We start from the raw sequence: 72,089 nt of genomic DNA on the forward strand, positions 1-72,089 counted from the left end.
GGAAATACATTAACCTATACCCTGTCTTGAGAACCCATTTGCATTGGCATTGCTAACCCCATTACCTTAATGCACTCTCATATCATATGCCTGCAACCCTAAGCTCCACCTTAATAACTTGGCATTTTGCTGCCTGGCTCAATGTAGCCATAGATCCTCCCAGACTCTTCCTGCCTCCTACTGCAAATACTTAGCATCAAGGCCTCCCTATCATGGTAAGGCTTCATCATGTTAACATGGTACAATTTGTGTCTTTGCCTCCTGCCTAGTGGTTCTACCATATAGTTAAAATCATTGAACTTCCTTACCACTTTGAAAGGTCCCTTCTAAGCTGCCTGCAGCTTCTTGTGTCTGACAGGAATGAGAACCATAACCTGATGTCCCACAGCATACCCTTGGGCTCGAGGATTCCTGTCATACCAGACCCTTTTCTGCTGCTGGGCTCTTACAAGGTTCTCCTTGGCCAAGCCCATGAGCCCCCTAAGCCTTGTCCTGATGTTTAAGATGCCACAACAGACTCCTTGTGGAATTTACACTCACCCTCCCACTCATCACAAATCAAATCTAAAGGCCCCCTTACCTTATGTTCATACAACAACTCAAAGGGTGAAAAACCTGTGGATTCCTGGGGTACCTCTCTGTATGCAAACAGCAGACTGGGCAAATATTTGTCCAACTCTCTCTCTTAAACTGGTCTGCAAATGCCTGTAGAATGGTCTTTAGTGTAGAGTTTAACCTCTCCACAAGACCATTAGTCTGGGGATGGTAGGGGTGGTCTTTAGGTGCTTCATCCCACAGCACTTCCACAGAGAAGCCAGCAGGTCTGACATGAAATTGGCACCTCTGCCAGTCAGTATTTCTCTCAGGAAACCTACCCTGCTGAAAATCTCTAAGAAAGAGTCAGTCACCTTCTCTGCCTCAATGGAGGACAAAGCCACCACCTCAGGGAATCTAGTAGCATAATCTGCTACCACCAGGATATATGTCTTCATTGTGGAGCTTGGAGTATTCAGAGGCCCTACAATATCCATAACTACCCTCTGAAATGGCTCTTCAACCACAGGCAAAGGCATCAAAGCAGCCTTGACCTTGTTTCCTGCTTAGTTTACTTTTTGGCACTGCTCATAGGTTCTGCAGTACCCTGTCACATCCCTTGCAATCCCAGGCCAGTAAAAGGTCTGTATAAGACATGTTTTGGTACACTTTATGCCCATATGACCTACAAAAGGAATGTCATGGGCTATGGTTAGAAGTGCCAGATGGTAGGCTCTGGGTACTACCAACTGCTGTATTGCCTCACCTTCTAGCTCTCCCTCAGGGTCCACTCTCTATACAGTAACTCTTTGTTCCAGCATACAGACTCCTCTTTTCTTTGAGAATCAGTTGCCCCCCCTAGCTACCTCCCCCAAGCCTCTTAGTGTAGGGTATGAGAGCTGAGCCTGTTTCAACTCTATCTTTGTAACTCTTCCCAGCCCCCATTCCACAGGAAATCTGGAATTCTCTGACAGCTATGTGTCACTGTACTGTCAGCCTGGGTACTCCCACTCACCACTGCCCTTGCAGTCACTCTGTCCAAAGGAACATCAATACCTACCAGCAGCTGTGGCTCACCTTTAGGCTCACTGCTACAGGGTAGCTCCTTCATTGAAATAGCCACCTCACCAGCCCTGGATTTAGGTGTGTGGTCTGTCAGGGACTCCCCTAGGTATCAGACTGACACGTCTGTCTCCAAGCCTTACTACAAGTAACTGCATGCACACAAGGTACTTCTTTATCAAAATCATTCCCTATTAAGACATCTGCAGGGATATCCTCCAAACACCTACTTTATTGCTTCCTTTTCCACCCTCCCAGTCAAAGTGAACCACGACCAAAGGCATTTGGAACGGGGTCCCTCCTAAAGCTTTGACTGGAGTGGACTGCCCAAGCAAGTACTGCTCCTCTTTGACCACTGCATATTTCACAAGGGTTATGTCAGAGGCTGTGTCTCTCTTAATAGTGGCCTGTTTTCCATCCACTAAGGTCAGATATAAACTTTGGTGATAGTTTGGTACCCATGTTTATTCAGACAACCTACCACTGGCATACTGTTATTCATGCTTGCTGCCCCCCCCCCCATCTTTTGTTCCCCACCTTGCTTCCATGAGCATCTAATGATACATGGCCCCACTGGTTACATTTAAAACATTTAACCCATGATAAGGGCCATGTACCTGAAGTAGTGGCTTTCACTATTACTGATGGAATCTACTGGGATGGTTTAAGCTGCCCACCATGGGTTCCCTTATATCTATGTGCAGCACTGGATATCCTCTACCTGTGCAGTGATTCCCTGCTTACTAAGTAGAGATCCCCTTTTTCCCCAGCTCATCTGCAGTTACACTCCTGGTCAGCCAACCAGATCTGCATGTCCTCAGGTAAAGTACTAAGGGCTTCATCCCTCACCAAAAGGTCTGCCAGCTCTTCAAAAGTGGTGACCTGACACACACTTACTCACCTATGAAAATAAGTGCTTAACTCAGCAATATAATCACACACACTTTCATTTGCATTGTGTCTATGCTCACAAACTTTTTTTCTGTAAGTTTCAGGTGTTAACTTAAAACATTCTAGTAAGCATTGTTTCACTTTATCATAATTTAAGCAATCGATATCAGGCAATTTAGAAAGAGCAGTCACAGCGTTACTGTGTGGTAAAGGGGTCAGAACCTCAGGAACTGTACCCAGAGCCCTTGGTCAACATTATACTGTTTAAATACTCTTTCAAATATATGAATAAAACTATCAAAATTATCACCCGCTGTAAATATTGGAAAAAAATTACTGACCTTTTTTGCTTCTGTGGTTCAGTTACTCCTTTCCTCATTACCTCCATGACCCTGGTGAAGAGTCAGCATCTACATCTCATGTTGACCCTGCTTCTCATTTTCTTATTATTCAGCCTCTAAATGCTGCAGTCTCTCTGCTGATTCTAACTCTAAATGTTTTGCCCTTGTTCAAGTCTTTTTAACTCCAGATGGATTTTTAAGTCCTCTGAGGAAATGGTGAACTGTCATGTTTCTGAGGGCTGAAAATCCCCATCAACAGACTGGTTATCTTCCTGTTTGCTGGTTTGAGCTGTGACTAAGGCTGAAATAATTTCCTTTTTAGTCAGGTTATGCACCAGTTCTTTGGCCTCAAACACATTGGTCAAATGGTTCTTTGTCAGCTTGCCATAATCCTCTGCTGACATCTTTGCCTACTTTCCTTGATAAAAACTAAACTAACAATAAATAAATAAATAAATAAATAAATAAATAAATAAAACTGTTGTGAGACGAAACTCTGAATGATGACCTTGTGGCTGCTGAGACCTCAGTGACAACCTCAGTGACACACCCTCAGTGACAACTGCCTACAGACTACAGAAGTTCAATTAATATCCCACCACTGCCACTAATATGTGATGTGCCCTCTCCTGCCAGTAATCAAGGAGCCTGAATCCTCATCACTGACACTGGAGAGGGACATTCACTTGGAACAAAAACAGATACACACAATATTTCCAGAAGCAGCTCTCTGCATCAAGCACAATTTCTCTTAAGAGCACACAGGGAACACACTCAGTCCAGGGTCTGGATTTCTCTCTCTATCTTCCTATAGGTCCCCAGTAAGACTCCCCACTGGCACAGCTATAGAGTCGAGTTCTCAGCTGAGTGTACAGGCCAAGTCCTCCAGCATCCTCTATGTTAAACCAGTGATTTGTGTCCCTGCTCCAAGCAGCTGTCACACACAATCCTCGAGATTTGATTTTCACACACACACACACACACACACACACACACACACACACACACACACACACACACACACTCACTGCCCCCTTCTTCCCAGACCATAGGATAATTACTGTCACCAGACACTCCAAAGCTAGCTTCTCTAAGGCTCTTATAATGGTACCCAATTATACTGAGTGAAATTAATATTACTACAAATGGTAGTGTTTTGACCAGTGCTGTAAGGTTTTCAGGAGTGGCACACAGAGTCAACAAATAGATATAAGTACTCTCAAAGTTTAAAATACTCTCTAAAGGACCAGCCACAATGAAAAGTTTAAATATATTTAACAATAAATAATAAAAGAATATGAAAATACTAAATATCTGTTTACAATAAACACCAAAGTTTCACTCACAGGAAATATTAAAATAACACAGATGAATAGATTCACACAGATACAGAAGAACAGTATTTAACTAATCTCGCTATGTTTTTCTGATTTCAAGAATTACTAATCCCTGGTTACTTACTAGAGCAAGGTCAGAAGGAGTAGTTGAACGATCCTTCTATATCAGGTTTAAAAAACAAAGTGCTCTGAGACTTCAGTCTTGCCTAATATTAAAATATCATTCTTGAGATGGATTACAGAATGACATTGCAAACATCTGGTCATCTGAATTCTGGTGCCCATACTACCCCCATTGCTGAAAACTGACGCAAAATCTTGCACATATACATTACCATACACACAGATAGAGCTTTGCTAAGATGTGTTATAGCATCTGGAAGCCAAAAAAATGTCAATACTTTTACTCTTCCAGGCTAACCATGAGTACACTGCTAAAGACAATACAGCAAGGATTCTTAGTTCTTATTTTCACAGACATTTTTGTCTCTGGCTGCAATCAGAACTGTAAGATACAATCTTTAATGCCTACCAGGTAATTTAATTTCAATTTTTTTTCAAACTTTTCTGGACTGAGATTAACCTCTTCTCTTCCAGTATCCTCTGTTAAAACATATACATTTAATCAGTTATAATACAGTCAGGACCCACTGTTGGTACATTTTTTAACACAAGCAACTTTACAAATGTATTTTTCAACATAAGCATCTGTACAAATCAGTTTGATATACAAATGACATATAATTATTTACAAAACTTCAACTTGCTGTGCTGGCATATGTTAGACATCCACTTCCCTACTTCTACTGGCATAGCTGGAAATACCTCACATCATCACAGATGGCCCAAAGAAACTATATCAGGTTGCAAAGCAAAGACAGAAAGATAAAGAAAGTAGTCAGACACCCTTCATGAAGGATGCCATCAGCAACCTGCTGACCAGTCCACAGGATATCAAAGATGGATGGAATGAGGACCTCCAGCAGCTTCTGAATGAAGAAAACCTCACAAAATATATGCTGCCCATGATACAACCTACAGTGAGAGAAAAGGAGGAGCCTACTATATGAACTGCACTAAGGAAAATAAAGCCAGGGAAAACAGCGGGCTCAGATGAGGTCACAGCAGATATGCTAAAGATGCTGGGTGAAATAGGGGAATAATGTCTCCAGAGGGTACTCATAGCAGTGTCGAATGAAAGGTATATCCCAGATGAATGAAGAATAAACATACTAGTTTCAGAGGTCAAGAACAAAAGGGACATTCACATCTGTGAGCAATACTGAGGTATCAAACTCCTGTCATGTTGCATGAAAGTTCTGATGATTGATAAAAAGATTCGCAGAGTAGTGGAAAGTAGGAATGGAGATGAGCAGTTCAAATTCAGATCAGTATGCAGCACAACTGACCCAATGTTAATAGTGAGACAGATAGCTGTGAAGAAGCCAGAGATGAAGAAAGACTCCAACTGGTTATTCTTTGACTTGACAAAAGCATATGACAAGATCCCAAAAACAGATTTAGGTAGTCCTGTGGTGGTTCAAAGCCCCAGAAACATTGGTAGAATTAGTACAAATTATGTACAAGGACCCAATGACTTAAGTACAGACAATGTTCAGTCTAACAGAGGGGTTCCCAGTGGAAGTGGGTGTGCACTAGGGTTCAGCTCTGAGCCTACTGCTGTTCATACTGGTAATGGCCTACATTATCAAACAGGTCAGAAGGGACAGATCAACAAAGTTGCTGTATGCAGATGATGTGGCATTACAGGAAGACTCTGAGCAAGAACTTCAGCAAAGGATAGGAAAATGGAATGCAAAACTGATGGTACATGGGATGAAACCGAGTACAAATAAGACAGCTGTAATGGCAGCAAATGGTGGAGTTCAGAAGAAGCTCAGGATTGAGATAGAAGGAAAAATAGTAGAACACATTAACAGCTTCAAGTATCTGGGAGGAGTGGAAAAGGAGAAGGGAAGTCTGAATGAGGAGGTCAAAGCTAGAATCAGAGTGTCAGGTGTAGTGTATGACAGAACAATGTCAAAGAAACTGAAAAGTAAGGTGTATAAAACAGTGGTAAGACTAGTACTACTATATGGTACAGAAACCTGGGCAGTAAAAGCAGAGTAGTTGAGGAAGAATGTGATGGAGATGAAGTGTCTGAGATGGATAGTAGGATGTACACTGTGGGACAGATGAAGAAATAAAGGCATAAACGCAGAGGCTAAAGTAACTCCAGTTGTAGAAAAGGTAAAAGAGAACAGATTACAGTGGTTAAGGCACATGTGCAGAAAAGCAGAAAACAACCTGGTGAAGAAGATTTGGGACAAACAGGAAGAAGGCAAGTGGAAATGAGGGCATTCATCAAAGAGAAGGATGGATTGTGTGAGAGGCAACCTGCAACAGTCAAGCATGACTGTCAAATAAGGCAGAAGAGTAGCACTGAATGGAGAGAGATGGTGACAGTTGACACAATACCCCAGTTCCATGTAGAAAATGGGAAAAAGCCAGTCCAATATATATCCATTTCATTAGAAGAGCTAAAAGAAAAAAAGTCCATTCCTGCTATTATTTGCTCTCCTGTTTCAGTTTGTCATCAGAAGAGCAAAAAGAAAAAAGAAAAACAGATACATGTCCCTTCCCAGCCACAGCTCTTAATGGAAGAGCAAAGCAAACCAAAAAAAAAAAAAAAAAAACGTTTGATGTTTTTAAATTGTTGCAAGGCAACTACTACAGTTGTAGAAATTGGCTTCCTACAGTTTACCCTACACAAAGCGCTGATGTTCTGAACTCCATTTCTGAACTGGCAACTGGCATTCAGAAATATTGGTAGAGAAATAACTTGAAGAATGCAGGAACTTCAGCTTAGGATCATGCCCCTAACACCTTGTGTCTGGGGTAGTTGCCCCTTCTTCCCACCCTTACTAAGCCACTGCTTTTGACACCTAAAAATGCTGTCAGGTCTCTGGCCTCAAAAAACAAACTCTAGCTACAGATGCACATCTGATATTTTTTGCAGGGATCCTTACAGTGAAGTTTACAATATTATTAGCGGTGCTTGCTGTCTACCATATCTTGAACCAGTCACAAATTTGATGAAGTTTCCTGCATTAAACTCACCCATTCCTAGCCTCTCCATTACCTTTCTGTTGGCATTATGTGAAAAAAGCAAAAACAAAAAAGTGGAAGGACAGTCGACAGAACACCACAATTTACTGAAAAATCAGAATAAGTGCTTTTGTCTCCCAGATGTGAGACTTCATCAGAAAGGTTTGAGCAGTTTATGTGAAAAAAAATTACATTCTTCAGTGACAGTGGAAGGGAACTCACAATAAGATGCAAAATATGCTCTTAAGATTAATAACCTGTGTAATGAGATTGTCTGATCTCCAAGCAAGCATTATATAAATGTAAAGAGATAGGACTACCCAGACCTAAAACCATACTTGCTGCTCTGAGTACCAAGACACTCCTGACAGTATTCCAAGGTTCATTTTAGATACTTTATTGTACAAATGAAATAGTTCACTGGTGTATTATTAAGTTTTAATCTAGAAGGCTCACAGACAGGATAAGCAGCATTATGTTTTTACAGTACTATTTGCTGTAAATTCCTTTACTGGAAGGATAAAGTCAGAAGATGAAGTACATTAGAGCAAACTTCTTGTCACATTGTATTTCAACCCCCAGACTATTGATGAATGGCAAAACATCAACACATTTGGTCAACAGTTGAGAAAAGGGAAGAATCCCCAAATATTCCCACTAATTTAATGTTCGGTGATCTGAGATTTAGCAAAAACAGTCAGCCTTTGCTCAAGTTGACCAACAAAAAAAACTAAAAACAACTAAATATATATATAAATATATATATATATATATATATATATATATATATATATATATATATTTAAAATTTGAAAGAGTGAATACTCATATGAGCAAATACTTTTTCCTGCAGATAAAAAGTGAATGCTCATATTTGTGAGCATTTATTCAAATGGACTTCCTGCCAGCAACCTTTTGTTAGAAACTGGTGCAGCAGGGTAAGGGAATTTCCCATTACTCCACTGTTGTGTGATCTCAGTGTTAGTACATATAATTGGGGGGCCTTGCCCCACTGCAACAACAACAACAAAAAGAGTTTTACTTTTTTGCATTTTTATCACATTTTTTTCACTATAAAAGGATCACTCTTTAAATGTTTGCTGTTGTGTATGTTCAATATTTGATGACTAACACACACACATGCACACACACACACACACACACACACACACACACACACACATCTGTGAATGTGTCTGTGTGTGTTTCCTGTTCATATCTGTTTGTATCACATTTTATATATGAGGGTTTTTTTTTTTTTTTACTTTTAGGTTGGGTCATATCTAAAACTGGCGTTTGGTCCAGTCTGCCTTCCTGCTTATGTAATAAGTGAAATAAAGCAAATAAAATAAAAATTGTAGCCCAGGAATCCGTTTTTTCTGTTGTAGCTTGCTATGTACTCCCCCAGAAAAGCAATACAGACTTTTAAAAGAAGTAGACCAGCCACCATGTTTTAGAGCAGTCAAAGTAACATATAAAAAGCTCAACATAATGACAAGTCTTGAAACTCTAAAAGAGTAGTCAGGTTTTCCAAACCTTTAGTTCATGTACTAAGGAATCATGTACACTTTTAAGATTGTTCATGTCACTTGTTTGAAAGCTAAAGAAATGCAGTATATTTATTAAAGGGAAGGATCCACTAGGCATTTAATCATACAGTGGTAAAACAGAAGTGACCGCACTCCCCTTTCAGATGTCATCCTGCAACACACATCACAGCCACACCTGCACACACAACATTCTCACTCCATCATTTGCTTATACAACATACCTATTTCAGGACCAGACAGGCCAGCCTTTCTGCAAGAACCTATTAGAAACCAATGGACTATAGAATATGCTTTTCTGTCTTCTGCAGAGACACTGGCCAAAGTCTGAAATGAAGAGCCATTTTACTATGATTTGACAATTTATTTTCTAATCATAAGTTATACCCTTTTATTATTTGTTATCCATTCCCCCAGTTGATCATTGAACCCCACTCACCCTTCCTACATCCACAAGTGCCAGGAGGTGAGAGTTTTATGGCCAGTTCATTCTTCTTAAGGACAAGGTCAAGTGGTGGGAACAGACTGCCATCTTTCTCTCTCTCTCTCTCTCTCTCTCTCTCTCTCTCTCTCTCTCTCTCTCTCTCTCTCTCTCTCTGTGTCAGGAAATTGGCTCTGTCTTGTTCCCACTGTGTATGCCTGCTATGCACTAAGAGGTGACATTTCTGGTGTATGCAAGAGCCATGTTTCCCATTTTTGTAAGAAGTATCTCTTCAGTAGCCCAGCCTCCATAAAGGCAATGCGCCAATGCTGATTTCTGGTTTTCAGCAGGAGTCCTGTGTAGATTTTACATTCTAGGCATGCCCCCCCCAACCACCCCAACCCCAATTAGAGACCATTAGGATTCACCTCATCATTCTTCCTAGCCAGATACTTTCATTATCTGAGCAGCTACTTAAACTGGGGTCATCTGGGATGTAGTCAGGACTTTATCCCTCTATGCCAATAGAGACAGTACTTGGTTACAAAATGGTGTGTCCTTTTTGCCACATCTCATGATTTACATTTACTGACATTGAAGAATATGCTACTAATACTTTACTGGTTATTTATTTTTTGTAGACCACCTTAAAGAACTTCAGCATATTTTATTAATGTAATTATGTTACCCCATTTGTAATCTCATCATATATAGGTATCCATAACCAGTGGCAGCTGATGACTTTAAAGCAAGATGGGAATGCTGTAAGTGGCTGAATGGTTGGGGTTAACTGTAATGGGATGGTTAAGTAGGGCCCTCTACATTGTATTACCACACAGAATTCCCACAGTAGTCTGTGTATGGAGGATCTATAAGAATGATCACTCAGTGACAGTCCTATCCCCACAAACTGTGATACCATAACCTCATATCAACAGTCATTCACACAGCACAGGAAGATGGCAGCATCAACTTATGTTGATGCGCTACTCAGCATTTAATTGCTGTGTTGTATCAGCAGCAAAAAAAAATCACAATCGTTTGAGCACTGACTCTTTATTGCAGCAGAATAGAGTATTGACCATAATCAGGATGGCCCAAGCTTGACAAAACTCTCACCTCTGTGCTCATTCTGGGGAGGGAGTAATGGTTGTGGTCAAGCAAGTTGTTCCTGCGTATGTGGGGACTTGCATGACAACACTGGCTGTAGGACCAGGAAGTATGGCTTTGTGTTCCTTGTAGCCATGCATGGCTATATACACATACCAAGAGAGGGCACATAACACCCCTGCAATGATTTGGGTACTCATATCACGACTGTGGGATAAAATTAAGGACTTAATGATAAAACCCCAACTCCTTTGGAGGAAGAAAGAGCTAATGGTCAGCAGATGGCAGGGAAAAAGTAGCATAAAAACTTTTTTTTTTTTTTTTTTGCAGCAACCTACTACTCATTCTGCCATTCTCTGTGGTGCAGGCAAACCTGATCCCACAACCACACCTCATTCCCCACCCCCAGCAGTGATGTGTTAGTACTTCAACAAACAGAAGCACTTATTTGAATGACTCTAAACTAGCATATGATGTTAATGTACTCCACAGCAATGGCAAAGAGGGAAAATTATCTATGAATAATTTCTTATCATGACTCATGACTGTGGAGCACGGAGCAGTCACTGTGCCCTGACATTCCCCAGCAGCAAAGAATTTCTGTAAAGATGTTACAAATATACTTTTTCCTAATTTTGAACTGAATATATTAGCTTTTTCAGGTAAGCCCTCACAAGGAATTACAATGCTAAAACATACACACACACACATACAAACACACACACTCACAAATATGTGACTGGAAAAAACATAACTGATATGTCCTTAAAACAGAAAGTTACTAAATAGTATAATAATTAACATTTGATGTATGTTTGGTTTAGGACAATTGCATATACAGAGATCTGTTACAGCTTTAGTAAAGTAAAATATATGTAGCTGTTAAAAAATAAGTTAGTAACTAAACACATCATGTACAGCCTTTTAAACTGTGAATCATATAGCTTGTGATTGGTCTGGTTATAGGGATTCAGTTTTATGAATCATGACACTGTTGTAATCACTTGCCAGCAGCATTACATAAAATCTCTGTAAGGGAGTACACGTAGAAAGTTTATGAATGTGGGTATATGTTTTCCATAATTCACTACTTTCACATACACCGATAATGCTCTTTTCCTTCTATGTACCTCTAAGATTTCTTATTTTATAATTACTGCATATAGTTTCTGCATGAATCATATAAAAACTGTTTTTACTTATATTCTATTATTGCAGTTTAATATTGTTGCCTTTCTTGATCATAAAAGCTTGCTAAAAACAGTTTATATAATTGGAGATTAAGAGAAATTATTGTTGTAGCAAAACTAGGGTTTTTCTGGTATATTCTTGCAGCTATAATGCCCATGAAAAAATTGTACTGAGCAGAAGATCATTAGTGCTTTATTTGCATGTCTCTTTAAAGCATTGCTCTTTAAAGCAGTCGTATCAACTGTGTTGTGTTCTCTACTACCAATACCTTCATGCAAGACTTGGAGAGTTGTGGAACTGCGAAGAACTACCATTTCATCAAAAAGGAAAGAGAACTATTTAAATTCTGATTAAATAGTTAAGTTGCACTTAATGTGACCTGTGTGGTGATATTTCTTTGTACTTTTCTGTATTTTTCAATGTTTTAGCCAAAAAAGCTATTTCTTTGCATTTGTAGTTTGTTCTGGGACCTTAGTCTTGTATTTTAATTTGCTGTTGTGGGAAGATTGTGTTTCCACATTATTCTGCACTTCTGTGTCCACAACTAGAATTACTGGTCAACACTGTCAGATTGTATTTTAAACCCTGCTGGCTCATACTCTTATAGTTTAAGTCACACTTCTGATAGTACATTGCATTCCTGCAAGATTTTGAGCCTTAGTTGATTACTATGGCATTTTCTCCATACATAGTGTTACTGGTTACGTTCTGCATAGTCGGGTTCCTTAAAATGTAATAGAAGGTCAATAGTGAGAGAATTGTCTCTGCTCCAGTTTGAGCTTCAGTGTTATTATATTCTGCTCATCTTTTATTTGCTTGAAGTTGCATTTTGTATCTGCCCCACCCCCCACTAACACATTAAGCTACAGTTTCTGAAATAGCTCCAATATGTCCTTTATTATTGTTGCTTACCTGATTGGCCTGTGGGCATACCTAGTTTAAAACTTGCTTTTTTCTGCTTGTATACAAGCCTTGTGTGAGTAAGAGACTTGGCTCAGTTATCCAGAGTTGCTCATCATTTGGCAATGACACCAGAGATTTTGAGAAATTTTGCTTGCATCTGAAGCCATCCTTGGCAAGAAAAACAAAATCAAGTATTATTTTGCACTTGTATTGCTTGTTTTCATTGCATTCTCAAATATGCCTGTGCTATTTATTCTTTATCCTGGAATTTAGCTTAAAGTTTTAAGTTGCATTTTTTCCACCGCTGTAAGGGCTGCTGTTATACATTTACAGTACTCTAAATTACACTTTCTGGAAGCATCCTCACCCTGGGAATGATGACATCTGTGCAGTTACTGAAACATGGTTCAAAGCCATGGATAGCATACTGGCAGTGCATGGCTATAATGCATTTCACATGTTCCACTCACCCACGTTAAATGAAAGGGCAAAAGGTGGAGATGTATCCTTTTATATATAGGATTAACACACCTCAAGACTGGTCAAACAATATGACATGAGCTACTCCATGTCCAACTAACTATAGGAAAAATCTATTACCATATCCTTGCTAGCTACAGGTCCTCCACCATGAATCAGGAAATCCATACATTATACCTGAATTTACTAGAATCACTTACTGTTCTGCCCAATACCATACTCATGGGTGAGTTCAACTACCCCTCCATTAACTGGGAAGCATACATGACCACTAATATTCAGGCTCAAGGATTTGTAGACTTTGCCAATGCAAATGCCCTAGAACAGCTAGTCTGCACTCCCACTAGGGGAACAAATATCCTGGACCTGGTACACACAAATATGGGAGAGCATTGCACCCCCCCCCCCACCACCACCACCACCACCGAGTGTGATGTTCTCACTGGTTAGATCAGATCACAAAGTGGTCTCCTTGAAATAAATATAAAACCAGAATCCTCATCTAACCCTAAAACCTTTAAGAACTTTTCTTAGACAAACTCCATCCTATTAAGTGAAAGCATAGCTAGTTTCCAAGCTCTCCCAAACACAGAAAACATTGAAGGCTATGCAGTGGCATACACAAAAGCCCTTTACAACCATATAGACAACTGCATAAAAACAGCAATACCAGACTGAAATAGGGTCTATATTAGTTCTTCAAAAACCCTCTTCAGCGAATGGCTCTTTGCTGAATGCTAACTGTCGAATTCTGACGCCATCAACCGGCCATTTGAGGGAATTTTTTCCTAGGGGAAATAAATGCTTGGCCAATGTGAAACTTCACAAAATTTAAATATCCTTCAAAGTGGGGGTTGTGCACCCAACAACCCCCCTAACTAAATATACCAACTCCAAGATCGCATTACAGTGGGAAAATGGGCAAATTCCCAATGATGGCCAAGCGCTTTTTTCCTATAGAAAAAGCTTCACTGAAATGGCCATTTGATGTAGGCAAAATTCTAATATAGACCCCTGAAGTAAGCCCAGGACAAATCACATTCTGGTGGATCCCTGGTATAAATAGGTTGTATTGTACAACAAAAGAAAGAAAATCCTGCCTAGAAGTAAGAGAGACTGTGCACAAAACTCACTCATTAGTCTAAACAAGCAAATCAGGGAACTAGTCAAGTGTTCAAAAGCAAAAATAACCTCCAAAGCTAAGGATAACCATAAGGAATTTTTCAGTTATGTTCACAATCTTAACAACACCCAACAATGTGCAGAATTAGTTGTAGATGGCATCACCTATACTCAGCCAGAAGATATAGCAAATCTGCTGGCCAATAAATTCAGCTCAAATTTTACCTCCCCATCATCTCCAGTTACACACCAAGAAATACAGTCCACCATTCCTCTACCAGTTATCACCACAAAAACAGGTTGCCACTATGCTCTTTAAAGCTGAAAATAAGTCTTTGATGGGTCTCAACAATATCTCAGGATGCCTCAACTTGAAACAGGACCTATCAGGCCCACTAGGATCTCTATATAACCACAGCCTGCAGACTGTTTTTGTTTCCGTGGAGTGGAGGACAGCAACAGTCATCCCTCTGTACAAAAGGGGACCATCAGCAGACCCAGGAAATTGTATACCCATATGTTTGACTAGTCTTATATGCAAGGCCATAGAAAGAATAATTATGGGCCTAATAAATAATGACATATTAAACCTCCAAACACTAGACCCAATCCATTTTGGCTTTGTCAAGGGCAGTCATGCCTGCTCAATCTGGTGGATTTCTTTGAGAAAGTCACTAGGGTCATTGATGATAGTAAAACAGTGCACACTGCCTTCTTTGACCTGGCTAAGGCATTTGACACAATTCTCTACATCACAAGATGGATAGCCAAATGGCTTACAGACAAATCATATGCTGTTAGAGTGGGTGAATCCAGATCCAGCAAGAGGCCAGTTACTAGTGTTGTGCCATTGGGCTCAGTGCTGGGACCTCTCCTGTTCAGAATATACGTCTCTGAAATCAAGGCTAAGATAGAAGGCCTTATCTGACTAAGTTTGCTGATGACTACAAGCTGAGAGCAATCACTGAATCCCTTAACAATGCAGATATCCTTTAGAAGGGTCTGACTCAGACAAATGATTGGTGCCAAAGCCTTGGACTTAAACTAATACAAAATGATGCATAATCATACCTTTTGAGAAGTGAAATACCCCTGCAAATTACTACATTAATAACACACCCCTAAGAGTGGACTCAGAGGTAAAAAAATCTAGGTACACATTATAGAGGGTAGCCTGAACTTTGACCACTATGTGTCCACATTAGTAAGGCAGTCCTTCTGTGTGGCACAGCTTATAAGTAAGGGCATGGCATCCAGATCGAGGGAAGTTATAGTCACACTGTACTCGGCCCTCATCAAACCAAAAAAAAGGGAGAATGCACCTTTTCGCATGTACTTGACAAGGCACCTGCAACAGCAGGAGCAGCCTAAGAGGTTCCTTACAAAGAAAAATACAGGGTGCAAAAACATGTCCTATGCAGACAGACTAAAAGCCCTACTCTGTCTCCTACTGACTATTAAGCAGTGAACTATCCCTAGCCTACAAGGCACTTGTATATCCATCCTAGATGGAATTGTTACATATTTGCAAGATAAACTGCATGAGAGTCACCCATCTAGGGATCTAATCCTGATCTTTGACATGAACAAACCATCCTGGTAAGACAGATACATATCTCAGAGATTACCCCTTCTCTGCAACAGACTTTGTATTCACGTAAAGCAGAACTTTTCCCTGACCTTCTTCAAACACAGTTTGGATCAATGAATGGGGAATCATAAATTCACTCCTCGGGTGGCGCTTATGTCCATTATGGACTGAAGCAGTCTGTAAACTACTCAAAGACATAGGCACAAACCTAAGCCATCCCCTTGTCCTTAGGGAATGAAAATTGGGTAAAGTCTGGGTAATAATAGGCTTGTAAGTGTTCTTAAGCCATTAGCCTAGTAATCTTCTATGAACCTATGCACCTATAATGTGATTCCATGAATAAAGTTTTAAAATAAATTTAAAAAACACCTAGATTGGACAATATCCATTTTCCATACAGGTTGCTGGGCAACAGCTGATCAATTGGGACAACAGCTGCACTGTCAAGAATGACAGCAGTGACAGTTCTTATATTTATATTCTTACCTAAGGCAGGTACCCAATGTCACTCACCCACTGACAAACTCCACTGTGCATCAAAGATATTAATTAGTTTGCATACAGCCTAAAAATTAAAGTGTGACAGAAGTTCTGCTTACTAAAAAAATCTTTGGAATGCACCTATTCAGACAGAAGTTTGCAGTTGTCATTAGCCATTATGTGCAGTGATTTGAAAGATAATGCAATTAATCCTTTGTTGTATGGAGTAAATTATATCATCCATTACCAATTTTGGTAGAAGAAAAAAATCTGCTCCAAAGCCACAAAACGGTATTTTAATAAACAAATGTAAGTGCTTTCATTTCCAATGCTATAGAAATATCATCCGACAAACAGATAAACTGCCTCACATCCTTTAAATACCCTAAAAACATCACTTCTGCTGATAAAATGTGGGGCCTGCAGACAATGCAGGTATAGCCTGGAAGTTAGTAGTTTCCTTGGTCAGCATTGCCCATTCTTGCTTACTGTTAAAGGTAAATATGACTAACACTAAGGGAAATTGTTTATATCAGTTTTTGTGCCACCTGTTCTGCTTTTTATATTGGCAAAACTAACGGCCCCTTATGTATAAGAATTTATCAGCATCTTTATGCTATTAAGTGCAAAAATACAAGTTATGCACTTTATAAACATTTCACCACGTGTCCTGGTTATAAGAAATTTGTATTTATTATTTTGGAAAAGATGGGTGCACTAGATAGAGGGGTAACTGGGAGACCATAATGGAGAAAAGAGAACTGTATTGACAAGTTCTCTTAAATGCCACTACCCCTCCTAGGGCTTAATGAATACATATCGATCAAACCCATTTTAAAGCTGAAAGCAGGTATTATTTGATTTTTATTACGAAATGATATGCATTTTTTAGTACATAAGCTAACTAATGCACTTTTATTATTGGTATTAACTTCTATGTTTGTACATATTTTTTTTAGCTTTTAGTATTCAAGATGCACTAGGATTTTATGAAGGTAACAAAATGTTTTGTAACTTTGTATCTTGCATTTTCGCGCTACCTTTCTTAGAAAGTGAAATGTTGCACAAGAGGTTGTATAATATGTCTTGCACTTGGGCGCCACCCCCTCAAAGAAGTGAGGTTCATCCCTTAAAGAAGTAATGTTTTTATGGTATTTAAAGGATGTGAGGTAGTATATCTGTTTGTCTGATGATGTTTCTATAGCATTGGAAATTAAAGCGCTTACATTTGTTTATTAAAATACCATTTTGTGGCTTTGGAGCAGCATTTTTGTTCTGCTTACAGTGTTACTTTTCACTGTTGGGCTTGGTTACTTGCTTGTATGCTAATTTTGGTAAAATTATGTTAATAGCGATAGAAGTTCATCGCAGAATATAACGTGGCTATTTATATTATTAACCAAATTATTCATAACGATCAGTTTCCTTTTAAGCAACAACACATTTGCTAATTTAGTGAGAGAGTCAGGTTTTTACCTAGCATTACTTATAAAAAGAATTTGAAAGAGATTTTGAATGAACATGACAAGCGGTTACCAGCTAATAATGATTTCCAAGGGGAATCTGTAAATGTGCACTTTGTCATAATTGTAAATATACTAGTAATAGCCAACATATTTCAACATATTGAAAGCAAGAAGAAAAGTACAATTTAAGCAGTTACACAAGACTATCAGATAAAAACATTTATTTATGTTATTAGCTATAACTTCACAAAATCATATGCAAAACTGACGTTTGCATATTCTTAAGTCAGAACATTTTGAAATGCAGGACATAGAGATATGAATAATGCATTGTTATGCATATGAATGAGATGTTGCTTTATACTAACTTTACAGTACATGTGCTGCAAATAGTTTAGAAACATGCTCATTGTGGCAATTAAAACTGAAAGCAGGTATTGTTTGTGACAGAAACCTGGTTCAAGGCTCCAGAGAGCACCCTAGCACTACCAGGCTATACCTCATATCATACTTTTTGGCCCCAAAACCCAGACCAAACCACAAAAGGAGGGGGAGTTTCTATATTTATCAAGGATATCCACACCTCCAGGTTAGTGGCATTGCACGAAGTATCGGAGACCATCCATGTGCAACTAACAGTGGGCAAGACTGCTTTTCAGTTTATAGCATCCTACAGACCACCCTCTCAAAGTCAGGAATCCCACTCGGCTTCCCTGAAAACATTGGAGAACATGAAGATCTCTCCGAACACCATTATATTGGGTGACTTCAACTACCCAAACATTGACAGGGAGCACTACTCAAGCCCCAGCACCTTAGCCCAAAGGTTCCTGGAAATTATAAACTCAAATGCTATGGAACAACTAGTCACCACTCCCACAAGAGGGGACAACATACTAGACCTGATCATTACCAACATGGGGACTCTATGCTCCACACCAGAAGTATATCCCTCATTGGTAAGATAAGACCATAAATTAATTTCACTGGATGTCCACATCTCGACCCCACCCCCAGCCCAGAAAACCACAGTGAAAAACTTCTCAAAAGCGAACTTCTCACTTCTCATAACCAAAGTGGAATCCTTCAAGTCCCCAGGGCCAGTGGAAACTACGGCCCAAACTGCAGATTCCTATATAAACACATTCTACGGACATCTCCAGGAATGCATGGATCATGCTATCCCAAACAAAACCAAGACCCAATCATCCAAAGGCAGGCGTCCAGTCTGGTGGACCCCTGCCATAAATAAACTGTACAACAGAAGGAGGAAGCTACTACATGATAGAGCAAAATCCCTAATAGGGAAGGCATCTCTGATCAGTACTAGCAAAAAATTATGATCCCTCATAAAATCCTCCAAGGCCAGCTTCGAGAGAAAAATTGCACAGGACACCAAAGACAATCATAAGGCTTTTTTCAGTTATGTTAGGAACCTGGGATGCAACTCCCAGACTTGTTCTAAGTTGATTCTAAATGACAAAAAATACACTGAACCCACAGACATCGCCAATATCCTGGCAGAAAGGTTCAGTGCAAACTTCTCCAACCCCTCCTCCCCAAAAGAACAAGTATCTATCCCGGCAGAGGGCTGCCTCCCAAACATCTCTGATGCTCAGGTGAAGGCTGCCCTCTCCAAAGCAAAAAACACTGCTTCCATGGGACCAGATGGTGTCCCAGGTTGCATCCTATATGAACTCCAAGAGGAACTAATCCCTCAAATAAAACAGCTATACAATCTCAGCCTCACTACAGGATATGTGCCCACAGAATGGCGTACAGCAACAGTGGTCCCACTCCACAAAGGTGGAGCCTCTATGGACCCTGGAAACTATCGCCCCATAAGCCTGACTAGCTTAGTCTGCAAGGTTATGGAGAGGATCATCATGGAGCTCATAAACAAAGACATTGGGGACCTACAGACACTAGATCCTACCCAGTTTGGCTTTGTCAAGGGCAGATCCTGCCTTTTGAACCTGGTTGACTTCTTCGAAACAGTCACCAAAGCCATAGATGAAGGGAAGGTAGTCCACACAGCCTATCTGGACCTTGCAAAGGCATTTGACACAATACCCCACTCGGGCATCATAGATAAGCTATCCAGCTTAAATATAAACCCCTATGTCACAAGATGGGTCACAAACTGGCTCAAAGACAGAACACTCAGAGTGAGAGTTGCTGGAGCCATATCAGACTCGAAACCGGTCACAAGTGGTGTCCCACAGGGTTCTGTCCTGGGACCACTCTTGTTCAGTATATACTTTTCCGAGGTACAGGCAAACGTGGGAGGACTATGGCTCACCAAGTTTGCAGACAACTGCAAACTGGGCGCCATAATCGACTCTCCAGCTGACACAAACATCCTTCAAAAAGGTCTCACAGAGACAGATAACTGGAGCCAGTGCCATGGTTTAAAGCTAAATGCCAAAAAATGTATAGTTATACCCTTTGGCAAAAACAATGTGCCCACAAATTACCACATAAGCGGAAACCCATTAAGTACAGAGGAAGTTATTAGGGACCTGGGGACCCAAGTTGATAGCAATCTCTCCTTTGAAAACCACATTACCAAAGTGGTTAGAAAGACCTTCTACATAGCCCACCTCATCACGAAGGGTTTCACATCTAGATCAAGAGAGGTAATCGTGCCCCTTTATTCATCCCTCATCAGGCCCATCATAGAATACAATGCCCCTTTTGGGATGTACCTTACCCGACACCTGCAGCAATTAGAAAGACCCCAAAAGTACCTCACCAAGAGGATCAAGGGTCTCAAACAGATGCCATATGCTGCTCGGTTAAAAAAACTCCAGCTCTACTCAGTTGCATACCGCCTACTTCGAGGCGATCTATGCCTGACATACAAAGCTAAGCCAAATCCAGAATTAATGGACATGCTCCACCTCAGTAAATCTAAATCCCTTAGAGCCACATGCTCGAGGGACTTGAACCTCAGCACAGAAATAAATAGAACTTGCTGGAGGGACAGGTTCATAACCCAGAGGCTCCCTTCGCTCTGGAATAGAATTCCAGTTCATATGAGGCAGAGCACCTCACTGAAACTCTTCAAGAAGAATCTCGATAGGTGGATGGGGGATCGTAGGTTTGTCCCAGGGATTACTCCCGTGTCACTATTTGACAGAGGCACAGTAAACTAAACCTTAAAAAGGGCACAGTATACTCAAATCAAGGGGTGGCGTAAGCCATACAGAATTGGGCTAGGATTATAATTGCCCCAAGGCAGATAGCCTAGTATGAACCTATGAACCTATAATGTAATGAACTGCTGCATACCAAAACTGAATAGCAGCTAGTATTATTGCTTCCTTGGCATCACACTATTTCCTGATCAACAAGCACCACCTCATGCAAAATGTAAAATTGCCCCTTCCGTTTGGCTACCACACCCCTTTTATCAAACCATATTCTGTCTTGAATACAACATACAGTCAACATATGCAGTAAATGTATAATGAATCAAAAACACAAGATCTGAAGGGAAATCATTTTATTTAGCTGGAACTTGTTCCCAAAGCATAGCAGTTTTAGGGTTCACTTCACACAAATAACAAATGCATCAGCTGTTGGGTAGAATGGAAATCAAAAACTGTACCAGTCTGTAAAGCATTTTGCAACCTGGAGCTTTACTAAAAAAACATCATAAAATGCAATAGTGAAAGTGCATCAATGTCCAAATCTAACAGACTCCACAGCTGTGCACAGTTCTAACCAGACTACAGGTTGTTGAGAGTCTAAAGAGCTGCATAAAGGGGTTATTATCAAAGTCAAGCAACTTCTGCAGGAAGGCAAGCGCTGTTATATAAAAGGTAGTGAAGCTCATGTAGACATGCTGTCCCACATCTGGAGAAAGGTTAAGGAGATGAAACTTTAGAGCCAAAGAACTGGTCATTCAGCCTTTGCTTCCTGAGACTTGCTATCACTGCACACAGCTTTAGGGCAGACAGAATTTTGATTTCAAGCTGTGCAACAAACGTGGAAAACCTGCAGGAGGTAGTATATGAAGTGTTTGTAGCACTCAGCCTCTGAGATGTCCGCTATGATGCCATCATCACTGGCCTCCACAAATTTCCAAATGAAGGGGTATCAGTCATCATGTACCCTCATCTGGAGATGAGGGGGTAACACCCATCAGGTTCTTAACTAAAAAAATAGCTTTCTATAGCAGGCAAGCCTTCTGCCTTCTGCCAATCTTGGCCCCAGCTGGGAACAAAGACAGCCACTTTGTAACAACATGCTGTATAATCTCCTTGAAGCCCTGGTCTAGGAAAAACATAGAGGTCCCTTAATCAACCATTTTTGGCGGATGTTTAAAACTCACAAAGTCTACTTTCAAAACTAGAGTCTCAACATCAAAGCTTGCAAGGACCTTGCTGGCATGTTTGTGCAGTTATGTAAAAGTGATATAGACAGTTTGCTTAGATTATGTAAAGTACCTCATTTTTCAAATGTTTAAACACAAATTTATGGTTACCATAATTAAGCAAGGCATTGTCTGAAGAATAGCTGGAGAGATTTTTGTACATTCAGTCTATTTTGCACAAGTATGTCTCTTATTCTTGTAAAGATGACTTTCGCACTTTCATCATGATCCTCTAGAAGTTCAGAAGTTTTTTTTTCTTTTTTTTTGAGTAAATTTGGTTTGACTGAAGTACTGAATAACCAGAGGAAATATTTTTTTCCCTTTACTGGCTGCAGCTGACTCCAGTTAGCAATAGGAAATGCCAAGTTCCTGCAGAAGGAGCTCCTCTGGTGCAAGTACATTTATTACTATGCATGCATCTTTTGTCTTCCCACAGCTGAATCACTGCCACAGTAAAATTTGGGTAAAGTGTCTGTGCCATCTTACCTCCACAGTACATGGATACATACAAATGGATATGTTTAACACCATGATAAACTGCTATCACCTCATCTGCTCTCACTTTGCAGGCTTCAGTAGTTGCAGCATGTGGCTACCTAAACTTTGTCATAACAAAGGTCTGTTTTTGGAGCTGAAGGCTTTGCTGATGTTTGCCTGATTTCTGGTGGATTTTCAGTGATTTCTCTCCATTTCACTTGATACTGAATATCGTTTCACAGGAAGTGCACTTGGTCATATTATTTGTATTTGGCACAGAAAGCACCCTTTGCTCCCGTGCCTTATTTTATGTGCAGGATGCTTCTAATTTCTTAGGAAATGTGGTACTGCTTCCAGCCTCTTGCTGACCCAGTGACCTTTTCCCAAACATGACTTTTGCAGTATCCTTGCTCAGTGCTACATTATAATAAAACCAAAACATATATTAACACAAATCCAGCTAATATCATTCAAACCCATCTCCAGTGGTGGCTGGGAGGCCTGTGCCATATACTCATCAAGCAACTTTCTCACATCCTGTAAATGCATCAGAACTTTACTGCGCCTTGATATTCTTGTCCATATGGCAAAACCACAGCCTTTTGATGCAAGAAACTATACAGACTCCACACAGAGGTCAAGGCACACCACCAGAGAAATTAACAATGGAGTTCAAGCAACGTGAGGCACAAACAATATCTACCGTGCCATGGTGACACCCTCTGTTAAACAAGAACCTGAAGCAAACAGAATATGCAGACCCCATATAGCAGGTATCCAGCTGAGAAAATCTGAAGATAAAGCACTGGGAGACAATAACGGTAACTACTGGACCATTCTGATGCCTTGCAGTTTTAAGATGGGAACCTGGGAATACATCTAAATTACAAAGTAAAAAAGCATAGCTATAGTCAATACAAAATATATCACTTCACTGTCTAAAAGCTAATTATCATACCATTTTTCATTCATGGACAAGAAGCATCACTTGCAACAAATACAGCAAAATCATATTCCTGTTTATTCCAAATTTGTACAGATGTATTTTCTGAATTAACAATAATTGTTAAATTTATTAAGACCCTTTCCCTTACTAGTAATGTCACTAGAACTGGAATAAAATCACAAATACAGCATATTTTAATATTTCAGTGACTGTCCATTCTAAAGGCCAAGGACTGAGAATCAGGATTAGCCCGAATTTGTTTTCACATCTGGTGAACCTGAAATACCACTAAGTGGAAGAGTTATCTGCTAAACATGTGCTTCATATAGTTTACTATAAAAAAAATCTTCCTCTAGTCTCAGCTTACCTTCTCCTCATCCAGTAATTTCATTGTACTCTCCAAGTTTGTGGAATTTACAATGGCTTATTGGTCTATGCTTGATTACAGTCCTTGCTTTGGGTATGAAAGGCCCCATGTCATTGTTGGATTAACCCATTTTAACTCATTCACTCCAGTATAGCTCTTCTAAGTGAGTGCCTTTAACTCCCAGTCGGTGTGGCTTGAGCCTTTAAAAAAATGAACTTATCATTTTACAGTTCTAACAAATGCTCATTAACAGAGATCAAATATCAATACAGATGTGTTTGCCATCATGTATGCTTCAAGATGAAATATTCTGTTACCTTCTATGAAGCATGGTTTTGGAATTATTAATGCAAATATGAACAAGAAATATTTTACATTTAGAGGCACAGTAAGAGGTAACTGCAGAAACGTCTGGAGGCACGCTGTAGTGAGTTCACTCTTACTAGAATGACCATTTCTAACCAGATTTCAACTTACTGCCTGTTTTGAAGACATCAAGAACAGTTTTCTTGTTTTTTACCACAATTGTATCTATGTGCTTTGAAAGTACATTTACAGCTAATCTATTAATATTGTTTATTGTGCCAGAGTGTTGTTAATTTAGGACATTTTCTCACTTATTTTTTTCTAGTTAGAGTAAGATATTTGATGGTGTTTGGGGTGATCTGTTTGTTCTAGGGTTAATTTGCATTTGATATTCTGACTTGCTGTGACTTTTTAAGTGTAGGTTTTAAATTATGCTGTATAGAAGGGCTTACTGCTGCTCTGCATGACCTGTCTGTTCAGTGCTGCAAATCTTTGCTGCACACTGTTACTGGATTGATGAGTTATGACAGAGCTATCATTCCTAAAAAAGAAAAATCAGATTTGTTTTTATCTAATTGAATATGTATGATTTCAAAATGCATTTACTTCTAATTAATTATTGTTTATTGTGGCAGAATTCTGTTTGGAAGACTTTTTTCCCTATAACAGAAATGTGCTAGTGTTTTGGGAAGTATTTGATCCTTGTTCATTTACAGTTGTTTCTCTGACTGGCTGTGACTTTTAAGTGTCATTTTTAAATTGTGCTGTATTGCAGGACATGATGCTCTCTGTGCTGCATTATCTTGCTGCATTCTGCTTCTGGATTGATGGTTATTAATTAGATTTGTCCTTAATGCACTACACGTAACAATGGGAAACATTGTACTGTGCATATGTAATTGATTTATTCTGAAGTGTATAAAACTGTTACCAAACATTAGTAATGTGGCAAATCCAACAGCAAACATCTCTACCTCCTATGTCATACCGCATAGACTCAGTCCAGGTTTAGAATTTAAAATTTAAAATTAAAACTTTTATTAAAAACAAAACAAAATGCAAACAAGCAGCAGTTGAGCACTATTGTCCTATCAACATTTTTAATTTTAGAAAAGGTAGAGGTTTCTGAACCATCAGGGCCATGGAAAGAATATTTAAGCAGCCAGGAATTGATCTGCCAGTTAAAGCTAGATGCCTGCACTTATTCTGGCATTAATGATTAATGCTCCATTGTTCTGATTTTAAAATGCAGTCAAAAATCATTTAATAAGCTTATTTATTTGCAATGTTAATTTTTCATATATGTAGATTTGCATTTATTCTTGTTTTATATTTGGTTTGACCCACGGTAGTGGTGCTGCTGTAGAGTTATCGCCTCACAGCAAGACGTTGTCTCGTTCGATTCTCAGCTAGAGCGTCTTCTGTGTGGAGGCCTGCGTGAATGGGTGTGCCTTCATTGAAGGTTGTGCGTCAGGGCTGGTAACTCGGCACGTAAAAATCCACTACCAAACATTAGCGGACAGGAGTTCCGCTGTTGCAACCCCTAACCGGGATAAGCCGAAAGACACAAGAACTTGTTTTATATTTGGTTTATTTATGTAAAGTCCAAATGTGACTGGGTAGAATAGGTTATTAAACTTTGCTTTTCGTGCTGTTTTATGATTGGTTTAATTTTACAAATTCCAAATGTGATTGGGTAGAACAGGGCTGTTTTATGATTGGTTTATTTTTGCAATGTCTGAAACTGATTGGGTGGAGCAGGTTACTTAACATTGTATTTCTTGTTGTTTTATGATTGGTTAATTTGTGTAATGTTTGAAAATGATTGGGTGGAACAGGGAATTTAATTCTGCACACTATTTCCTTCAAGCAGTTTTGAAAAAGTCATGTGATAGGCTGAAAGTGCTTAACTGCTACTTGTTTGCATTTTGTTTTGTTTTTAATAAAAGTTTTCATTTTAAATTCTACTCCTGGACTCAGTCAAGTGGTACAACATTGGAGGTAGAGGTGTTTGTTGTTGGATTTGCCACATTGCTTCACCTCTTTGCATTCTCTTGTTGGTTTTATTGGTTGCTAGCCTTCATTCTACTGTATTACCCAACATTCCCTACATTCAGCTTAGTCCCTCACCTGGTTTACTTCTTGTAGCATACGATGGGCTCTAAGATATGATGAGCTGCATGCTGCTGCTGCTGGTTTTTGGGGTTTTTCACTTAGAGGAATTCTCTATTGCTTCTAACTCATCTGCACTGCCACACACTGCCACTACTGTTGTTTCCTTATAAAATAAAATGATTCTGAAAGATCTATCTACTCTTTAAAGCCATGTGCTCTGTGGTTTCCTAGAAATACTCATTATGAGACAACCAAGTCTGTTGTCTTGATTGAAGCATGTGTTTTGTGGCATCTAAGCCACCCTGTCATCATTCTGTTGGCAGCAATTGAGCCATGAAATACATGCTGTATGACATCACAGCCAACTCATTACCTTACTACAGATGGCATCTCAGCCGACTATTTTATAGTGTACTATGTGTGATTTTTGCTACCTGTTCAGCCTTCATTCTGTTGTTACTATACAGAATTTCTGTCTTGCTCTCTTACTGCTGAAATTGTATACTACACCAGCTGCATGTTGCTCTCACATCTTAACTGTGCTTAATTTATACTGCCTTTCCAGCCCTCACTTTAGTGTTACTGTACTGAATTTGTGTGTGCAAACTTTGGTGTGTACTATTCTTAGATTAGAATGTCTTTCATAATTTCTTTTCTTTAGGTTCAGGTAGCTGTAACATTAACATTAGTACATCATTTCCTCAAGTATTACAATGGCTTCACATCACAGTTTATCTACCTAATATATACTTTTAGTCTAATGACTAACTTATTTCAATACATCATTCTTGCCTTGAGTAATTCAGTACCGCTGGGAAATAATGGAAGATCTCTATCTACCTCTATCCCTTTTATTGCCAGCCTCAGAACGTTTGGTATTCTGAGACAGTGTAGGAACTGCCTAATTCACACTGATAACCAAATGCACTTTACAAACATAGCATGATTTGTGAGAAGTGTAATTATCTATATAACCTGGGCCGTCTCACTTGGACAGACCTCTGAATCAGTAGCATAGCTGGGGGGGGGTAAGAGGGGTAATTTCCCAGGGTACAAATTACTGGGTAAGGTGTGATCAGCAGTTCCTGATATCTTATGCAATACAATCTTTTAAAAGGGTCTATATTAAATCACAGAACACTTAAAAAAGCAAACGGTGATTGATCGACCCTATGTAAGTGAAAGCTTACAATGTGAAAGCGTCAGAACAGTGATTTTTTTTCCAAGGGAAAAAAAATCGCTGTTCCAGCAAAAAATAAATAAATAAATAAAACTCAATTTCAAACAGAACATTAAGTGGGGGGCTTCGCCCTCAACACATCCCCCCCTACTTAAATATACCAACTCTGAAACCGCACTACAGTGCCGAAAACGGCAAAGTACCAAAGTGGCCAAGTGAATTCTTTCCCAGGGAAAGAATTTGCTTAACAGCCACTTCGATATTTTGCATTTGCAGCCTTTTCAGTTCTACCAAGATGCATTCGACAGAATGTGTCTTTGGTCTTCTAATATAGACCTTTTTTAAAAGCTGGTATTGCATTTGCAGCAAAACCTGAGAATTGTAGCACTCCATGTGTAGTCTAAATTGGAGCAACTGCTTGTCATATTGTAGCAAGCAGTTTGCTACAGATTATAAGGATTATTTTTAATTAAAACATGAATGTCATGGTGCTCTTTGCAGGCAGGGAGTAAATTGCAACCACTGTTTGCCACATTTGTAGCAAGCAGTTTGCTACAGTTAAGTTTGATTCAGAGGTGTATGTTTAGTTTTGCTGTTCTAAAGGAGAACAACACTGACCTGTGATCAAATCTGAATAGAGATGAGGATACTCACTGTAGGAATAGAGCAAATGTAGCAAACAGTTGCAGCAGTTTATACTCTGCCTATATGCAGCACTACAATGCTTATGTTTTAGTTAAAGAAAATCCTTATAAACTGTAGCAAACAAGCAGTTGCCACAGTTAACCGCAAAATCAATGGAGGACAGTCAGAGGTATGGCACAAAAACAGGACCTGAATGACTGGGCAGGAGTGGGGGGGGGGGGTCATGTTATGCATCTGGCCACTTGGTTGGTGTGCCAGAAGAAGGAATGTCAGTTTTTTTTTTTTTTTTTTTTTTTTTTTTAATCTTAATAGAAGAGCTGGGGGCATTGATCTACATTAAGCCAATCACTACATGTAGTGCCTTAATACAGTAAATTGCTTTTTTTTTTTTTTTTTTGCTATTCACTTGAAGAGCTTATGGATGTGGTTAATTGTAACAGCCACAGGGTGCTGGTTAAGCAAGCTATGCTTCTGCTCTGAAATCAAGGACTTTAAAATGACAGATCTGTTAAAAGTATAACAAGAGCTCTTAGAAAAGAACTGCAGGATTTGCAGCTCCCATGTACCCACAGCTGTTACTTATTGCAATGAATTTTACTCTTATTTGTCAAATGGTAGAAACCAAGCATCCCAATCAGAATAAAATATATCGAGATAGAATTAAAAATAAAACACACCAAAACTGGCATGTACTAATGTATTCTCTCTCACAGTGCAAGGTTAGGGATACCACAAACCAACAGAATATTAAGACCAAGCTAAAGATAAAGAAAGTATAATAGACAATTTTCAAGTCTGAGGTATATAAAAAAAAGTTTCACCAAAAAATTTGCTTTGCAATTCTAAAAGTATAGCTGCCTATTTGAAACTTTAGAAACACAAAATCGATCATGTGATACAGGGGCAATAGTTCTCAACAGTTCTCCGACCATGAAAGGCATTCAATTAAAAAAGAGGCAGTATGTAACAGAATTGTAAACAGTCTTTAAATTGAAGTGAAACTGATATAAGCATTTGATAATCTAATAGCATTTGATATATTATAATTCAAACTACAAATTAAAAGGACATGTAATCTTTATGACAACAAAGACTTCTAATAGAGGAAAACTAATATGATCAAACTAATAAAAATGTATAAGCAATTGATAACAATGAAAATACCAGTGATAATATTAAAGTGAAAGAAATTATTGGTTAGAAAGAATCATTCAGTCCCAGAGAAAACAATGCACTGGTATTAATATTCCATTTACTTTTGTTTCGTTCTAAATTATCATATAACTTGGTCTTAAAATCTTCTTATTAATACATCTGTCGATACCTACAAAAACAAATACTAAATTGCAGTGATGTAGAATATGTTTGCAAAATGTATTACTAATCTTACATCTGAAATCACACAGATCTTATGTAATATGAAATTTAAAGGGTCAGAAATTTTGCCTACATAGAAAGCCTCACAGTTGCACTGGTCTAATATATTACCCATTCAGTACTGCATGTTGTCAGGTGATGGATACAGTAAATCCTGTTTGTGTTGATGATGGGTGATGTTGTATCCCAGTATGTGTAAACATTACAAAGGCCACATGGATTACTACAAGTAGACGGGTGTGAAGTAGAAGGAGGAGGAGGAGTAATGATTCTCATAGTTCCATCCCATTTCTAATAATATTAAAACAACTTTGCTAGATTCCGACCCTTTTTGCAGTTGACCTTCCATTCATTGTGTAATACGTACTTAGTGTACCTGGAAATTGCTTGTAATCATTAAAGGATTTTAGATCACTCTGTGTACTTAGAAAATTGTTTGGAATTATTAAAGGATTTCAACTCACTCTGCCTTGGTTTCCAGTGATTTCTTTTTTTCGTGTTGGACTCAGCTGATATATCCCTGGATTTGCCTGTGTGCCGGTTCACTCATCTTTTGTTGATATACAAATAATATTTAGTGTCTAACACTTGAACTAAAGCTTCATTTTCATAAGCAACAGAATTTATTAAAACTACTCCACCCTCTTTATCAGTTTGAGTGATAATAATTATGATTATGTGATTATTTCTATCTTGGTTTTCTGACTTCTGTGATTCAGATAAATTGTGCACCCTGTTTCTAAACACATCTCTACACTGTGTATGTATCTTTTTTAGGACAGCTGTTTTAAATATTACAAGTAAAGGATGGCAGTGTAGTGAAAAAGATGATTTATAAAATTAAAAAAAAACTTACAGGGCTCAGCCCATTCCCATTGGTATCCTTGTACTAACCGTTTAAATTATGTCTCCAACAAAAAGCTCTTAAATCCTAAACTCTTTGTACAGTGACATCATAAGTTGGAAGCATGACACATGATATCTGTGATGTGCTGCAGCTGCTTGGGTGCCTAGCATATGGAGCTGAATAGTTTTCTGACCATCCTCAATCAATAACATGCAAACATGCATTCATGTGTGCTTAAAAGCAGTGCGTGTGTGTGTGTGTGTGTGTGTGTGTGTGTGTGTGTGTGTGTGTGTGTGTGTGATTATCATCAGTGTACATCAGCACATCAAGATATACCTCACTATACAGATAATTCAATGCTAGTGTGTCTTTCTTGGAAAATTTTCAGATGAACATAATCCATTTTCATGGTCTTGTATCTGTGTCAGCATAATGCTGATGTATTCTGAGTCTGTGTTCAAGCCATCCATTCTTTTGTGGTGGGGGGTATCTGCATGCACTGATGCTCAGTGTCCACAATTTTCATAAAACATAGCTGGCCAAAGCAGATTTCACAGAACAGATGTTTTTGAAAATGGGTTTCTGGAAACTTACTATATACTTTTGTCTACATTGGCTGTATATTCTAAACTGGTGGCTGTGCAGCCTTGGAGTCATGGGATCCTTATATTCCCTTTCTTCAAGGTGAAGTAATCCTGAAGTTAGTATAAATAAGTCAGGGGTACAGAATCTACACTGGCATGTGCCGGGGCAAAAAATAATTCTTGTTGCATCTGATGTAGGCCAACTTTGTTTCAACTTTTTATGAGTTTTGTTTTGATTATTACAATTTGATAATTAATACTAGTTGCAATGAGTGTTGGCAGTGCATTACATTTTTGTAATGAATTCTTATACATTTCTAGATATACATCACTACACTCTGCCTGTGCTACTGGTTGCCACAGCACCCTTTAAACTATGTTCATCATTTTATTGTTAAGAGACCAACAAGCTTAGGACATGAGGTGATATTATTTGGTCTGCGATTGAGTATGACATGCTCTGCGTGTTGTATTTGTGCAGTTGTCAGTGGCTCATGTCCATGCTACTTTGCCCCTTTCTTTTCCTGGTGTGTTAGCTACAAGTTGCTGTGACTTGCTGTTGAGCATGGACGACTAGCATGTTGTGTTGCATTCTATGAGCGGCACTCAAACATGTGATTACTAAATACCAAACAGTAAAACAGACATTAGCAATCAAAACTCACTGGGATGCTTAAAGTGTTCTTGTAGACCACACCATCCCCATACCCTTGACACTTGCACATATTAATTCAGAGATTGCTTTTTCTCAGAGTAAAATGAACTCTGTAAGAAACCACAATCCCCTTATTTGAATGCACATCACACAAATCTCACACTTGTGACTGCATCTTATAGTGTTGACTACTGATGTGTTGAACATAAGCTTGATGCCCCGGGAACAATACCAGTTTTGTTGGAAGAAAAACGGAGTGCCATATATCCAGGCAAAGGAAGTGCAACTTCAGTTATCTACATAAGCATGGTCCACCTCAAGTCAACTGTGTGCATGTGCCTGATGATACTTGTTCTTTAAATAATATTATAAATACAGAAACATAAATACAAACATATTAAAGAATTAATATATAATTATTATGCCTTTGTATGAGAAACTTTTAAGCCACACAGATTTAGCATTTACTGTGTTTGACTTTACTAGGCTGAGTTAAGGCATCTGGAGTTATTATGTTCAAATGCCTGCATTATCTGTTTTGGTGATTGTATGTGCTGGTAAATTCTCCTTATATAAAACATACATAAAATGTCCATATGGTACGGGTAAGCTCCTAACAACTGCAATACATATTTTGTTTTCATTTGAAGGAGTTTTGAAAAATATCATCTAATGATGAAGCCATTTATTTTGCAGTGATTTCATTGTGTACCTCAGAATGTTACTATGAAAGGGTGCATTTCACATTTACACCTGCTCAATCATAAGTTCCCTCTTCATAGTGACTGTGTTTGATAATACTCTAGTGTAATCCTTAGCTCTAGATGATTGTCGGTGTTGAAGTGACACCCAGACCAAATGTGCAAAAACAGGAAAAGGGGTTGTGGATGGATGGATGGATAGATGGATCAGCCTTGTTTAGGTGATACACAGATAAGCTAGCATAATGAACAGAAACCTTAACCAAAGCATGTCACAGTAAAATTTCACTGGCAGATAACTTACTTATGTGGGAAAGTGAAGTAGTTTTATGAGCATTAAGCATAAAATTCATCAATAGGAAATTGCTACCTGGTATGTGCAGTTAAGAACATTTAAATGTCACATCCTCTTTTTTCGTAAGTCTAACTTTTGAAAATAATTCCACTTTAGAAGTATTATGTATTATTGGCAAGGTTCAGCTTCCCAGTTCACTGCACCTAACTTTAGATAGTCCCATACAAAAGGCTTTATAAATGATAAGGGTTAAGTGACTTCAGCAGGTCAGGTTTATAAGGATTTGGCTTGGGATAGTTTGAAATATTTCAGTGTGAGATAAAACAGATGAAAGTACATAGTAACACTCCTTGTAGCCAGACAGATATAAGAAAATGACAATAAAAAGAGATAAAATGACATTATTTTAATAAAATAACACATAGACAAGCATAAACTGCTTCATCTGGTGTGCAGGGCCCTTTGATAGTCATCACAAGGGCATAGCTACTTTTATCACATCACATGTGTAGTAGGTCATTTAGCAGTCTTTGTGAGAAGTGCTAGCCAGATTTTTAGAAAAGTTTCTGTACATTGAAATGTCTAGGTCTCAGAATCAAATTGCTATAACTTCAAAACTTTATTAAAAGTGCACCTAAAAACATGCTGGCTATGCCCTTGCAACTCCCACTCTAATATCATCCACCCCATCCATCTATTACCTTTCTTTCACCTCCACTAACTACCTTGATGATAGCAAGCTCAGATGCTCATAAGCCTAGTACTTTTTATACAGCAGGAACTTCTCATTGTTACATTTGTTAATGCCTGTTATGTACTTCACAATTAAAGATTCTAGTTGTCTACTGATGTACTATGTTCTTCATCTGTAAATATGTTGTAATTTCTATGTTAAATTGTTAATCACTATGTAATCCAATGTAACTACTGTCTGTTTATTTTACTGTGGAGCTTTTCTCCCCGGGCCTCCACTGAAAACAGACCTACGTCCAGTCGGACACTCCCGGTCAACAAATTTAAATAAATATAAAATATTTTAAAACTGTGTGGTGTAATAAAGCCTCCCTTTTAACTAATTCATAATTTGCTGCAAGGTTTTTTTAGATGTGTTGTTACAGTTAAAGAGAATCACTGCAAATGCATGTTATATGAATCTGAAAGGTGTCAGGAGAAGTATTCATACAGAATTTTTAAATGACCTGATGTCATGGAAAGTATCAATGCAATTATGCACTAAAAGTATTCTGTGCTGCTGGTTCAAAACCCTCTGCTTCTCGCTGATGCATGTCATTTTATGGCAGGCTATGTTCTTCATCAAAGGTAAAATAACAAATGTAATGAACACAAATGTGAATCGGTGAAGTGGGTGAAAAACAAAAAATTGATAATATCATTTCTGCTATGTTATGATAGCTTAGCCTGCTAATGCAGTTTTTGAACATAGTGTTTGAAAATGACAGCTAATAACAGAGCAAGATACAGACCTTCATTTAGAGCATTTTTATTTTTACCTCATGCTTTTAGTATTGGCTTTGTGCAACAGTAGTGCCATACATATATATCCTTCATAAACCCTTTACCATCCAACCTCAGATCCATACTTCTATGTGCACTTAGAGCAAGAAGAAGTCAGGAAAGAATAAGTTGGTCCAAGGAAAAGCTACCCACAAATGGTTAGACTGGACTATGATATACCAAGACAAATTTGTGACATCTTTATCAGGCTTTCAAGTCGATTGAGGTATAATGCAGTTTTAGAGGACTTTTCATGTGAACACCTAACTCCAGCTAAATGTTTTTGTCTCGTATCGCTCCTCTAGACAGTTGGTTCCTCTTCACTGTCTCATTTCCTGTACATGTTAACGTGAGTGTTTTTTCAGAATCTGTGACTTACCATTTCAGTGAGGGTGAGGAAAGCGAAAGTGATGGACACAATTTAATCTTCTGAATGGTCAGCTCATTATGTTAAGCAAGATGCAGTTTGGAATGGCTAACAGAAATATAAATATGAATAAAATATGAGCCTTTCTTTTGTTACAAAAAAAAACAGATAATCAATGATAAAAACTGTTTTAACCTAGAACATAATAACATAAAATTGTAGCATTGCTTTTAGGCTTAATCAAGTACAAAAGTGTCCCAACTTTACGATGGCATCTTACAGTTTTTTTTAAGTTCTGTTAATAGTTTAGTTTCATAGGTTAGTACTAGGCTAACTGCCCTTGCAAGCCTAGCCAATTATCCCTTGTGAGGCTCAAACCATGCACCTTGTCTTTGTAAGGAAAACACCTTAACCACTAGGCCACCCTCCCAACCCATGGTCAACAGATGCTTTCACTACTAATGTTCAAGAAAATGATGTAGAAAAGCACAAAAACCCTACAAAACTTCCCTTCTGGCTCACACAGTGCAACGCATTGTGAAAAAAATCAACCTTACCATTAAACTTTTTGAACTAAAATACACTCATCTACTAATGCTATGATGGTCTATAGAGTAGCCCTTTAGCTTGCTTATTGAAGATGTAAACAATAATGAGACAACACAGGCAGTCCAGGCATGCAGTACAGAGTTTATGGCATGGAAGTTGCCACCTGGCAGCATAAATTGTGGGATTAAACTCTACAAGAGAGGCAACAAGTAGATATCTCAACTTATCAATGTTCTACCACCTTGACTAGGCTTCTTAACATCCCAACAGATCAATAATCTAGCATGAACCGCAACTCCCTGCAACAGATATTTTTTTGTCATTTTTACTTTGCCTGCTATATTGTTTTTCACAAAACAGATTCATATCAGGTTACAGCATAGAAATACCATTACTAACTTTCATAATGTATATACATGAAAGATGAAATCAAGGTGAAAATGGTTGCATTCCTATTTCTAGGCCTCCCCAAAGCGTTTGATATAATTTAACTTCCATATTATTATCTAGACTCAGCTGGGCCTCACGTACAAAACAGTCAATTATTTTAAAAGTTACCTCAGCCACCGAAAACAACATTAGGTTTGTCACAAGGTTTAGAGGTTTAGTATTAGGTCAATTATTCTTAAAATGTTTATAAATAAAATGCATGCAGCTGCTGTCTCAAATCCACTGTCCAAATGATTTGATGCTAATATGTGCACCTCTTCAGTCAAGCAGCTCCAAGAACACCTACAGCATTTCTTTACAAAAATTGAAAAAAATGGCTTCTGCAATCTAAGCTATTCCTAAATGCCAAGAAAATTAAGCTAATGATATTTTCACCTCCACCCCACCAGTCAAACTGCTGTGACTTAAAATACTAACAGTCAAAAGTACTAGAACTGAATTAGTAACAAAACATAAAACTGCAGGATATAAGTGCCACAGATAAAGAATGGATCTGCATACCCAATATGCAGTTAAAAAAAAACGTGTAAACTAGGACTTCTTTATAAAGTCCAATCTTTTCTTTTTGACCATGCACATAAAACCATGGTCTAAATCTATTCTCTAGGCTCCTGTATTCTTTTTTGGCTAACCTTAGTTGTTTCAGCTAGACAAACTAGAGCTACTATATATTAAGATTACCAAGTTTGAAAGTAGCCACATTAGCTGACCACATCATTGTCTTGGACTTCAGTCTTAAAACTGGCTGGAGCTAGCTAAATCTGTTATGTTACACTCACATTAGAACTGCCAACAATATCCTCTAAACTCTAGACAGATCTAGTTACCATCCAGTTATTATACTGGCATTCATCATACAGAGAGCTGCATTTCCTATACCGACTTTAAAAATCTAAAAATCATATACATTGTTGAACTGTAGAAAACTCTTCCAACAAACATCAGAAATATTGCATCATCTATTTAAAATGGGTCTATATCATAACTATGAAAGCTAAATAGTTCGAACGTCACATGTACGAACTGTAAACGCCGAAAGCTGAGAATGTTGAACTTTGATATTCTCGAACTGAGAGTTTCTAAATAGTTTTAGTTGGCCTTGTACTAAATGTCAGCACGATGCCGATATTAATATGCATAAGCAGGTGAAACATGGAAGTGTTGTTTGGAAGTAGAAGGAAACAGATATTAATGGTGAAATGTGTAAACTATACATAACGGATCTAATGCCAGATAATGCAATACACCTCCCCTTTTCGTGTAGTCAATAGTTATAAAACTGCAGCATTTACTTAATATATCATGCGTTACAACTAGCACGAATTGCGAAATGGCTGACAGTTCATATCCCGAACCTGGAATACTAGGTAGTACATACTGCACTGTTATATCTCAAAAGAGGACAGAAATGCTAAATGTAGATGGTTACCTATATAACCTGGAAATAAATGTGAAATGTAAGCGATACTGGTGTTGTAGATTAAAAATGTTACGTAAATGTAAGGGTAGAACTATAACTGTAAAATTAGTGGACGGTGAGCAGCTGGTGAAATCTACTGGACACTATCACCCTCCCGATGTAACTGAAGTACATAAATATAAAGCATGTTATGAAGTGAGGGAAAGTGCTCATGTAAGCATAGCTACACCTGCATTGATAGTTGACAATGTTGTGGGGAACACGTCTGTGGAAAGTATGCTGAGTTTGCCATCTAGGAGATCATTGCTACAGCATGTAAACCGTGTAAGACAACACAAGATGCTGACTTGTGGTGTTGCACCCAAAACAATGAGTGCTGTAAATACTACTAAGTGCAGTCTAAAAGATGGTAACTTTATACAGCAGGGGAAAGTAGAGCTGCACAGTAATACACACGTAATTGTCTTTACTACAAAGGAAAACCTGCAGGATTTATGTTCTACGAACATATGGTTCATGGATGGTATTTTCCTGACAACTGGACTGCTTTGCAGACAGTTGTATACTATCCATGGAGTAATATCCTTTGCAGATAGTAAGAGATGTTTACCACTTGTCTACTGTCTGATGACTAAAAAGTTGTACAAAGCATACATCTACCTGTGTGAGTGTGTCTTTGAACTAATGTCCTCTCTGCAGTTAGAATGCTCAGTACAGTATATAGTAACTGACTTTGAATTGGCTGCAATAAAGAGTGTACAGCATAATTTCACTGACGTGCAGAGTAAGGGATGCCTCTTTCATTTCGGCCAAGCTGTATGGAGGAAAGTCCAATCTCTTGGACTAGCTAGTTTGTACGGTAAGAGTTCTACCTTCCAGTTAGATGTTAAGAAACTCATAGCACTGTCATTTCTGAAAGAGGAGGATGTGATTGCAACATTCACTACACTGTGTCAGTCTTTCTCTCCTGAGGGTAAAGATGTTGTGTCATATTTAAGTTTTTGGGCGTCCTAGAAAGAAACAAACCCGTACTAGTGAAAGTAATAGATTCCCACCTATGTTCCCCATTCAGTTCTGTAATGCCCATTGTTTAAATGAACTTTCTCTACCTCGGACACAGAACTATGTGGAGGGGTGGCACAGGCGTCTCAGATGTTTATTGGGAAGACGCATCTCAGATATCCCTTGCATACTCAATGTACTCATCAGGGAGCAAAACAGAGTAAATGAAATCCGATTGTTAATGAAGTCAGGATGCCCTTCATCACCTAAGAAGAGGAAAACAGTTGAAAGGCAACATAGATTGCAGACAGTCTTAGGTAATAGAGCAAACTACACCGCCAATGAATTTTTGAATACTGTAGTGATGATACTAAAAGTGTGAGATGTAAACGCTATCAAGATAGAGCAGTCTTTAGCCACTGTCAATATGTAGTGTGATATGTGAATACTTTCTTTGATATTGGTAATTTCCTTTAGTTATGCTGATATATATATCAGAGTAGTACGCACATATCTGTTTGCTGTGCACAAAGCACATGTATATGTAATAGTTATATATCTATATCAGAGTAGTACGCACATATCTGTTTGCTGTACACAAAGCACATGTATATGTAATAGTTATATATCTATATCAGAGTAGTAAGCACATACCTGTTTGCTGTACACAAAGCACATATATATGTAATAGTTATATATCTATATCAGAGTAGTAAGCACATATCTGTTTGCTGTACACAAAGCACATATATATGTAATAGTTATATATCTATATCAGAGTAGTACGCACATATCTGTTTGCTGTACACAAAGCACATGTATATGTAATAGTTATATATCTATATCGGAGTAGTAAGCACATATCTGTTTGCTGTGCACAAAGCACATGTATATGTAATAGTTAGTGCTGCATTTTCTACAAATATTCTTAGTTGTTTAGTAAAAGTGCAGAGTGCCAGTTTCTGAACTCCGCAGAGTATTTCCTTTTATATGGTTTCAGTGCAGGGTATATTACGTCATTACTTTAAGTCTGATATTGCTGCATACTTTAATTTACTTAATTTATCAATCTATTGCAGCCTATTTTGTAACGCGGTAGTATTATGTTTACCGCTGTTGTGCAGCGCTGTTATGCAGTAAGTATGAATTGCATGGTGCAAAATGTTATGATTAGTATTCTGCTGTTACAAGCTTACGGATGATGAACTGGCCAACCATTGCAATTCAATTTTAAAAAATTCGACATTTACAGCTTTCGACATTCTCAACTTTCAGCGTTTATAGTTCATACATGTGGCATTTGAACTATTTAGCTTTTGTAGTTATGATATAGACCCATTTAAAACCACCTTGAAAACATACCTGCCAACAAAAAGTAGTGTATTGGTAACACCCCCCATTACAAAGCCCTTCTTAGTCTAATCACATCCCATATATATATATATATATATATATATATATATATATATATATATATTTTAAAATTTCAATGAAATAAAACTTACTAGCAAAACAATCCTGCATTTGTACCAGCGTCATTACTGAGCCCCCTGCTTTTTAACCAAACCAAATATGAGAGCCTCACACTTTCTCACCTGTATACATGGTTCAAGTGATTAACTGGTGGATAAAAAATGCATATGCCTCATCTGTGTGTACTAAAATTTTGATTTGACTTGATAAATAACCAGCAAAATAATATTGAATGTTACTTAGATATATGTGACTTTAGCATGCTGCAAAAACATTATACTGTACTTAACATGGTGATTAATGGTTAAACTATGCATAGCTCAGTGTTATACAGTATAATATTATTTTTAGCTTATGCTAACTGTATATGAAAAGATATTCTGCTCAGGTCTCCACTGAAAGAGCTTTGTCCAGCTGGGCTTTCACAGTAATCAAAGGCTAATAAAGTAAATAAATATAGCTGGGTGTCATAGAATAATTGAACCTTTCGAACATTTGAGTGAGTCATACTCTGTTTATAGCTTTAGGATATTTTGCATATTTTCCATAATTAGAGTTATTTTTTTATGATATGAAATACTGAATCAATTTGATTGTTAGAACATAGTTTATTTACTATGCTTAAAGTGCTGTTTGTATCTCTTTTCTTTCAGATCATTGTTTAGAATTTTCTTTGGTTAAGAGGGACATTACTTTGCAATGGTGACACATTTTAGTAAGAAGTAACAGATATACTAAATACATCTGCACCTTGATAAATTTAAGATGTTGATTTGGAATTTCACATCCAACTATACAGTCCCAGTTAGCTCTTTATATGTTATACACATACACTCTAGAAATGTTAGATAGACTTGCATCTGCTTATTTGCACAAACCACCTACTGAATCCAGAAAGTTAGTGTATCTCAGTACTAAATCTGCAACTGTAAGTACCACGATATATGTTGGAGCTTTATAATAGATACAGACAGATTATCCCAATAAGACCATGACCTATGGCAATGTATTTCACAACAGCCATCCTCTGTCCCTCGGTTAGGACTCTGCACAAAGAGTGAGAGTGACAGGAATTGTGTTTAAGAAAAAAGGTAGTTGTATCTTGAGTTTTAATGATATTTTTATGCACCATGATTGGTTTGAGATGAATCTTTCGTTACAGGGGTTATAAAGGGTATGACTTTGTAGGTGTGCTGAGGGATTCTGAGTTAGCTGGAATAGTAAGATATACTACTGGCATTATAATGATTTTTTTTTAGTGCAGTCACTTCCAAATGGGCTAGTATGATTATTACTGACTCCTGTAGTCCAAGGTTTGGTTCCCTATACCTCAGTTTGCCTATTATGTGAATCTGAGCATGTCAATCAACCAAACAATGCTCCCGGCTGAATCTGAAAAAGATCTGTTTAGTCTAGTGCTCTACCTCAGTTAACAAGTACAAATAAATAAGAAAGCAAGTAAGTAAATAAGTAAATATTTTTCCAGTATATTTCACTATCATTTTGTAAACCACAACAAATCCAAGTAGAAAACAGGTAAAAAATGAAAGGCAAGGAATCATTTTGTACCTTGTAGCCTCAGGAGAGAAACACAGAGCTCATATTATATTGTTTGTGTTGGGAGTTCTCCAATATACTGCTAAGGTGCACAGCTCTTAACAATTTCCCAAATATTTGAGAGTGTGTTTAGGCCAATAACTTGTATAATCTAAAAAGAGTATAGAAATGATCATTTATAAATCAAGCAAGAGAATCAAAGCAATGAATACTTTGGCTTCAGTGCAATGCAAAATATGACCTTCTCTTAACTGGGAGAGTTAGGAGTATCTCTAGGTAGCACAGAAGAATGGTTCATAGGTTCATAGGTTCATAGGTAGGTACTAGGCTATTGGCCCTAGGGCCTATATAAGCCTAGCCAAAAAGGTACCCTGGCTTTCGCCACCCATGAAAATTATTTTCCTGTGCCACTGTTGAGCAGAGCCACAGAAGTGATCCCCAGGGTGAATTTCCTATTTCCCATTCAATCATAAAGATTTTTCTTGAAGAGTGCTAATGAGGAGCTCTGTTTTACATAGATAAGTAGTCTGTTCCAGAGTATGGGAAGTCTCTGGGACAGAAATCTATCCCTCCAGCATGTTCTGTTTATTGTGGTGACATAGGTTTATGTCCCTACAGCATGTAGCTCTGAGGGATTGGGATTTCTTTAAGTGGAGCATGTCCAACAGCTCTGAGTTTGACATAGCTTTGTATGTTAGGCAGAGATTGCCTCTGAGTAGGCGATATGCGACGGAGTAAAGTTGGAGTTTTTTAAGACGGTCTGCATAGGGTATCTGTTTGAGGCCAGTAATCCTCTTTGTGAGGTATTTCTGTGGCCTCTCCAGTTGTTGTAGATGTCTTGTGAGGTGCATACCAAAAGGGGCGCTGTACTCTATAATGGGTCTAATGAGTGATGAGTAGTGGGGAACAATGACCTCTTTTTTTCTGGATGAGAAACCTTTTGTGATGAGTTGTGCCATGTAGAAGGATTTCCTGACCACTGTGGCAATGTGATTATCAAAGGAGAGACTACTGTCCACCTGTGTCCCAAGGTCTCTTATCACACTTTCTGTGTTAAGTAGACTACCACCTATGTGGTAGTTCATGGGTACAGAGTTTTTACCAAAGGGGATGACAATGCACTTTTTGGCATTGAGCTTCAGGCCATGGCTTTGACACCAGGCATTGGTCTCAGTGAGGCCCTTTTGTAGGATGTCCACATCATTAGGAGTTTTGATTATGGCTCCCAGTTTTCAGTCATCTGCAAACGTCATTAGCCAAAGACCTTCTGTTAGCCTGTACTTCAGAGAAGTATATACCAAACAGGAGAGGACCCAGGACTTAACCCTGTGGTACTCCACTTATCACTGGTCTGAAATCGGCTTCTGGGTCTGCTACTTTCACAGTGTGGGTTCTGTCCATGAGGCAGTTGGAAACCCATCTTGTGACATAGGTATTTATACCTAGTTTAGTGAGTGTATCTATAATTCCAAAGTGGATGATGGTATCGAAAGCCTTGGCGAGATCTAGATAGGCTGTGTGAACCACTTTCCCCTCATCTATGGCTTTGGTGACTGCTTCAAAGAAGTCTATCAGGTTTAGGAGACATGATCTGCCTTTTACAAACCCGAACTGGGTGGGGTCCAGAGTTTGGAGATTATCAATGTCTTTGTTTATGAGTTCCATGATGATACGTTCCATGGCCTTGCAGACCAGGCTCATCAGGCTAATGGGGCAATAGTTCCCAGGGTCCGTCATGGCTCCCCCTTTGTGGAGTGGGATAACCATCGTGGTGTGCCATTCAGTGGGCACAAAGCCTGAGGTGAGGCTATGACTGAATGTGGTACTTAGGTGGGGTGCCAGTTCATTCTGCAGTTCATGTAGAATGCAGCCTGTGATATTGTCAGGTCCCATGGATGCTGTGTTCTTGGCTTTGGAGAGTGTGCTTTTTACCTGTGCAGCTGTGATTACAGGAACTTTGCATTCTTCCGGTATAGAGATGGGCCCTCTAGGGGGTGAGAGAGGGATAAAGTTAGAACTGAACCTATCTGCCAGGATGTTGGCAATATCAGTTGGTTCTGTATATTTAGTGCCATTGTGCTGTAACTCAGAGCAGATCTGAGTGTTGCCATTGAGATTCTTGACATAGCTATAGAATGCTTTGTGGTTGTCTGTAAAGTGGCAATTTTGTTTTCATAATTGGCTTTGGATGATTTTATGAGGGATCTCAGCTTCTTACTGAGGCTGACCAGGGAGCTCCTCCAGTCATGGGATTTTACTCTTTTTTGCAACAGTTTCTTTCTTCTGTTGTAGAATTTGTTTATGGCAGAAGACCACCAGATTGGCTTCCTTTTTTTGGAGGATAGCATCTTGGTTCTGTTAGGGATAGCACGATCCATGCACTTGTGTAAGTGCTTATAAAGTGCATTTGTGTAGGATTCAGTAGTCGTACCTCTATTGTCCGTCTGCATGGGTGTCATGAAGTTTGCCACTTCTGTCTTAAGAAGTATGAAGTTGGCTTTGGAGAAGTTTTTTATGGTGGTTTCCCTAATGGGGGGGGGGGGTGAAGGTGGGATGTGGATGTCTAGGGTGATTAGCTTGTGGCCGGATCTGACCAGCGAGGAATTGACCTCTGGTGTGGAACACCGGTCGCCTATGTTGGTAATGACCAGGTCTAGGATATTGCTGCCCCTTGTGGGGTGGGGTGGGTAAGATGAGATGATATTGACAGCAGTATGACACTCATATATAGCACAAACAGAGCAAATAAAAGAGTGAAACTGCAAAAACATACACACCAGCAAAGAAGGGTGGGTATGACTGAGCATAATAGTACACTATACATAGCACAAGGGAAGATATCCAATTTCTTAGAAAATGAATACAGTCAATGAAATTTAAGTGGAATGCAAACAGATTGCAGAACAGCAACAGAGGAAAACTTTTTTGCCATCTCCTCTCTAAACCTCTTCTGATATAGTTTATTCCTGGAGAAGCACACGATGAGGCTAACATGAAGAAAAGGGAACAAACGGATTATTCAAATTTTTGTTGTGAGTGATACCAATAAGGCTAGAGAAGGGAGTAGTTATTTTATACAAATGAGGTTTGGTAACAAACCAATTTGTCCAGGGACATCTTCAAAAGGGGGGTTAGAGATATATATTAGTGGGAATTAAGAGGGTTGGGGGAGATGAAAGGTTTAAATGGAAGGAAGGATGATTGGGAGGAAATGAGGTAAGGGTGGGTAGGGGCTTAGAGGGTTTAGACAAGTGTAGCTGGGTAAGTACACACATTTTGGCTTGAACTTGCTAAGGCAAGTGTACGTCCGAGATGACCTGTAGGTATTCCTGTGGAATAGGTAGGCCTGGTGGTTACTGGTGGGTTTGGTTATGAGAGACAGGTGATCTGTATAGGAGGATCTCTCTCTCTCTCTCTCTATATATATATATATATATATATATATATATATATATATATATTTATTTTTCTCATTATGGGTGAAACAGTGGCTGTGTGATTTGATTGAGAAGAGGGACAAGCTTGCCTTCTTCTATTCCCCCTCTTGTGTTTGGATGCTCATTTCGAGGATTTGGGAAAGGAAAGTGAGCAGTTGGAGGATGCTTGCTAAATAAATAAGTAAGTAAGCGGTGGTAAGGATGCTGTTTATTTGGTTGGAAGGTATTTCAATAAATAAGTAAGTGGACGTAAGGATGCTGTTTATTTGGTTGGAATGTATTTCAATAAATCATGTATGAAGTGTGTCAGGGTCGCTGCTTCATAAGTAAAGTAAGCAAGTAGATATATGGACGCTGCTTACTGGGTCAGGATGCGTAAGGTCATGTCATCCTGAATTATTTGGTTGCATGGGTAATTCAATAAATGGGATATGAAGCTGACTGGGGCAGGATGAGTAGGTATGCTGTCCTGATTAACATTACAAGGATGTTTATGCTGTGATTAAAAGGGATATGAAGTGAGCTCTTGGATGCTGCTTCCTAAGTAAAGTAAGCGAGCTGAGGTATGGATGCTGCTTACTGGGGCAGGATGAGTAGGTACACTGTCCTGATTAACATTATAAGGATGTTTATGCTGTGATTAAAATCAACTATACTATGTTCAGTTCTAATTAATAAATGTTGGTTATCAAAGTTATGTTATGGAAGTTTAATAAAGTTCGTCAAATGTCATTCAGTGTGATGTGTTTATTGAAGGGGACTGGGAAAAATGAGGTTTGGTAACAAACCAATTTGTCCAGGGACATCTTCAAAAGGGGTAGATATATATATATATATATATATATATATATATATATATATATATATATATATATATATATATATATATATATATATATATATATATATATATATATATATATATATATATATATATATTAGTGGGAATTAAGAGGGTTGGGGGAAATGAAAGGGTTAAATTGAAGGAGGGATGATTGGGAGGAAATGAGGTAAGGGTTGGGAGGGGCTTAGGGGATTTAGACAAGTGTAGCTGGGTAAGTAATCACATTTTGCCGTGAACTTGCTACCCACCCTCCCTTTCTTTTGGTGGATTGGTTGTGGTTATTTTATCAGTCGGGATAGGCGGAGAAGAGGGACAGACTTGCCCTCTTCTGTTCCCCCTCTTGTGTTTGGATGCTCATTTCGAGGATTTGGGAAAGGAAAGTGAGCAGTTGGAGGATGCTTCCTAAATAAATAAGCAAGTGGTGGTAAGGATGCTGTTTATTTGGTTGGAAGGTATTTCAATAAATGACATATGAAGTGTGTCGGGGATGCTGCTTCATAAGTAAAGTAAGCAAGCTGAGGTATGGATGCTGCTTACTGGGGCAGGATGAGTAGGTAAGCTCTCCTGATTAACATTACAAGGATGTTTATGCTGTGATTAAAATCAACTATACTATGTTTAGTTCTAATTAATAAATGTTGGTTATTTTATGGAAGTTTAATAAAGGTCGTCAAATGTCATTTGCTGTGATGTGTTTATTGAAGGGGACCAGGACAAATAGTTCAAATAACATATTTCATTACTTGTTAATGATATGAATTGGGAGAATGTTAACTGTCAAGTACACAAACCAAGGCAGGGACAACCCCCTAATTAATGTCTCAATATATGCCCCATGCTCTTGTATATTACATTCCCTAAGGAACCTCCATTTTCCTTCAAGGTGGTTGTTACATGATACTTGAATGCAGTTTGTTGACACTTAATGGCAAAAGATGAAGGTAGATAGTGACCACATATTCTCATAAACATATCATATCATATCATATCAAAAGACTAGTGAAAATACCATAACAACATTGGCAGCAACAGGATTTAAACAATAAGATTATCAACAACAACCTTTATTAGTTAAAACTTAGTATCTTAGTCATGATGAACCTTCAAGGGTTTAGGTACACCAAACAACTGATGGGCTTATATAATTTGAAAAAGTAAAGTTTTGTTAATCAGTCTATTAAAACTACCCAATCATGTTAAAACAAAACTAAATTCTAATGAAATCTAAATCTGTATCCATTCTAAAACAAAATGCTCAAATTATAACTAATATTTGTGACTTTCTGCACAAGGGACCTATATTTTAAAATAAGCATAGTGATTCATCCTCAAGTACTCCTCTCCTCAAAGTCATACCACACGCATTAGGCCTGTCCCACTCTCTATTCTCATTATTCATCAGTAACCTCACTGCTGACCAACCCATATATCTATCATATTATAAGGAAAAGATGTGGCTATTTATAGAACAAGTAGCTTTTCATTAGTATAAAATGTAACCTGGAAAAAATACATCGCTTTACTATCATAGCAAGTACAGGATCACAGCTTAACTCGTAATACTAGGAAAAGCAAAGCTATAGGTTCATAGGTGTGTACTAGGCTAATGGCCCTGGAGTCTTTACAAGCCTAGCCCATAGGATTACCCTGGCATCATGCCACCTGACCTTAGTTCCCAGTGCTTCTGTGGATTAAAGCCACTGGAGTGATGCCTGGGGTGAATTTTCTATTTCCCATCCACTCATCAAGATTTCTCTTGAAGAGGGCCATTGAGGTGCTCTGTTTGACATGTATGGGAAATCTATTCAATGCCTGGGCAGTCTCTGGGTTATGAACTTGTCCCTCCAGCATGTTCTGTTGATTGTGGTAATGAGGTTGAGGTCTCTGGAGCGTGTGGTGTGGAGGGATTGGGATTTCTTTAGATGTAGCATTTCTAACAGAGCTGGGTCAGACATGGCTTTGTATGTCAAGCAGAGATTGCCTCTAAGTAAGGAATATGAGACAGAGAATAGTTGGAGTTGTTTGAGTCTGTCCATACAGGACAAATGTTTAAGGTCTAGGATCCTCTTTGTGAGGTACTTTTGCGACCTCTCCAGTTGTTGCAGGTGTTTAGTGAGGTACATGCCAAATGGGGCATTGTACTCAATGATTGGCCTAATGAAGGAAGAGTAGAGGGAGACAATGACCTTTTTCTTCCTGGATGCAAAACCCTTAGTAATGAGATATACCACATAGAAGGACTTTCTGACCACAGTTGCAATGTGGTGGTCAAAAGAGAGGTTGCTATCAATATGTGTTCCCAGATCTCTTATAACACCTTCTGTGTTCATTGGTCTACCATCGATGTGGTAATTCATGGGAACTGGGTTTTTCCCAAAGAGGATGATGACACATTTCTTGACACTGAGCTTAAGGCCATGGTTCTGACACCAGCCATTGTTCTCAGTGAGGCCGTTCTGTAGGATGTCAACATCACTTGGGGAGTTAATAATAACTCCCAACTTGTAATCGTCTGCGAACTTTGTCAGCCAGAGTCCCTACGTGTTGGCCTGGACTTAAAGAAGTAGATACCAAACAGGAGAGGACCCAGGACCGAACCTACTCTTGACTGGTCGGCAGTTTTTGGAACTTCACATAAATTTACTAGAACTTCACAAGCATTTACTAAAAGTTCTATTTACTAGAGTATTCACCTCAACATTAAGAGTACAATGAAACAGTCCAGCAGTGTTCATCCCTAGGGATTTGGTTAGATGCTGCATTACATTTCCAAAACCATACCAACAACACCCATGTCTCAACCAAACATAGTTAATAACCTTTTCATCTGGTCTAGAAAAAAATCTCTCAGTTCCTTTATCCAGCAGGGGGAACAGACATAAATTCAAGTACTCAAGTATAGACGATATATTGTCACATCAGACTCAAAAAGAATGTATGGTCCCTAAAATCAACTTCAAGCAACGTATCAGCCTCTTCTAAAGAGAAAAGTGCACCTTACTACCAAAAGCTAAATGGTGCCCAGTCAAACACAGATATACCCTACAATTTATGTCAGTGTCCTGCAAGCAAATCAACTTTTCTCTTCTCTTCTCTTCTTTGCCAGAAGACATCGAAAGAGAATTGCACCTTTGTAACTTAAGGTCCCTTACTCCACCTTTTAATGCCACAAAATGATGTCCAATCTACTGATCTTTCTTTTGCTGTGTTAGCACCAACAATGTGGAAATGGCTACTGCCCATATTAAAATTTATCACCACATGATCCAAATTCCATTCAGAATGAAAAAAAAATGTAAGGAACAGTGGCATCATGCAGCACAAACCATACTTGTAGCTGGCTCACCTAGTACCGGTACCAGTCCACAATATAGTGACCCTCAACTTTAAGTTTTGGAGAACAAAAGAGAAGGTATTTTATCTAATCTGGTGTTTCTCCTGTCTCTCCTAAGTGGTGTAGGTTCCTCTGTGCCCCACGAGTCTATGTTAAGGAGCATAACAAAAAAGTTTCCTACTTTTGAAAACTATAACACGCCACTTGCACATTTGTAGCAACCAACTTGCAACAAGTGACACCAAACATAAGGTGTTGAAGTGAGTGCTTCATTTCTGATGGAAGCTGTGACATACCCATGCTGGACCAGTAATTAAGGAGCTTGAATCCTCACCACTGGCACTGGAGAGGAACATGCACTTGGAATACAAATGGATACACTCAGTATTTCCAGATGCAACTCTCTGCACCAAGTACAATTTCCCTTAAGAGCACACAGGGAGCACACTTAGTCTGGAGTCTGGATCTCTCTACCTGTCTCCCTCCAGGTCCCCAATAAGACTCCCCACTTGTATAGCTGTAGGGTTAGTTCCTCAGCCAAGTGTACAAGCCATGACTTCCAGCACCGTCTCTGTAAGCCTAGTGTTTGGTGTCCATGCTCCAAGTAGCTGACACACACACACGCACACACAAGCACACACACACACACACACACACACACACACACACACACACACACACACACACACACACACACACACACACACACACACACACACACACTAAGATTTAATTTTTCACACACGCACACACACACACACACTAAGATTTAATTTTTCACACACACACACACACACACACACACACACACTAAGATTTAATTTTTCACACACACGTGCACACACACACACACGCACACACAAGCACACACACACATACTCACACACACACACACACACACACACACACACACACACACACACACACCTGGGAAATGCTGGCACAGATTTACCTGCTATGCCCCCTTCTACCCAGAATATAAGGTAGTTATCACTGCGCCAGATACTCTACAATCAGGTACTCTAAGGCCCTTAACAGGGGATGTCCAACTGTACTTTGTAATATTAATACTAATACAAATGGTTGTAGTTGATCAAGATGGCTAGGCCTTCTGGAGTGGCCCATACAGTGTCACCAGATAAATATAAGCACTCTCAAAGGTTAAATACTTTCTACAAGGACCAGTCACAATAAAAGTTTAAATATATTTAATAATAAATAATAAAATAACAAGAAAATACTAAATATATATTTACAGCAAACCATAGAGTTCAAATCAGAGGAATTATTGTAAATAATATTGATGGACAGGCTCATACAAATAAAGAAAAACAAATTTTAAGCTAAGCTTCACTATATTCCTGATTGAATCTAGGAGAATTACTATTCCCTAATAACTTACTTGACAGAGCAAGGCACAATGAAATATGTGAGCAGTCTTTCTAGTCAGGTTCAAAAAACCAGAATACTCCATCTTTAGAGATTTCTCCCTATAAAATATAATATAAAGGATGGCTTGCAAAATAATCTCATCTGGTCACCTGACTCTAGGTTCTCGCAGCATCCCCTTTTGAAGCTGAGACAGGAATTTAGCATAGATAGCTACAATACATATCTAAATGCGTGTGACTTCCGTTCTTTTTACTCAGCTAATGAACAAAGGCTTCTTCCAGACCCAGCATCTCCAGTCCTATTCAGCACCTTTGCTGCCCTGATGTCCTCTATTAAAACATATACATTCAATAAATTTACAATAATACATGTACATGTCTTTTCATTCCAGCAGGGTGCACTATTAATACATTTTAAAGCAAGAAAACCTCACAAATATATTTTCAGCACAAGCATCTGTACAAATCAGTTTGATATACAAATGACATATAATTATTTGCAAAATTCCAGCTAGCTGTGTTGGCACAAGTCATACAGCCACTGCCCTACTTCTGGCATGGCAAGCAGTATCTCTTATTGTCACAGCAGGCAGTAGTAATATTCATTTCTATACCCGTATTCCATTTTTTAAACAATCTGCTGATCCAATGAGAACCTGAATAAAAATCCTTATCAAGGAAAGAAATTTAACTTTGCTTTCTCCTGAATTCTTTCAGCAAACCATAACTGGTCAGAACTGCACTGGCATAACTGTGGAGGAAATATCTGAATTAACATGGGGGTCTGAGGGCACTAACACCCCAGATGTCATAAGGGTTCTAGAGCAACCTTTCGTCATCCAATAATGGCCTGACAAAGTTCAGAATAAGAAGAAATATAGTCTAACTCTTCAACTTTGCATTTTCCTCTATCCTTTCAGCACACCCTAACTGACTCAGACAATACTATAATAACTGTAGGAGGAAATCTGAATCAAGCTGGGGTGTGGAGGTCTCTAACCCCCTGAACCCAGGGATATGAGATACTCTGTGAAGCATTTTAACATTTTTTTCAATGCTTAAATACAATTATAGCCCAAAGAAAAAATATGAGTAAGGAAAGAAATTCAATTGCATACTTTTAATTTCAGTGAAAAAATAAGTTTTATCAAAGGGTTGGTACTCAAAGCAGTAAAATTAGCAGTTCATAATAAATAGAGAAGACAAATGCTTGCAAGGATACATACATCAGATCTGTCAAGAGAGCCTGCCTCCTTACCCTCACTCAAAAACAGTTACCTGTATGTGCATCTTATTGTGAGGAATCCGAAAAAAATAATAATCACAGTAATGTTTCTAAATTGTTACTGGTAGACACTACACTATAATACAATACTCCTATACAACTATACTGATCCTCTGTGCACACATCTGGAATTTGAGAACAAAGTTAAAGAGATAATGAATACACTGTCCTAGCTTAACAAAAGACTGTGCACACATTTGAGGTTTGAGAGGAAAATTAAAGAAACAATGACATGATCTCTAGGCCCCTACACATGCTGCAGTGAACTTCTGTACACACCTCTAAGTAGCCCTGGTAAGTTTCAGGGCAGAAGCCACTAAGAAGCCTGTATCTAAATCCACTTATACAGCCTTGGGGTTCTGGGGTCAACAGACAGCTCCCATCCCTCAACAGTCAGCTGCCATCACACCCAGCGGTTACAGCAAATACTGGGTGCACTTCAGATGATGGTGGTAAAAAATGCTGGCCATGATTGTACATTAGTTGTACTCCACAAAACAGTAGCTATGCATTAAAGTATTCAAAGCTGCTTCACAGAAATCACATTAATCCTGAAAATGCACACTAGTCCTGCAAACCCAGATACTGACTGTTTATACTGAACAAAAACAATGATGTCTTCTTACTTTCTACAGGCATCACCAAAGGCAGAATAGTTCTGCAGCTAGATGGTTACTGTTTAAATTAAGAAAACAATAAGGGGATCAGTAACTTTCCACAGACAGGCACCCCACAGTTTTAAGTTACTCTGTGTGTACTTAAGATGTTTTATTAAACACATATGGTGGACAATTTCAGATTTGTTCCATGCGAAAATTAGCCATACATTAAGTATTCCAAGTTGCTTCATATAAATCACAGTAATTTTGCAAAGTCAGATTAATGAGCGAAGATCAGCTAATAGTCATACCCCTCCCACCAACACACAGTGCACTTGTGTAAATCACAGTAATTTTGCAAAGTCAGATTAATGAGCAAAGATCAGCTGATGGTCATACCCCCCCCCCCAACACACAGTGCACTTGTGTGTGTGTGCGCACACACACACACACACACACATGCACACACACAGGCACACGCGCGCGCACACACACACACACACACACACACACACACACGCACACACGCACACACGCACACACACACACACACACACACACACACGTTTTTATACTGATCTAATTTTCTTAGTTGTAAGAAGCATGGAACTCCAATGTCTGGCATTTTTGACTGAATGTAACTTCCAGTAATTTGCCAATAGCTCTCAGTTTCTATGCTCAATATTCAGGGAGAAAGCCAAAAAAAAAAAACAAAGGGACAAAGGTCCAAAATCAGGGATTTGCTTTGTTAAATATTTCCGTAATTCACTTAAAAAGTTAATAGAATAACAGGTTTTGTATCTACATGCAGTATCTGAACAAAAAGTGTATTAAAACTGTGACATCTTGCATTAGTGACTATAATTATCAGCGATTTACAGATAATGTGCACACTTACAAGGGACAGGCAAACATATGAAGCAAAATCTGGATGTTCTGCAAAATCAAAGAGAGTTGAGAGGCACAGATTTATCAGAAAATCTCACACACACACACACACACACACACACACACACACACACATATATATATATATATTTATATATATATATATATATATATATATATATATATATATATATATATATATATAGATATATATATATATATATATATATATATATATATATATATATATATATATATATATAGGGTCTATATTATAACAATGAACGATCAGATGATAGAACGTTGTTATGTCGACCCCAACATCTCGAAAACTGAAAACAGCGAACAACCAGAACAGCAATTTTTTTCCCAGGGAAAAAGTTTGCTGTTCCCAAAAAAAAACAACCCCTCCCCACTAAACACTTAATAAAGTGGGGGGTTTCAACCTCCAGAAGCCCCATTGGGGGGCTGTGCCCCCCACCCCCCTACTTAAATATACCAACTGTGAGATCGCTCTACATTGGAGGAAATGGCACAACCCAGACGGCCGGGCCAGCGATTTCTTTCCCTGGGAAAAATTTTGCTGTTCCGGCTGTTCGCTATTTTGCTTGTTCAGTACTTAGTGTTCGACCTAACAGCGTTCGATCATCTGATTGTTCGCTGAACTAAAGTAGACCTTATATATATATACATATACATATATATATATATATATATATATATATATATATATATATATATATATGTGTATATAGATATATGTATACAGACCCTGGAAATGCTCAGTGAGGTTGAACCTTTTAATATTCCACAAAGCTTCTACTTAATTGACCATTTCTAATGTCTGTGCACATCTGTTGGATTTGTTGTGTGGTTTTTGCAGACCTGGTTTACTTTCGTGTTGGTCTTTTTTCTGTTATTATATAAAATGGACAGCCAGGCAAAAATATCAGATTAAATCAACATTCTGGAAAATAGCTGAGAAATTTGATGAGCCAAAATATCTGGTTGTTTGCCAATAAGTGTAAAAAAAAAACTCATGCTATTACTGATATCAGCTTTCTGTTCCTGATGCAAATATTAAACTACAGTTTAAAATTTGCTGACTACTTGTTCCACCCTGCCCATGATCTGTTATCTAAGTAGATTATGGGCAGCACACAGTTAGGATATGAAGCTGAATGGGTCAGGATGAGCTCACATTCAAATAGGAGAAGGACTAGGGTCCCTACACCCTATACATTTTCCATCAATGTTTTTGCTCGTTGCAGCTACAATGATAACAGAGAGTCATTGAATAGAACAATTTCCTTTTCTTTTACTCAGGTTTACTTCAGATATAGTTTTAAGTTTTCAAAAACCTCTGTAGTGCTTTACTTCATTTGATGGTCAAGAACTCAAGAGAATGCAGGTTATATGGAAACATGGAAACATCCCCCAAAACTGTTACTGTAATGCATCAACAGGCTATCACTCTGCATATATATATATATATATATATATAGTTATATATATACATAAATATGTAATATAGACTATATAATATAAATATATATTTAGAGATAAAAATATATACATCTAATCTATGTCTACACACACACACACACACACACACACACACACACACACACACACACACATATATATATATATATATATAAATATATATTAATATATATATAGCTACATATAGATACATGAAAAACATATACATGCACATCAAACATGCAGTGTGTGTGTGTGTGTGTGTGTGTGTGTGTGTGTGTGTGTGTGTGTGTGTGTGTGTGTAAGAGAGAGAGAGTACAAAGACCAATTAAACTTTTTTATAGAATTTGTACAGGGATGAAGCTTTGATTGCAGTACAGGACCACTGGTTTATTTTGAGCAGCCAGTCTCTGTGAAGTCAGCTGGAAAATGGGGTTGGAATGAGCAGCATTTTGCCAACTCACCCATCCTAGGGGAGAAAAGGGATTTATGGCTACATATTCAACTTATGGTTGCAAAAAGGAGCACCGGTCCTGCAGCAATCAAAAGGGAAAACACTGGCAGATCATCTGAGGACAAGTTATGCATTGATTTTACTCCTTGCAAGGCATACAAAAGTGAGACTATGAGTAATGGTAACAACACAAAATTCTGGATAATGGCTTGGTTTTTGCCCTAGCTGATAATATGGTTATAAGCAGCCATTTGGAGAACAATGATAGCAGGAGAGAGAGAAAGATGGTCAGAATAGGGATGGCATTTATTTTTAAAAAACTAAGTAAAATGTGTTTTCTTTTATAGTTTCCTGCTTTCTAAGAGAAGGTAGACCATATCTTGTTTGGTACCTACTTCTCTAATGATAAGCATATGGCAAAATACTATGGTTAACCAAGTTTTCTGATAACTGTAAACTGCCTGCTAATACTGAGTCCTCCATGGACAAATACCCTTCAAGAGGGGCCTACCTGAAACAATACTTGGTGTACTAACCATGGTGTTAAGTATAATGTCAAAATATGTATTTAGTTTTCTTTGAGAAATAAGTCTATCCTATCGATTACCACATAACTGATAACCTTTTATGAACTTCATCAACAATGGCCTATCCTTTTAATCATCAAGTATCAGATATAGTTATGAAATATTTTTATCTTGTCAAGTTTATTCCCAGATATAAGATGTCATTTGGAATGCACCTCTCCAAGCATTTGCCCAATTAGAAAGACTGCAAAGGCTAACTATAAAAAAAACAAAGGACTGTATTCCCTGACCTAGTCATACAAACTAAAAAGACTTATTGCTTTTCTGTTTCACATGCTAGTTCCCGTATGGTGATGTCTACCTTGCCTTTCCACCTATAAAAGACTCTGTGCTACCAGACCACCTCCATCTCAGACATGCTTGCTGTACTAAAACTCCCCATTTCCTTAACCTTCACTGCAGCATATAAGACCTCTTGGAGACATAGACGTCTCACTCAGATTATCCCCGCCCTATAGAAGCTGCTCCCCTTGCATATCAAACAGTGCAACACATTGATCTTCTGCACATTCTGTCTTAATGGCCAGATGGCTAGCTACAAAATCTGCTCCTGGGATAAGCAGTATGGCACCCATCATGCGGTGTGGCAAATACATCCATTAAACTCTCAGTTACTTGTCAATGCTTTCTATGTCTGGCAACTGGCACAGAGAATAATGCTGTGAGCTTTAGTCGTTGTGGTAAAGAGTCTGATTCCCTTCAGATCTACTTTAACCAGGCAGTGATTCAGTGCAACTAAGAATTTGAACTAGGTTCCTCAAAGGTCCCCTGGACTGCAATCCTAGTATGTACCTGTGGTTACCCAGACTACGTGCCTAGTTTCTAATAGTTTATTCCGCAGTGTTCAGGTCCAAAGGCCATTGGGGTACACTGATTCAGAAAATGAAATATTATAAACTTCATAACCCATCCATTCATCTAAATGTTTATTTAACTCAAAATTAGGCAAAAGTCAGATTCTACAAAGAATTTTATTCAAAAGCCTAGTAATCACTTGAGTTATATATTTATATCTTATCTTTCCCTTATCAGGATTTATACAAGAATCACTCTTACCATGCATATGTGATCTTGAGATATTAAATTTTCTCTCTAACAACTTGTCTTTACAGGCCCTCTAAGCTAATAATATTCACCCCCTGACATATCTATAATGTAAGGAGAACAAATTTAATTTATTACATCTTTTTGAATAACTCAAATGTCCAAATGAGGTAATGGATTTTGTGCATTTCCTTTGGACACTGTCAGTTAAAGTTAATTGATTTCTTATATATATACATACATACATATATATTTATATATATATAAAGCATTGGTAAATTCCAATATAGGGCAGATGTAAGTTTTATAAAGAAGAATTACGTAGAATTAAATAATCATTATCCCTCAAATAAATATCTTTAAATGCAAGTCCCAGTGGCCGTAAGGCCTTAGATTATACACTGTGAGATTGTTTTGAAAAAAAAAAATGTAAGTGATTAGGGAATCCAAATCTTTATATTCATTCACCACTTTAATAAGAAGGCCATTTAAAAATAAAGGATAATTTACTACTGAATTCCTAAAATAGAGCATGTTACATTTATTTTGATTAAAACTTAGGCCTATTTTTTTGCCCATATTATTTAAAACTACATTTATAGTGATGTAATCAGATACACTCTTAGTAATAAAATCCACCTTTAGTCATCAGCATATTTTGCTATCCAGTAGTTATTACCCATAGGACTGATGAGAAATAAATAAATAAGTCCAAAGAGTGGGACTCTTAACATGTTAGTCAAATAATCAGAGTGGGTACACTGCACTGATACACACTGTCTTTGTCCAGAAAGCTATGTACAATTTATTAAATAAGGATTAAATTGCTAAAAGTATAAAGTCTGCACAACAGACTTGTGTAACAGACCATTAAAATATTTGGTTAACTCCAAAAATACCACCCTTACATGCAATTCTTCAACAAGAACAAATGTTACTTGACCATAAAATTGTCCAAGATTTGTTAAAGTAGACTTGTCATGAACGAAGCCTTTTTGATATAAATCAGTCTTAAATTTATAACAAATATCCTTAACAGTAATGGTAGACATCCTTCAAAACATTTTCAAATAATAAACACCAAGCTCATTGGGCTATAGTTTGTCACATCTAATTTTATCATTATAAAAACAAAAGAAATGATTGACTGCTTCCACAACTTGGGAACATAGTTTAATGATAGTTGACTAAATATGTCTTGGAATAATGGACCATCATTGGGCTTTATATTGTTTATTAAAACTGCAGAAACATTATCAGGAACCACAGAGATTTCCTCTCTCTCTTTTTTTAGCCTACAAGAACTCATATCCTGTGTTATAAACGGACAGAAGCAATTATTAGTAGATATAGGAGTGGTTTTATTTTCAGACACTTTCATTTTAGTAACTAATAAGTAATACATATTAAATTCAGTCGCAATAATTTTATGATCATATACTATTTTAACATGTGATAAATTAGAAAATGATTGAGGTATACCTTGAAAGCCTGTATTCACAAATGCTTACACTAAGTGTTTCTAAAGTGTACCCATCATGGCATGCCATGCACACAGTAGTACTCTATTTCATATTCATTAAACAGAGCTACACTTAGTACAAATGGTAGAATATGTGAATAAAAGCAAAAGAAGACAAATGATATGCCAATTAACCAACCCAACATGGCAGAGCTATTCAGGAACCTATAAAGTAATTGTGTATACTCAGTGATGACATTTGCCTTGAAATCCAAAACTGTTTGGATTACAGCCACTATTACACTTAGCAAAAAATGTTAGGGGTTGCTGCTGCCATCATTAATGTGTATGAACAACAGGCTTTAATTCAAGGTGCTGCTGCTGTGGCCAAGAAGAAGAAGAAGGATGCTTAGACCCCGTTTGACTTATCATGGACTGCATGATGCAGAAATTTTAAAGTGATACAGATGGACAGGAAAATACTAGATGAAATATGCAACCTCTTCTGCCCTCACCTGAAACCCAGAGAAATCATGGAGAACTCATCCCATTGGAAACAAAGGTATGTTACGTATACTAGCGACAGGTACTTTCCAGAGAACTACAGGGAATATATTAGAGTTGTCACAGGCCTCAGCTTCTAGAATATTAATTAATTCTCTAAGTGCAATGCTACAATATGCAAGGGAGTACATCTGTTTCCAATGACCCCAGAGAATAGAGCAAGAACCATGAGGAATTATATGCAATAGCACACTTCCCTGAAGTTTTGAGGGCCATAGGTTGCATACACATAGAAATAAAAGAACAACACAGTGAACAGGGAAGGAGGTCCATTAACAGGAAAGGATAATACTCTACAAACTGTCTGGTTATCTGCAATGTCCAAGGGATCATCTAGAGTGTCTATGAAGATGTCCCAGGCAGTTTTCACAATTAATGCATATGGTGCACCTATAACCTGTCCACAAGGTTTGCTAGGGGGTACTTTCCACAAAGGCATCTAGTGGAGGAGGCAGGTTATGCATTGGAATCTTGGTTCATAAAACACATGAAAAACCCACACAACTAGACTGAATGCAATGATGTCCATGCTCAAACTAGGAATATGATAGAAAGTGTATTTGCTTGCAAAAAATCAAGGCTGCAGTGTCTAGATGCATCAGAAGGTGCCTTGCAATATGACTCAGCCACCTCTGCCTAAATACTCACTGTCTGTACCATGTTGCAGAATATAATTCACAAGAAACAGCTTCAACAAGGACAACAAGGGGTAGGACTACAGTTTCCACGACCACAGGCAAAGCAAGCATTTCCAGCAAATACAGATGAGGAGTCTGAAGGAGAACCACCTGCTGCAAATGGTGCTGGTAGATGTAGGCATGCACAATATGCCATGGTTCTAGCTAAGAGGCAAAGGATAGCACGTACACTTTCAATGTTGAGTGAAAACCTAAGATCCTAAGCAAATACAAATAGTAAAACTGATGTCTGCAAAAGTCCATAACCTTTAATTAACCATGTAATGGTTGTGCACTGTTAGCATCAGACAGAGACAACCCCAAGAACCCATTTTGTAAATGCAATATTAACAAGGTGTGTGGTACTGTATTAAAAAAGAGGTATATAGCTGACTAATCTCCAACAGATGAAAAACCAAAAATCAAAATACAAAAAACAACTCAGCCACTAAACCAAAGAACACAGTTTAATCCACACTTAGCACCTTGGCAAGCAGTCTTCCAAGAGTAAAAAACATATAACTCACATCCATTTAAATGTTGAAATTTAAATTGTTTAAACAAAATTATTGCAAAAAGAAACTATATTTATCTTAAAATTCAACAACTGGAACCATTTGGTCTTAACAAGGAATGCAACTGAAAATATGTTATTAATTCTTATTAATTTAGCTTAATTGGATAATTGTATAATTAAGATGAATGTGCATTTAAATGGATGTGAGTTATGTGTTTTTTACTCTTGGAAGGCTGCTTGCCGAGGCGCTAAGTGTAGATTAAATTGTGTTCTTTGGTTTAGTGGCTAAGTTGTTTTTGTATATAGCAGATTACTCTCATATGCAAATACTTTGATGTCACTACGGTGAGCATGCAACAGGTGTAAAGTAATGTCAGTAATAGCTTAAGACTGATATTTGCAATATACAGCTATACATTTTGTCCAATACTATGCATCAGGCATTTCAGTTGACCACTATATATAAACCAGTGAGCAGGTCAATTTTAGCATCATTTGCACAAGTAGAGCAATAAGTGAGATTTAAATATCTGCTTTGACTGCATTACTATGAATGCTAACAAAAATGCAATGAGGGTCAACAATTACATAAACATTTATTCACAACAGAGAAGGAACAGCAAATAAAAACATTTCTTGTGCAATACATTTACAGTAAAGGAGGCTTCTGAGTAAGCAAGCATTAACTATATACCTGTGCATTAGACTCATATGTGATCCTAAGTTATAAAGAAATGTGCAAAGGGCAAATCTCAGTCATCATCACTTGAACAGGAGGGAAAGCCTGATACCAAAAAAGTGAGAGTGTGAGAATAACAAACACATTTATTTAGTAAATATACCATGTTAGCAGGACTGTTGACATAGTGCATGTGTGTGTGTGTGTGTGTGTGTGTGTGTGTGGTGGTATAGGCAAGTTTATTTTCAGCGTGTGTGTGTGTGTGTGTGTGTGTGTGTGTGTGTGTGTGTGTGTGTGTGTGTGTATGTCTGTGTCTGTCTGTATGTAACGTTAAATAGCTTGCTTAGGCTCAAACCCTTAACTTGGTTAAAGGAGACAACGGCCATAATCCTCTACACCAGACTTGGGTAATTTTGTCACTTATTGCCTCATACACTTTGTTTCATTGCTTAATGGTAAAACTATTCAATAAACTCAGGAGTTCATTTTCAAAGTATGTGAATTTCAGTGCATTTTCAAGGAATGTGAATGTCAAAAAAAGAGAAGTTTACTGTTGCTCATACTAAATCTGTTTTCAATGTGCAACTGTTTTGTTTATCAAATGGCTATCAGCGTTTGTACTATAGAATTTCAAAGCAGTGTTAGTGGCATAACAGGTAGCATATTTTCCTTTGGTGCTGAAAGCTGTATATTCTACTTGCATACCATATAGATGGATTGCTAATACTGTAGTGAATTTTAAGTGTGAGTGTTGCACACCTAAGTGTGTTGCCCTTTGGATGAGATGTTAAACTGAGGCCCCATCTGTCTGTGTTAATGGCAGATGCTGTGAGATCTTTTACATCCACATGAGCTATCAAAAAGAGTAGAGCGAAGTTCCCCAATGCACTGGCCAATCTTAGGTTCATAGGTTCATAGGTTCATAGGTTTATACTAGGCTATCTGCCCTAAGGCATTTATAAGCCTAGCCCAAATGATTGTGGCTTACGCCACCCCTTATATGAAAAAATACTGTGCCCATTAGTTTGTTGTGCCTCTGTCCAGCAGTGACACAGAGATGATTCCCGGGGTAAACCTACGATCTCCCATCCACAGGTCTAGATTTCTCTTGAACAGAGTCAGCGAGGTGCTCTGCCTCACATGGACCGGGATTTTATTCCACAGCATAGGGAGTCTCTGAGTGATAAATCTATCCCTCCAGCACGTCCTATTTATATCCGTGCTAAGGTTTAAGTCGCTTGCTCTAGTGGTTTTGGTGGATTTGGATTTTTGAGGTGGAGCATGTCCATTAATTCCGGGTTGGACATGGCCTTGTATGTCAGGCACATGTCACCTCTGAGCAGACGGTATGCGACTGAATAGAGCTGGAGTTTCTTCAATCTGGCAGCATATGACAGATTTTGGAGTCCCTTTATCCTTTTGGTGAGGAACTTTTGGGGTCTCTCCAATTGCTGCAGATGTCGGGTGAGATACATCCCGAATGGGGCATTGTACTCGATCATTGGTCTGATAAGTGAAGAGTACAGAGGAACAATGACCTCACTAGATCTGGATGTGAATCCCTTCATGATCAGGTGGGCAATGTAGAAGGTCTTTCTAACCACTTTAGCAATGTGAGTGTTAAAAGAAAGGCCACTGTCAACCTGGGTCCCCAGGTCCCTGATAACCTCTTCTGTGCTTAGTGGATTGCCACCTATATGGTAGCTTGGGGTTACCTTGTTTTTCCCGAAGGGTATGACTATACATTTTTGGCGTTTAACTTCAGGCCATGGCTCTGGCACCAGCTATCTGTTTCCGTGAGTCCCTTCTGAAGGATATCCGTGTCCGATGCACTTTCCACTACGGCGCCCAGTTTGCAGTCGTCTGCAAACTTTGTCAGCCAAAGTCCTCCCATGTTGGCCTGTACTTCTGAGAAGTAGATGCCAAACAATAGGGGCCAAGGACCGAGCCCTGTGGGACACCACTTGTGACCGGCTTGGAGTCTGACACAGCGCCAGCAACTCTAACCCTGTGGGTTCTGTCCTTAAGCCAGTTTGCAACCCATCTTGTGACATATGGGTTTACATTTAAGCTGGTAAGTTTTTCTACAATACCCGAGTGGGGTATTGTGTCGAAAGCCTTTGCAAGGTCAAGGTAGGCTGTATGGACTGCCTTTCCCTCATCAATGGCCTTGGTGACTGTTTGAAGAAGTCAACCAAGTTCAAAAGGCATGATCTTCCCTTGACAAAGCCAAACTGGGTCGGGTCCAATGTCTGCAAGTCCCCTATATCTTTGTTTATGAGCTCCATTATGATCCTCTCCATAGCTTTGCAGACTAGACTTGTTAAGCTTATGGGGCGGTAATTACCAGGGTCCGTAGAGGCACCGCCTTTGTGGAGTGGGACCACAGTTGCCGTACGCCACTCCTTGGGCACGTATCCTGTGGTAAGGCTGAGATTAAACAGCTGCCTTATGTGCGGGTTTAATTCCTCATTTAGCTCGTGTAGCACACAGCCGGGGACACCATCCGGTCCCATTGATGCTGTGTTTTTAGCTTTAGAGAGAGCAGCTTTCACCTGCGCATTTGAGATGTCCGGGAGGCTACACTCGGCTGGGATAGTTATCTCTCCTTTATCACCTAGTAATATAAATACTACCAAGGGCTTTCCTTTCAAAGACATTCCTACCTTACTGGTCAACAAAGGATATTTAACTTAAAAGTTTTAAACTAAATCCATATCTCTGCCTTCATTTCAAAAGCAGAAAAAAAAAAAAAAACAGTATGTACACCAACAGTTTTGAGCAGCATTTATGATAAAGGGGGAGGGAGAGAGACAGGTAATGTGACACAAGAATGGCTTCCAGGGGAGTCTGGTCCATTTCCCTGCCTAAGGCCCCATTTGACCATGATCCGGCTTTGATGTGAGTAACAAGGGAAAATAATGTAAACAGTAATCCAATGGATGTATTGCAAAAAGCAATCCATTAGTAAGGGTAAAATAAATCAGTTTGTAAAAACAGCAACATACCTTAGCAAGTCAGCTGTTAAACTAAAAATAAGTTTCAAAAGCAAATACCAGTATCATGCTCTCTAGATACAAACAGTCTGCCCTACCACAATACAAGTCCCTTACCTACAGAGCAGGTAAACATGGTGTGAGGAACTATGTGAGTATGTGCACATGCCTTGGCACTGCAAAAATGAGCAATGAGAAGTGTTAACTGCTAAGGGATTACAAATTTTAATGATTAGTCTGACTTCAGGAACATTCAGTGTCTCACAGTCAGTCCTCTTTGATATACACTTACCAAGGCTATGGCAGGGTAAAAAGACTTACTGGAAAGTCTGGGAGTGCATTGACTGACTTAGGAGAGCAGCATTCAAAACATTTGTATGAATTGTTTATGACCACACTTTGTGCCTCTGACTAAATTATTTTTCTGCAATTCCAAGGAAGTACATTACTTATTGAAACAGCTATCAGAACCAATGCAAATGACACTGCAGTGCTGTTAGAAAAATGTAGATAATGGAATGATACTCACAGAATAAAGTGAAGAAAAGAGCTGCAGTGTTGCAAATATTTGTTTTATATTGTGCAAAGAAAATTAGCTTAGCTGTTGCCAACATCCGAGTCATCCCTACATCTAATGGTAAATTACAAATTACAACATTCAGAACTTAGTTCTGTTGTACCTTTAATGTGAATTGATACAGTGTCACATTTTGAGTATACGCAATTGACGTTTTCTTTTTCCTAGTACATGTCTCTGTTTCTGGCAAACAGTGACAATAATCTCAAGTGTTTGTTGTTAATACCCTGGTGTGATGGTTAAAATCCCGAAAGGGTGCTGTTTGTGTGAACATAGTGATGTTTAAGGTGTATATGTTCATGTTGTAAGACAACAAAGTTGAGGAAACATCACAAATGTACACTTTAATTAATTGTCTCATGTTTCTTTTTTAAATAATTTTTCTCTCTGTCTCTCTCCATCATTTGCACATCACTTGACATTGTACACTACTGACTGGCAGAGGTCCCTTACAGTGAGCAAGAGTTCATTTCCTAAGGTAAAAAAATTTAATTTAATTTTGAATGCCATCAGTAGCACAACCAAGACTGGTGCTGGTGTGTTTTTGCAAACTGAAGTGATAGAAAAGCAGGCTCATGGTAAATTTAGACAGAAAGCCAACGGTGAAAAATTGGTAGATGTGAGGAATTAATTGAAAAAGGGTAAGTAAGGAGATGCAAGTTATGAATAGGTACTTGTTCTTATTTAGGGATATAACTTATCCTGGTGTTGAGCAAGAACAGAGCCAGCTTTTAGCTAGGAAGTCTTTCAGAATGTTTTTTAAGGATGGGAGGGAGAATATTGAATTGATGGATACAGGTAAGGAGTTCTAAACTTTAAAAACATTAGAAGAGTATAGACAATGTCCAGGAGATTTGATGTGCTTTTCAATAGACTGGAGTTTTTGGCCATTGGATAATAATGGCCATCTAGAAACATAGTTGTGCAGAATATTATTTAGTGCTGGACAAGCAAATGGATGCCGGATATGATATAGATAATAAGAAGCTGTGTATATGTTAGAGTGCGAAGTGCACTGCCATATTTGGGAAGTGTCTGGATTGCCAATGCACATTGTGCAAGCATGAGCCAATAAAACTGACAATGACAAATAAATGGAATGCAGTCATTCCAATATGAATGCATGCTTAACAATCCACTGTTTTACATTTGTGATAGCCATTGACAGCCTATACTGTGAAACAGGTACATGTCACTAATAGTAACATAATGTGCTTGAATGATAGTACAGAGATGTTATTAGAGAAGTATGTAGTTACATGGTACAAATGCAGTGTTGTTAGACTGGTGTGTCTAGACACATGCATTTAATGCACTTTGGCTGATGTTCAAGATAGTGAAGTTTTAATAATACAGATGTCCTTTTTCACATTTTTAAAGTCAGACAGCTCTTGTGGCACTTGTGATTCATACTGTGTTCTCTAGACTGTGTAACTAGTTATTTAGGTAGCTTGAATCTAACAGTGGTGAACTGTGTGTGTGTGTGTGTGTGTGTGTGTGTGTGTGTGTGTGTGTGTGTGTGTGTGTGTGTGTGTGTGTGTGGCTTTATTGTTAGTCTGGTAAGTAAAGTTTCAATAACAGATGTTCTGTGCCCATTTCCACTCAGGAGAAAACTTTAACTTTGGATACAGCTCTTTCTTGTACTTTGTCCCACTTCTAACTCTAACATTTCTCTGCACCACAATGATGAGGTCATCCTGTCAAAACTGCACTCTCTCTCTTCTTAAAAGTCATACTTCTCTTGTGACACTTGCGTTGATACTGTGATCTCTAGGTACTTTATCTAGATAGGTAGAAGATTCAAATCAAACTATGCTGAATTTATGTGTGTGTGGGTGTGTGTGTGTGTGTGTGTGTGTGTGTGTGTGTGTGTGTGTGTGTGTGTGTGTGTGTGTGTGTGTGTGTGTGTGCGTGTGTGTGTGCGTGTGTGTATATGTGTGTGTGTGTGTGTGTGTGTGTGTGTGTGTGTGTGTGTGTGTGTGTGTGTGTGTGTGTGTGTTTGTGTGTGTGTTTGTGCGTGTGTGTGTGTGTGAGAGAGACTAAAGAGTCAGGTACATACAGCTTCATCAACAGAAGTGTTGTATCTACGTCAACTTAGCAGGAACATTTATACTGGGAGAGAACTACTATTATCACACTTTTACCACAAACATCTCTGCAAGACACTGATGAGGTCATTCTTTCATAAGTGTACTTTCCCACTTTCAAAGCCAGACTTCTCCTGTGGTGCTCATGGCTAATAACGCATCTTTAAGTTCTGTAACTAGATAGATTGGGGTTTCAAGTCCAACAATGCTTAAATACTGTGACTGTGTGTATTATCATGTACAGTTGGCTCTGTGACAAAACCCATTATGTAAACTTCCATTTAGGAGACATATTTTTATTGGTAGAAGGCTCCCTATACATTTCTAGTATCCATTTGGTGCATCTCATAAGTAAAGGGATTGCATCCAGAAAAAAGGAGGTTATTACCTCTCTGTACTCCTCCCTCATTAGACCTATAATTGAGTATAACACCCCGTTTGGTATGCACCTCTCCAAACACCTGCACCAACTGGAAAGGCCACAGAAATACTTCATAAAGAGAATCCATGGCCTCCAACACCTGTCCTTTGTGGACATGCTGAAATCACTATCACTCTACACGGTATCATACAGATTGGTCAGAGGTGACCTTTGTCTCACCTACAAGGCAATGTCAGACTCTGCCCTACTAGATATGCTCCATATCCATAAGTCTAACTCCTTACACATTACCCACTCGATAGACCAAAATCTAATATGCTACATCAACAAAATCTACTGGAGAAACAGATTTGTCTGCCAGAGGCTGCCCCAACTCTGGAATAGACTTCCCATACATGTCAAACAGAGTACCTCACCGACCCTCTTCAAGTGCAACCTTGATGAGTGGATGGGAAACCTCAAATTTGTCCCAGGGTCTCCACCTATGTCCCTCATTGACAGGGGCAACAGGTGCTGACTGAGGTTTTTTTTGGGGGGATAATCTCTTGGCTAGGCTTGTAAGGGCCCTAGTAACCTCCAATGATCCTATGATCCCAGACAAATCAAGTTTTGGAAACACAACAATTGCATCATGCTTTCAAAACTGAACTGCCTCACAGTATGACTTATGCTGTTGCCCTGGCTGTTGATACTGTGCTGTCTAGTCTGTGTAATTAAACTGTTAAGTGGATTGAATCCAGCAATGATTAACTGCTGTTTGTCTGTCATACTGTGTAGAGGAGGTTTCTAATGCATATAGGATGTGTACCTGTATATTGTTACTGTGCTCTTCAACCACTTTCTTTCACTTTTTTAGCAGAAACATCAACCTATTTAATGATGATGTCATCCATTCAAATGTTTACTGTCAGAGTTGTAAACCAACATCTCATGAGGCCCATCCAAATAATGTTCTGTACCTTGTGATCTTATGTAGTCAGTTCAAATCCAGCCCTTACTCGTTTGACTCGGTTGTGTCAGTATGACTGTGAACATACACGTAAGTAATAATTTCACCCAGCTGTCTGCTGTGTACATGTACAGCTGTGGATTCTTCTTACAAGAACTTCTGTTTATTTTTCACAGAGAAATATTTTTTATTTTATACTGATGACAGCATTTGATGAAATTTACCTTCCCTAAGAGAATTACTAAGGCTTCTCTTGTGGCATGGGGAAATGAGACAACATTCTGTATGTGGTTACCTTAATGAGGCATATGTTCAAATCTGTAATTATCTCCACCTTGTGCATGATTGAATTGTGTTAAGACTTCCAATGTGGTGCACATGTTTCATACACATGTTGTTAGTTAGTGACTTACATAGCTTGCTGTTAAATCCCAGCAAAGATCAACATTATATGAAAGTACTAATGTTATGCAAACAACACTGCATCAAGTTATTAGTATACATTTTACGTTGGACAAACAAAAATAAATACATTTTGTAATTTCATGGCAGTACTGACTTGTATAGTATATCTACAGAGATAGAGTGTGGTTTAATTCTGGAGCAGTGTGAGTAGAAAACTTTATTATGATTTATTTATTTATTTGTTTGTTTATTTATTTATTTATTTATTTATTTATTTATTTATTTATTTATTTCACATTTGATTACTGGGAATGTCTGACTGGACATGAATCTTTTTTCAGCTGAGGCCTGGGGCGAAAAGCTCCACAAACAACATCTATATACATAATAATAGACTTCAGTTTGAATTCACACAGTATGGTATAATAATGAACAAGTAGACAGCATTTTACAATTACCATAAAATTAGTACAAGATTATATACTTGAATTAACAACTTAAAATATTATCTTCAACATAAAGTATTGTAACAATTTATGCAGCTCTCTGTAGGTAAGGCAGGGGAGGGTACATGTAGGAATAATTATAAGAGTTGTGGAGAGAAGAAAGAAAGTGAAGGATGAAGATGTGATTGATAAGTACAGAAGGGAGTGGACCTTGTATTGACCTGGAGTATTGCAGGTGCAGAGCCATGAGTTCAACAAATGTATTTTTAAGGGCTTTTTAAATTCATGTGTGGAGGTTATAGCTGTGATGAGAGGGGGAAGTTTATTCCATTGTTTGGCTATTGTGTTTGAGTACAGGGATGAACCAGCAGTATTATTATCTTTAGTTACTTTGAGGAGACGTTTGTTAGTGGAACAGAGGTTTCTGCTACAAGTGTATGTAATTATCAGGTCTTGTAGCAAATGTTTTTTGTTGGGATGATAGACTTTTATGTGATAGGTAAACTGATTATAAAGACATAGGTGAGGAAGTTCAGGCCTACTGAGCTGCTTGAGAGCTGGACAGTGGTGTGACCTGTAGGAACTGTTGGTAGAAAATTTTACAATTTTATTATAGCAGGCTTCTAGTTTGGTTAAGTCAGAGTTTCTAGGGTTGGTCATGGCTGGAGAGGCATATAGTAGTGTAGAGATGAGATGTGTGTGTGCAATAGTGGCCCTAGCAGTGTTTGTTTAGAATTGTTTATTTCTATATAGAGTGGCTAATTTTGTATGAACTTTCTTAATGGTGAGAGATATGGGTATCGAATTTCATGTTACAGTCAAACACAACCCATAGAAGCTTTGTGTGGGCAACAGGGGATATTATAGTTTTGTTATTGGATATGATGTTAAATGTTATTACATGATTGGAATGTTGGGTAGGGTGGAAGATGATAAGTTTTGTTTTGTTTGGGCTGAGTATTAGCTGGTGGTTGGTGAGCCAAGATTCAACAGAGATAAATGAAGCTTGAGTTTGCTGTTGTAATTCCTGGAGGGAAGAGGAGGCACAGACTAATGTTGAGCCATCTGTGTACTGGATGACTGAAGAGAGGGGGGGGTAGAGGTATAAAGTTTATTGATGAATATAGTAAACAACAGAGGTCCAAGAATAGATCCTTGTGGGACCCCTATTGTAACTGGGAGCAGAGTTGATAGCTGCTGGTGCCATTTAACTGCCTGCTTTCTCCCTGTTAAGTAACTATGAAACCATGCAATAGTGGATTGGCCAAGATTTAGTTCAGAGAGAGCTTTTATGAGCTTCTTGTGATTAACCATATCAAAGGCCTTGGAGACGTCTAGAAAGATACTGAGACATATTTACCATTGTTTCTATGTCCATTAACCAGGTGAGTGAATGACATGAGAGCAATGGTTGCACTATGGTATGGCCTGAAGCCATGTTGAGTGTTAGTGAATAGTTTTTGGGTGTTTGGGTGTTCCATAATTTGTAGGTGAATGCACCTTTCCAGTCTTTTAGAGAGGGGAGACAGAATAACTATGGGGTAGTAATGTGTTAGTTCTTTTGTGTTGCCTCCTTTATGGAGGGGAATAATATGCAAGACCTTCCAGAGGCCAGGGACTACCTTTTAAGAGATGGAGCGATTGATAAGGATGGCTACTGGATAAGCTATTGCATCAGCAGCAATTTTTAGGAATTCAGCTGGGAGTTTATCTGCAGCCACTGTTGTTGATTTTAGCTCTTTGAGTAATTTATTAATCAAGTTTACAGAGACAGCTTGAAAGGTAAAGCTGTTTTCATTAGTAATATATTTGTGGTTTACATTAGGGTCATGGGAGCTTTGAGAACTTGCTAGTGCAAGGATGGATTCGGTAAAGGATTTGTTAAATTGGGTGGCAATATTAGTTGAGTATCTGCTGTAGTAGGGAATAGAGTCCTAGATTTACCTGGTTGAAGAACATTATCAATATCTGTCCAAAATGTTCTAGGATTATGTTATAAAACAAAGGAAGAAGCTTCCTTGGGCAAGAAACATTGATATTCTACTGCTCAGAGATGTGTCATTATTCTGACAAATTAATATTGTACAAATTATCATCCAAAGTTTTTTTGCTTCACACATTAATTTCATTTATTTTTGACAAGCTTCATTGCTATTTCCTATGGCAGACATAGTCAATACACAGCTTGGTAGAGTGTTTAGTATGATAGGCCGAGATTTGAATCTGATAATATCTGACAGATAACTGCCAGACAGGAGTGACAAAGGCAATGAAAGTAGTTATGGCATAGTCAGAGGGCCACATTTATAAGATCTCATACTGCAAGGTAGGAGATTTATAACCATTACAATAGGAAAGTGTTATAACCCTTCACGGTTGTTCTTCATGATACAAATGGTGTGCCTGTTTCTGTGGTGTCAATGGCTGATATGCAGCTTTCTGATATCTCTCTTGGCATATGTTTGAGTCTGGTAAGATGCAAATGTTGAGTATATCATTGACTGCTCACAGGCATTACTTATTTTCCAAATAATAATGCTCTACATTGCATGTCTTCACACAAACATTTATGTGTTGCTGTAGTTCTTTTCTTCACACTGTAGAGCTTTATAGGACATGAGAGACTGCATAACATTTCTTAATGTGCGGTTTGATGCAAGATCATCTTAAATTGTTATTGGACCTGTGTTAGGATACTTTCTTGTGTGTTTGTGTTCTTTACGTTGTCTTATGGAAGTGTTTTCTGTAATTTCTTGTGAGCATGTCCAGTATTACCATGTAGTAGATGCGGTCCATTTATAAATAGAGACTTTAAACTGATGAAATGTCATCAGATATGTGCTGTCATTTGTTATGTGTGTATTTTGAGTGTTATTATATTACTGTTTAGGATTTATATACATATATAACACATCCTTGTCTAACACATATTTAAAGGTAATATACCCATTGTTATGGTTACAAATGACAGCAAATGGCCAAAACTTGTTTCTTTCTGATGTGCATGACACAACAGCTATAGAATATGTTTCTTCTTGTTTATGCATGATTATTTGAAGAATACAGCAGTACTGTTAGTTAGCACACATACATTCCCAGTATGTGCATGTCATATTTAATAACGGCAGTCTATGAAAATATCTCCTATTTAACGTCCTTGTTGTTATCCCAAATCAACATATTTTAACATTTATATCACATGTAGTCCCCTTTGTTACACTGTTACTTTGTGTCCCTCTCACAGCCTTTGTTATCATGTCTGTTTTTATTTATATGGATGGGTCAAAAACTGTGAACAGGATTAATTATTATTACATCAATGAGGAAGTATTTTGTGTTAAAAATGTTTTTTTTTTTGTGATACAGGCATGTTTGAGTGCATTATTTGAGTATATTTTCTTCATTTACCTTCCCCTTGCACTTATTTCCTCACTAATTCATTGCAGTCTGTGAATATCCTCTCCATTTAACTTCCTAAGCTCTTAATTCTTTTAATTAACTTGTGCTTAATTTGTATTAGCTGTATGTATATGCTCACATAATAGGCTTCCCTTCAAGCAAGCTGCTTTGTTTGCATTGTGTGCTCGAGCTTCTCTTCACCTTTTTATAGCCGCCAACACTTCTGCTGGTCACAAAAAGGTGCTTATAAACATGTAAGTGAGAGGAGCAGCATGCATATTCAATGAGCACTGCTGCTCATTGAGCTAACATGCTTAAATCATGTAGACTTTTCATGAAGCCTGCATGATTGTTGATAAATCCAAGTATGTGAATTAACATATTTGTAAAACTGTTTCTTATCAGAAGTTAGTGTAGCCAACTTCATTTCATAAAAACAGTTTTTTATTTACTGGAAGAGCTTTAAAATCATTAGTAATTTTGTTAACAATATTTTTTATAATGTGCACTTTAAGAATACCTAAAATTTCTAATTCAGTGGTTCTTTTTGCTATAAATGATTTAAGCTGGGTATACCACCAATAAGGAAGCCTTCCAGAGTTTAATGTAGGCTTTACTGGTAGCGTTTCTTTCAAGGAAGCCAGTAACAAATGACTAACTGTAGAGTATCCTCTCTTTATCTTTAGTATTTCTTCTGACCAGTTTAACTTTATTAATAGCTTATTCAATTGTAATTGGACCTTTTCTTTTTCACATTAAAAATAGAACATCCTGAGGAAATATCAAACCACAGTGACGCATGATTTGA

The sequence above is a fragment of the Protopterus annectens genome, chromosome 8.part0, assembly GCF_019279795.1.
Source record: "Protopterus annectens isolate FY-2018-M chromosome 8.part0, PAN1.0, whole genome shotgun sequence".
In the NCBI taxonomy this organism is placed as follows: Eukaryota; Metazoa; Chordata; order Ceratodontiformes; family Protopteridae; genus Protopterus; species Protopterus annectens.